The sequence below is a fragment of the Haliotis rubra genome, unplaced genomic scaffold, assembly GCF_003918875.1.
Source record: "Haliotis rubra isolate DU_JTF1 unplaced genomic scaffold, ASM391887v1 Scf234, whole genome shotgun sequence".
Taxonomy (NCBI): domain Eukaryota; kingdom Metazoa; phylum Mollusca; class Gastropoda; order Lepetellida; family Haliotidae; genus Haliotis; species Haliotis rubra.
In genome coordinates this window covers 1,114,841-1,186,929 of record NW_025766381.1, presented here as the reverse complement: position 1 = coordinate 1,186,929, position 72,089 = coordinate 1,114,841, and the positions used below count along the sequence as shown (strand labels likewise).

At 41.3% G+C, this 72,089-nt stretch overlaps 1 protein-coding gene and 1 long non-coding RNA gene across 2 annotated transcripts; one reads left to right on the top strand and one right to left on the bottom strand.

Annotated features, from left to right (window-relative positions):
• Nucleotides 1-17,958: 17,958 nt before the first annotated feature.
• On the top strand, nucleotides 17,959-18,386 carry LOC124278281. Its single transcript, XR_006899048.1, has 2 exons — nucleotides 17,959-18,036; nucleotides 18,140-18,386. It is a non-coding gene; the product is annotated as an uncharacterized LOC124278281 (long non-coding RNA).
• Nucleotides 18,387-18,446: 60 nt separating this feature from the next.
• LOC124278291 lies at nucleotides 18,447-67,430 on the bottom strand. The gene is made up of 5 exons (XM_046714018.1): nucleotides 67,361-67,430; nucleotides 48,733-48,881; nucleotides 35,444-36,569; nucleotides 19,299-19,372; nucleotides 18,447-18,458 (listed from the first exon to the last, which is right to left on the bottom strand). Exons 1-5 carry the CDS (start codon nucleotides 67,413-67,415, stop codon nucleotides 18,447-18,449), a joined length of 1,416 nt encoding a protein of 471 aa, XP_046569974.1. The 5' UTR covers nucleotides 67,416-67,430.
• Nucleotides 67,431-72,089: the final 4,659 nt, after the last annotated feature.

The window sequence follows — 72,089 nt, the reverse complement described above, 5'->3', positions numbered from 1 at the left end:
CGGGTTTAAAACATAATAGGCGTGCTTCTTTCCGCGTCTTCTTTTTTTGGTAGTGTACTGTTGTAACACAGCCAGTCTGGGTGACGACTGAACCGCTTTCTGTGTCGTCATGGTTTGTGTGATTCGAACTGGCATGGTTGATGTTTGGATAGATTGTTCTTGGTCCTTCATCAAGGCTGTCCCCCTATGCAGAGTTGCAGGTTGTCCTCCATCAGTTTTCAAAGGAGTTTGAGCCTGCTTAGCTGTGACCGGTGTTACCGATTCCTCACGGTCTTTGCTGGAGGTTTTCCTTGGAGACAGTGTTCGTTTATTCGTGACAGGTGTGAATGGTATGGTCATTGATTGTTCCTGGTCCTTGTTCGAGGTTCTGCTAGGAAACAATGTCGGTCCACTTGGGATGTCATTTTTAATCTTCTGTGGATCATCCTGCCCTGATTGTAAGTCATGTTGTGGTTGTGTCTCTTGTTCAACACGACTAGATAGTGATGATGATGATGATGATGTCGTCTCCATTTGTTCCAGACCTCTTCCATTGTTGATTGCCGTTTGGGAAATTGTACTGATGAATGACTCATCGTTTCTTTTAACGTCTTGAAAAAGTGATTCATCTCTGTCTCCTTGCCCCGCTCTCCTTGAGGACGGTATTTCATCTGTAGTTGATCCACCAGCAAGTGATGTCCGTGCCACATACAAAACGAACTGACTTGGAGTTGCATCTTGAGTGTGAACAAATCTGTCATTAAGTAGCGAACATGGTCTTCTTGTGCCCCTGGCACCAGACTTGATAACTATGGCATTACAATCATTCCTATCCAGACAGGCTTTTACACATTGAGGCACACTTGTCCAGGGCTGAAACGTTCCAGTTGTTGAAAGATAGTACTTTGATGACCTTGTCCAGTAGGATGAATGCAAACACACTGTCCTATGCCCAAGGGAGATTAGCAGCAATAGGCGAACCAACTCCATAGTTTCAGCCCTCTGTCTCTCAAACGGCCCGGAGACGTCTTTTACAGTAACAACAACGTGTGTGCATAAGATGTGCCATTGCAAATATTGATGACGCTAACATTTCAAAGTTAAGTGAATAATAGTCAATTTAGAGATAACATTATTGTCAGATGTCTTGTGAAAAGCATAGATTTATGCCTTCTTGAAATGAGTGGAGGACTATTTCTGTCATTCAGTGTGAAATTGTAGCTTGTTACAGATATGTTATCAGTCGCAATTTGACACTTTGAAGAATGGTAATTAAATATAAAACATCAAGATTACCCACATTCTGTTACCCACAGTGGTATCAGACCTCCACTTCCCATACATTACTCTATAAAGGGCCTTTGCCTTCATTCTTGGTAAATAAGTGTGTTTGGACACAAGTTTGTCTAAATAATAAATAATTTTCAAGTGAATGTTCAGATATCATGCTCACAATGACGACAGGTCAATATTCCAGGAGAATGTTTATGGGCATTTCATGGAAATTTTCTTTCAAATGAGTGAGTGAGTGAGTTAAAATTTAACGTCACATCGGCAATAATTCAGCCATATCGTGACGAGAACATTTGACATTGAAATGGAATATATATTATATTTAATAAAAACCTGCCGACGAAGGATAGTAAATTGTTAACAACTAGAATATCACAGATATACATGTAAAACTAGTAATTAAATCTAGAACATTTAAACTATAGGGGACAACAATATATAAAAATAGGCTATAGATCGTCAACAACTGAAGGTAGATGACCAGACTAAGGACCATGGGGACTTACAGTGCCTTTGCTACCTGCATGGACCCTAGCTGGATTTACACCATCCCTTCAGCCATTGGCGTTTATGCTGAGATTTAGCCATACATTAAAATGACCAAAATACTACGATTCAAAACCTGGTAGACTTAAATTTACATGAAATGTTTTGGGACTTACGTACCCTCTCAGCAGGACAATAATGTTACCATACTTTAACCCCCTTTGAGGGTACAGCCACTAACAATCTCAGTTACTTATCTAAACTACCTATCATTAAAATACATATATCTACAGAACATATTATTCACAATTCATCTAGTAAATCAATTTCTTTACAAAAGCCAATAATTAAATGAAAATTAACAAATAAAAAAAGATCCTTAACTGTTTTCACATTGAAATATTTATCCCTTATGATGGAGAATTCAACACAGTCAAGCAGGAGATACTTGACTGTGACTCTCTCATCACAAGGGATACAAAACGGAGGATCTTCACCTTTTAACAAATATTTGTGAGTGTACCTTGTATGGCCAATACGACATCGTCGCATGATGACCTCTTCAAATCTGGACTGACAACCCAAGTAGGTGTAACCAACATAGGGCTTTATTTCATACAATTTATTGATACCCACCTGGGTGTCCCACTTCTTCTGCATCAGATCACGGATGAAGGTTCTAATGCTAGCTTGTAATCAGAGTATGGAATAAGAAGTGGTGTCACAGATTTATTGAGTGCTGCCCTGGCAGCAAGATCGGCCATTATATTCCCAGAAATGCCAACGTGGCTGGGCAACCAACAGAAAACGATGTCGCATTGGCCAGTATCAAGATAATTATATAATTCAATTATTACAATTAAAAGTGGATGTTTGCAAGATAAATGTTTAATAGCGTGAAGACAAGAAAGAGAGTCAGAAAAGTTTATATATTGTTTATGTTTAGGATGTCTTTGAATATATTTAAGAGCTGTTAATATGGCGTTTGCTTCTGCTCTAAAAATAGAGCTGTTATCCGGTATTCTAGAAGATATTGCTCTGGATCCAATGACAGTGGAATATGCCACCGCGCCACCATCCTTGGACCCATCTGTAAATAAGGATTTGTATGTATTATATTTAGTTTTAATTGACTATATTCTTGCTTATATTGTTATTCATTAGTTTCTGATTTTTAAATGTTGTCAGTGTTAGGTTCTTTCAATCACTATATCAGTTCATGTCACGTTCTTATCTGGTGAGTGGTTTACGATCGTTTTGATGCATAAATCATTGATCCGCGCCCATGATATCTACAGACTGCAGTGGACAAGTAGAAGCTAAATACAAACTGTAAACTTACTTGTTTGAGGACATGAAGGTGTTATCCCTGAAATCTTTGAAACATTATCAACATCGTGCTGGTGGACATTGTAGTGAGTGAGTGAGTGAGTTGGGTTTTATGCCAAAATTGCAGCAATGTCAAGGCGGGGGACACAAGAAAATGGCTTCTCACATTGTACCCATGTGGGGGATCGAACCCGGGAATTCTTCCGGCGTATATTGCTAAATGCACGTAAAACCTAACTCACTCACTGTGTTCGAATCATTACCCTGGACCAGTACACCATACAATGTGTTGTTTCGGAAGTGACGTCTACAGTCTCTATCTCAGTAGGTCACTGTGTTTGAATGTGCAAACAGTCATAACAACACAATGTACAATGAATGTAATAAGGCTGATAATGTCCATGTAGAGTACACAAAACAGTTTTAACAATACATGTCCAAATGGTTAGCTCGGCACGAAATGACCATAGGTGGTGTTTTTGTCACCCTAGTAGCGTGTGTGATCTCCATTGGCTTGAATGCAGGCAAACACTCTCCTACGCATTGTGCCGCCGGGGCTACGTCACCATTCTTCATAGAGGGGCGCAATGAGTTCATCCCGGTGTTTGGAGATTCATGCCGTTGAATTATTCTGTCGATATCCTAACACATGAACGTTTTGAAATGTTAGGAAGTTTTGCACGACGTTAGCAGTGTGAGGCCTGGTATTGTCGTGTTGGAACAGGAAACCATGTGGCTGATGAAGCAATGGAAGCAGGACAGGATGTAGGATATCATATCTGTAGTGTACGGTATTCAAGTTCAGTGATGAGAATCAATGATGACCAATGCCTCCCTCGACTCCAACCCCAAAGGGTCCGACCCCTTGTTCGCAACAACGGGAAGTACGTTCTCCTCTTCGACGATAAACACGTTGTTTGGCATCAGAATGGAACGTGCAGAACCTTCTCTCGTCAGCGAAGAGTCTGCGTTGTAAATTACGACGTTGCCAAGGCCTCACTGTGCTGTCCCATCCCAGTCTTCGACAACGATATGTATTGGTCAACAGCGGGCTTCTGTAGGGTCAATAGGCTCTGATACCGGCTTCCCTTAGTCGTCTTGCTACTGTCTGTCTGCTGACCACACGACCGAAGGCATAATGTCACAGGCAAGAATCTGTTACAGAGATGCAAGATGCGTAGGTAGCGATATACAGGAAGTGTGGTCACCCTTGGTCAGTCTGTTCTTGACCTGTCTGTTGAACGACCTCTTATTCTGAATCGATTTGCCAAGTTGCCTGCAGTATTAAGGGAGCAGTCCAATGTTCTTTCAACATGGATCTGTTCTGCCCACAGGATTCCTATGGCCCTCTCACGCTGTTCTTGTGTTAATCTTTGGCATTTTTTGGATTTTGTTTCTAAATACTACATCTCTAACACGTGAACAGAGCATGAACAGTTTATCATGTGCACTTTTTTTAGCTGCCAAGTATTTTAGCATTTGTTGTTTCTCAAAGAGCTGGTCTTTTTCATCAAAGCGTAGTGAGTGAGTGAGTGAGTTAAGATTTAAAGTCACATCGGCAATATTTCAGCCATATCGTGACTAAAACTAGTTCTAACTTTGTAATACAGACATATAATATATAAAACCCTGTCAACGAAGGACAGTAAAACAACTAGAATATCACAATTAGATTTAAAACTAGTGTAGAAGGTTAAAACTATTAGAACTATTAGGACAATACAAGATAAAAACAGGCTATAGATCGCCAACAACTGAAGGTAGATCACCATACTAGAAACCATGGGGACTTACATTACTTTTGCTACCTGCATGGACCCTAGTTGGATTTACACCATCCCTTCAGCCATTGGCGACAGAAGAGAAATCTAGCCATAAATTAAAAGCACACATATTCTACGATTAAAAACCTGGTACACTTAAATTGACTTTGAAAATTTTGGGACTTACGTACCCCCTCAGGAGGACAATAATTTTACGCTACGTCAACCCCCTTTGAGGATACAGCCACTAACAATCTCAGTTACTAATATAAACTACCAACAATAAAATATTTAACTATTTACAAATCAGTCAACAAATCTAATTTCTTTAAAAATGCAATAATTAAATGAGAACTGACATTATTAAAAAGATCCTTCAGAGTTTTGGATTTGAAATAGATATCCCTTGTGATGGAATATTCAATGCAGTCAAGCAAGACATGCTTGACTGTGATCCTTTCATCACAAGGGATACAAAACGGAGGATCTTCGCCTTTCAATAAATATTCATGAGTATATCTGGTATGGCCAATGCGACATCGTCATATAATGACCTCCTCAAATCTGGACTGACAACCCAAGTAGGTGTAACCAATGTAGGGTTTTATTGCATGTAATTTATTAATACCTACTTGGGTGTCCCACTTCTTTTGCATTAGATCGCGGATGTATGTTCTAATGCTGGCTTTATAATCAGAGTATGGGATAAGAAGTGGTGTCACAGATTTGTTGAGGGCTGCCTTAGCAGCAATATCAGCCATCGTGTTCCCAGAAATGCCAACGTGGCTGGGTAACCAACAAAAGACGATGTCGCATTGGCCAGTAGCAAGTTCATTGTACAATTCAATAATTTCTAATAAAAGTGGATGTTTGCAAGAAAGATTTTTAATAGCCTGAAGACACGAAAGAGAATCTGAAAAGATGATATATTGTTTATATTTACGATGTTTATTAATATATTTAAGAGCTGTTAATATGGCGTTTGCTTCTGCTGTAAATATAGAGCTGTTATCCGGTATTCTAGAAGATATTGTTCGGGATCCAATGACAGTGGCACATGCCACTGCGCCACCATCCTTGGACCCATCGGTAAATAAGGATTTGTATGTAGTATATTTATTTCTTAATTGACTAAATTCTTGTTTATACTGTAATTCATTTGTTTCTGATTTTTTAAATGTAGTTAATGTTAGGTCAACTTGTGGCCTAACCAATTGCCAAGGAGGAGAAGAAAAAAGACGAGAAGGAGCTATATTTCCCAGCTCAATGCCGGCAGCAGTAATGAATGGCTTCATTCTGAGCCCCAGTGGAGGAACAAGAGAAGATTTCAGGTTGTACAAATCCTCATAAAGAGGATTAAAGATACACTGAAATGCAGGATTGGATTCGTTAGAATATAGTTTTGTAAGATATTGTAAAGATAATTTTATACGTCGTTGGGCTAGAGAAGGCTCGTCTGCTTCGACATAGAGACTTTCCACAGGAGAAGTTCTAAAAGATCCAAGACAAAGCCTTAGACCTTGGTGGTGGACAGAATCAAGTAGTTTTAGATTGCTTTTGCAGGCTCCACCATATACGATGGAGCCATAATCAAGTTTCGAGCGGACCAATGATCGATATAGGTGGAGGAGTGTAGCTTGATCCCCTCCCCACTTTGTGTTAGAAACTACTTTCAACAAGTCAAGTGCCTTCAGGCATTTAGTTTTAAGGGATTTAATATGTGGCAGAAACGTTAAGTGCGAGTCAAAAATTAAACCCAAGAACTTGGCCTCCTTAACAACTTTGATGGGTGTGCCATTTAGAGATAGTTCAGGGTCTTTATGCGGTTTGTATTTACGGCAGAAATGTATACAATTTGTTTTGGATTTAGAAAATTTAAAGCCGTTTTCCAGACAACATTTATTTATTTTGTTTAAACACAACTGCAGTTGTCGTTCAATAGTATGCATATTTTTACCACGACAAGAAATATTAAAATCATCCACAAAAAAGTGATCCATCGATCGAATCATTTAAAACCTTGGATAAACTGTTGATCTTGATACTAAACAATGTGACAGACAAAATACTGCCTTGTGGGACACCCTGATCCTGATTGTAATGATCAGACAGGGTAGATGCCACTCGGACTTGAAATTGTCTGTCTTTTAAAAGTTAGCTATAAATTGAGGCAAACGGCCTCGCAATCCGAAGCCATGTAAATCTTTTAAAATGCCATATTTCCACGTGGTGTCATATGCTTTTCAAGATCAAAAAGATAGACACAGCGTGTTGTTTGTTAATAAGAGCATTTTTAACAAATGATTCCAAACGCACTAGGTGATCGACAGTACTTCTGTTTTACGGAAACCACATTGTATATCTGTTAGAAGGTTATTTGTTTCCAAGTACCAAACAAGTCGATTATTTATCATCCGTTCCATGGTTTTGCAAACGCAGCTAGTTAGGGAAATTGGCCTATAATTGGAAGGATCAGTATGATCACGTCCAGGTTTAGGGATGGGCACAATTATAGCATCGCGCCAGGATGAAGGAAATTTTCCAGATGTCCAAATATCATGAAAAATAGATAAGAGCGTCTCTAAACATGAGTCTGGTAAGTGCTTCAGGAGTTGATAATGTACGTTATCAGCTCCGGAAGCTGTATCATGAGCCTGGTCAAGAGCAGTATGAAGCTCGTGAATGGAAAAGGTTTCATTGTAGTCTTCCCCATTATCTGAATTGAAATTAATAGCTTTCTTTTCTTGCTGTTTTTGATATTTTTGGAATTCAGGTACATAATTAGACGAGGAAGAATGTTTGGCCAATGTCTCACCAAGTTTATTTACAATATCTGATTTATTAGTCAATAATTGGTTCCCATCTGTCAAATGGTGAATGTTAGATTTAGAGCCCTTACCTTTGATTTTCTGGATCATATTCCACACCTTTGATATTGGCGTGCGCGAATTTATTTTCGATACATAGGTTCGCCAAGATTGACGTTTACTTTGCTTAAATGTACGCCGTGCTTTAGCATTTAAAATCTTAAACGTGTTCAAATTATGAACCATGGGATGGCGACGGAAGTAATGTTCAGCCTTTTTCCTTGCCTTCCTAGCTTGTTTGCAGTCATCGTTGAACCATGGTTTTCTAATGTGTGGAATTGCAGAGGACTTAGGGATGCACACATCCGCTATGTTATTCAGTTTATCAGAGAAACTCTTTATAGCATCAGTAACATCAATGAAAAGTTCAGGTTTAAGTTCGTCAGCACACAGAGTTGCATATAAAGGCCAGTTAGCCTTTTTTGAAATTCCATCTGGATGATGGAGGAACATCAGATGGGGCTACTGGTTTTAGAACTGTAGGAAAGTGGTCGCTTCCACAAAGGTCGTCATGGACGGACCAATCAAATTCATTCAGGAGATTTGAGTCAGTGATGGACAAGTCAAGATTAGAATAAGTACCAGTACCAGGATGGAGATAAGTGTGTGAGCCATCGTTATAAATGCATAAATCATTGTTTGAAATGAAATCTTCAAGTAACTTTCCTTTATTGCTTGTATGCAGACTGCCCCAGAGTGGGTTATGACCATTGAGATCGCCCATAATGATGCAGGGCTTGGGAAGCTGGTCGTAAAGTGCTTGAAGATCAGTTAGTTGAAGCAACGATGTTGGAGGAATGTAAAGAGAGCACAAAGTAAAAACAATGTGCATAGTTATTCGAACTGCAACAGCCTGAAGATTTGTATGAATTAAAACCGGGCTGTGGAGAACACCCTGCCTTACGAAAACAGAAGATCCACCCGTAGCTTTAGTCCCTGGAGGGGGAGAATGAATGGTAGGTACTGTACTGACGTAAATCAAAGTTATCAGTTTCTTTAAGGTATGTCTCCTGGAGACATATTGCTGACGGCTTATAATCCTGTATTAATAAGTGTAAATCATTTAAATTGGACCTGAGACCTCTGCAATTCCACTGAAGGAGTGAACTAGGACCATTCATGTAATGGGTGGATGTACAGGGGATCTATTTTTTCCCTTTTCTAGGCGACTTACTTCTGTTGCGCCCGTGGTAGAGAGGAGAGACATCCATGTCCTCCAAGGTGTGATAACGATTTTGAAGACGTACAGGGTCACGCTGACCCTTTGGTATACGATCTGAAGTAATAGAATGATCAATTTGTTTTTTAGTCGATTTCGGAACAGGGGATGGTTTTGGTACCGATTTTAGTTCCAATGCTGGAACCACTGGCGACGGTGAGACAACTGTAGATAGATCTTCCGTTTGTGACGAAGAACTAGATGATTGTTGACGAGGTTTAGCCAAGATTGGATTAGATGATTCAATCCATGTGTATTCGGTTTGGCAACCTACTGACTGACATGAAACCGGTCGAGAAATTGGAGTTGAGGCAGAAGCAGCAGCTGCATAAGTTGGGCCTGGTTTTTCAAGAGCCAGAACAAGTTTCCTCGCTTCAAAAAAAGTAACATTACGGTCATGTTTCATTTTCGAAATTTTTGACTGGAGCTCCCATGTAGGGCATGCTCTGGACGACGAGGGATGACTCCCAGAGCAGTTTACACACGCAGGAGGTTTATCACAGAGTCTGCTATCTTCACAGTTGCCACCACATCGATGACAAGCAGCTGGGCCGCGGCATGAATTAGAACCATGGCCATATTTCTGACATCGGTAGCACCGCAGGGGATTTGGGATGTAAGCATCAACCCTTAAGTGACAATATCCAGCTTTCAATGAATCGGGGCGTGACGGAAGACCGAATGTAAATAGATACGTATTGGTCTTTATGGTTTCATTATCTCTTTTGGAAGTAAACCGTTTAACAGCAGTCACTCCCTGTGGACGTAACTCTGAAATGATGTCAGCCTCATCCATATCTGAAAGGCAACGTCCGACATCACGGACAATGCCTTTACTACTGTTGAGTGTCCTGTGAGGTGAAACCTCCACAGGAACATTAGCTAATGATTTGGTCGAAAGGAGGATTTGTGATTGAATTTTCTTTTTGCACTCAATCAGTAGAGATCCCGAACGTAGCTTCTTGACTTCTTTTACGTCGCCAGCTAATCCTTCTATGCCCTTTGCAATGGCAAAAAAGGTTTCAATTTAAGTGGACCATCATCTGGTGCCGACATGACCAAAAAAACGAGACCAATGATCAGGATTTGTGTGAACAGTAGAATGTTCGTCCTCAGAAGATACTGAATCATCAGATTCATACGAGCGTTTTTTCAGTGGGGGTGCCATGGTTGTATTGTATATGATTCACCCTCCTAGCTCCTCACCCACCATGGAGTGTCAACAAGGACGATGCCTCATGTCTGTGGGTCTCCTGCAGACGGCACCAAGGATACTAGGAGGGTATACTCAAGCAGAAAGTATCTTTAAAAGATAAATCCTACCAGATTGGCCCATGAGCCACCGCCTTCTGGGCATAAGACTCTAGGCAAAGTAGTTAAGACATATGTCGAAATAAAGTAATGTATTATAGACAAAAAGGGCCAAGACCTAAAGTCAATAATTACAGTTCAAAATGGAATTTGTGCAAATACAAAGAATGCACAGGGCTCGACATGACCAGCCGATTGGTTGAACCGGGCCAATTCAACCACCCGTCTAGGTGAAGTAAGGGTCGAAGTGGTGTATTGGGCAAAGGAACGCTGTTCCTGGAGCCCTTGCCCTCAACCACCAGAATCCCGTCCTCCACCGACACAGGGGCGCAACCCACGGCAAACGGGTTGGTGGACCTAATATCCCCCCGGGTCCACAACGGGGGGTTGAAGGGCGCTTAGCGTGACCCAGCACCCACCACGAGGAGGTGGCCCTTCATGGGTGCCCAAAGCGTAGACACAGGGTAAAACGATCAAGCTTTAAAATAACATAGCCCTCAGCTTCCTAGTGGTTTAACATTATATAACTACTGTTTTCTTCAATAACAATTGCAGAACATTTTAATCACACTGTCTATAACTGGACAAGACATTGTTATATCGGTCATGTTATATATTTACTTTATCTTTGCCTAAATGTAAGTTTAAATTATTTATTAAATATGGTATAGATAAAGTAAAGTATTGTAAATATTAATAGTATATATCAAATAACCAATATACCTCCTAATTTATCAGTATGGCATGTCGAAATGTATGTATGTGCCAGAGCATGGTTGGTAGTTTTGAATTGGTCACCATCATTCATAAGATATCGCATTTACTATTTTTTTTTACGAATGCTGTAATCCCGAACTTGTACTGTTCGTTTTTCACCAGCCCCTGACCCGTGAAGATCCGGTTGAGAATTGGTGTTCAGTAACCCATGTTTGACGTAAGAGGCGACTGACGGGATCGGGTGGTCAGGCTCGCTGACTTGATTGACACATGTCATCTATTCCAATTGCGTAGATCGATGCTCATGATGTTGATCACTGGATTGTCTGGTCATGACTCGATTATTTACAGACCGCTGCCATATAGCTAGAATATTGCTGAGTGCGGCGTAAAACAACAAACCGACCAACTAGACACATTCCGGTGTCACATGTCACCCCTTTCCTTATAACAATGCATTAAGATGAACTGCATATACATAACTCAGTTAGTTAGTCACGCTTAAGACCCGGGTCCGATTCCCCACATGCGTAAAAGGTGTGACGCCCATTTCTGGTGTCCCCCCGCCAATATTTTTGAATGATCTTGAATAAAATCTACAAAATGACAACTGTATAGGAAACGGATTACATCCAGATTCCGATTAGAAACTATGATGAACTGTTTGTTGTGTTACTTGCCGACGACAACGTACACGTTTTAGACCCAAATGATTTACAACACGTTAGACTGCTTTGATAAATAGTGTAAAACATGGAGACTTAATGTACATTGGCCGATCGATGGATAATGTGGGGATGGGTGGTGGTGTTCGAACATGTGTGTGTGTGCATGTGTGTGCGCGTGTGTGCGTGTGTGCGTGCGTGCGTGCGTGCGTGCGTGCGTGCGTGTGTGTGTGTGTGTGTGTGTGTGTGTGCGTGCGTGCGTGCGTGCGTGCGTGCGTGCGTGCGCGCGCGCGTGTGTGTGTGCGCATGTGTGTGTGTTATGTGGTTGTGGTTTCAAGGGGTTCGAAGCCAAGGGGTGGGAGGTCAGGGGGCCTTTGAAATTTAGGGTAGGTTTATTTTTGACATTTTTTAGTAGAAGTAAAGTACAAACTAATAATTTATCAATGTGTAATTGTTTATTCAATCAAGCTTGCGCCCATCATGTCGACTTTCTTTATCAGCATGACCAATGTCCGTCGGTGACGGGAAAAAAACAATGGTATCTCAAAGCTTATTTTATTCATACCGCATAAAAAATATAGGATCAGCACAGGAATTCTCGGGGCGGTCGGCTAATCGGAACCACATTTGCTTTAGGTCTGAAACAGCTTTTTCACTCTAATAAAGTACGAACAATTAGGAAGTTTGCAATATTTTGCCAAATAATTATGTCTCAATTTAAACAACGTCCAAAAAAAACAATAACGCATGAGGTGAGGTGAAATTGGGTTTTACGTCGTACGTTTTCGCTCATATGACGACGTGCATGCGTGTGTATGTGTATGTGCGGCTGCTTGTACTAGCCCAGACTTAAGCTGGTTTTATAGTGCTAGCCCACTGAGATACTATGCCGCAGTGAAGTATGAACACCCCACTCAGACACATTATACTGACTCCGAGCCGACCAGTCCTTGTTGTACCCATTAATGCCCAGAGCGCCAGGCAGGGACCAACAAGTACCATATTTTAACGTATTTTGGTATGACGCAGTCGGGGATCGAACCCGCGACCTTCCGCTCTCCAGGCGGACGCTTTAACCACTACACCAAGGAGGCGGTCAATAATAAGTTTATTTGTGTAGCAGGTGAGATACCAGAGTCCACAATACCGACCCAAAGAGAGTCGCTCGATCTCTTTGCCCTTTAAAGTAGTAGCTGAAAAACTACCCAATCTATCGGTCCAGTAAATATGCAGCTGTTTAACTGGGAACATATAGATTTCGGTTTTTTCGGTTTTAGCTTCAGATACTGATTATTTCCTTTGTGTCTCAAATCTACAATGTACATTTCTGTATAGGTTTCGTGGTGGTTGCTGCAAAAAATCAGTCGGGCTTTGTCGACTCGGAAGTAAGATATTGTTAACCTGCTCGATAATCTACAGATTGCATTCGCTCTCTGAAGACTGGAATTCATATACCTTTCAAATTCAATACATTGCTTAAACACAATCCGACTCTTCCTTTTATTGTGAACAAAGTACAGTGTTGTGTTTGGTATCGATGTCAATTGGCGTAGTACATATGTCTCTAACCCTCGTTGGGCGGTGGGGTAGCCTAGTGGTTAAAGCGTTCGCTCGTCACGCCGAAGACCCGGGTTCGAATCCCCACATGGGTACATTGTGTGAAGCTCATTTCTGGTGTCCCCCGCTGTGATATTGCTGGAATATTGCTAAAAGCGGCGTAAAACCAAACTCACTCACTCACTCTAACCCTCATTGTTTTTTAGCCTCGCAGTGATGCGGACTTAAGGATAAAGCATCGATATTTCTTAAGGTCTTTCAACCAGTATATCTTATCTTGGTTGAAATCCACAAAGGCTTGTAAAATGTCCCCAGAAATGGCAACAGTACGTTTTATAAAAGTCCATGTTTCCGGGTTTAAAACATAATAGGCATGCTTCTTTCCGCGTCTTCTTTTTCTGGTAGTGTACTGTTGTAACACCGCCAGTCTTGGTGATGGATTTGACATGAGTTCTGGGTGACGACTTAACTGCTTTCTCTGTCGTCTTGGTTTGTGTGATTCGAACTGGCGAGGGTGTATTTGTAACGGATTGTTCTAGGTCCTTCATCGAGGGTGTCCCGGGATTCAGAGTTGGCCTAACTGAGACTGATGTGTGTGGTATTCTCACCGGTTATCCTCCATCAGCTTTCGAAGGGAACTGGGCCTGTTTGGTTTGGTTTGGTGAGGTGAGGTGAGGTGAGGTGAAATTGGGTTTAACGTCGTGCTTGAGAATATTCGGTCATATGACGACGTGCATGCGTGTGTATGTGTATGTGCGGCTGCTTGTACAAGCCCAGACTGAAGCTGGTTTTATAGTGCTAGCCCAATGAGATACCATGCCGCAGTGAAGCATGAATACCCCACTCAGACACATTATACTGACTCCGAGCCGACCAGTCCTTGTTGTACCCATTAATGCCGAGCGCCAGGCAGGGACCAACAGGTACCATATTTTAACGTCTTTTGGTATGACGCGGTCGGGGATGAACCCGCGACCTTCCGCTCTCCGGGCGGACGCTCTAACCACTACACCACGGATGCGGTCGGGCCTGTTTGGGTGTGACTGGTGTTACAGATTGCTCATGGCCTTTGCTCGAGGTTTTCATGGGAGACAGTGTTCGCATACCTGTGGCAGATGTGAATTGTATGGTGTTAGATTGTTCCTGGTCCTTGTTGGAGGTTTTCCTCAGGGACAATGATCGCTTACACGTGGCAGGTGTGAATAGTATGGGGATTGATTGCTTTCGGTCGTTGTTTGAGGTTTTGCTAGGAGACAATGTCGGTCAACTAGTGATCGGGGTGGACTGTATACTCGGGTTATCTGGACCCCTATCATAGTTCCCGGCTGAACCAGAAAACATCGTTGTTTGTATGTCTTGTGCCGATGATTCAGATCGTTCACATTTTTCTCGAAAGTATGTTGTGGATTCCGATAATTCAGTTTTATCAAATTGGTATTTCTTCTTGCTTTCCGATGATAATTTTTCAATCTCATCTTGTGGATCTTCCAGCCCTGATTTTAAGTCATGCTGTAGTTGTGTCTCTTGTTCAACACGACTAGATGATGATGATGATGATGATGATGATGATGATGATGATGATAATGATGATAATGTCTTCATTTGTTCCAGACCTCTTTTATCACTGCTTGCCGTTTGGAAAATTGTGCTGGTGAATGCCTCATCTGTTTTATTGACATCTTGAAAAAGTGATTCATCTCTGTCTCCTTGCTCCGCTCTCCTTGAGGACAGTATTTCATCTGTAGTGAATCCACCAGCATCCGATGTCCCGGCCTCATACACCAGGGACTCATCCTGAGTGTGTGCAAATCTGTCATCGAGTAGCGAAGATGGCCTCCTTCTGCCTCTGGCACCAGACTTGATAAGTGTTACATTACAATCATTCCTATCCAGACAGGTTTTTACACATTGTGGCATACTTGTCCAGTACTGGAACTTTCCAGTTGTTGCCAGATAGTATGCATGTAGATGGCCTTGTCCAGTAGGATGAATTCAGACACACTGTCCTATGTCCAAGGGATATTATTATCAATAGGCGAACCGGCTCAATAGCTTCAGTCCCCTGTATCTTAAACGTTCTGGAGCCTTCTCTTGCAGTAACAGCAACGTGCGTGCATGAAACCAGGGCTCGGCTCTGTGGGATTTCACGTCGTGCCATTACAAATATTGATAACGCCAACATTCCAAAGTTTAGTGAACAATAATCAATTTAGAGATAACAAAACTGTGAAATTATTGTCAGTGGTCTAATGTAAGAGCACATATCTATATTTTCTTGAAATGGTGGACAGAAGCAATATGACACGTAAAAGAAATGGAAATTAAATATTAAACATCACGATTACCCAAATTCTGTTACCCGCAGTGGTATCATACCTCCACTGCCCATACATTACTATATAAAGGGCCTTTGCCTTCATTCTTGGTTAATAAGCGTGTTTGCGCACCGTTTTGCCTAAAAAATGAACAAGTTTCAAGTGAAATTTCAGATATTATGCTCACAATGACAACATGTCAATATTCCAGGAGAATGTTTATGGGCAATACATGGAGATATACATTCAAATTAATATCATTTTAACACTATATATATGAAACTAGCGACATCCCGACAATACAGGGTTGCATCCCCTTGTATGACACAAAATGGCGAATGGTTTCTTTACCGAAATCGAAGCAGCTTGTATGTGGAACAAATCGTACGTCAACAATGTGGATCAAACAACAACATCAGCATTGGTATGACAGATTAAAATGGTCGGTGTGACAATTGATTAGTAGTTAACCACTGCGACGACATAGCGTATAATGCGACCTCGGTGGTCAGGTGGTCAGGCTCGCTGGCTTGGTTGAAACATGTCATCGTTTCCGAATTGCGCAGATCGATGTTGATTCTGTTGATCACTGGGTTGTGTGGTCCAGACTCGATTACATACAGACCGCCGCCATATAGCTATAATACTGCTGAGTGCGGCGTAAAACTAAATTCACTCACTCATTATCGTACCAATTCGTACATCGTACATTACATAACCTTGAACATGTATCATCAAACAGGGCACCGTTCCACGAAGCCTCCAGGAGATTACTCTTAGAAGAGTCTCAACTCTACGCTCGTCTTGAGGAACGGAGCCCAGGCCTTAAATGTCCCTTTAGCGTTGCAGAAAATCATGCTATAGAATTGAAGCAAAAAAAATAATAATAAAAAATGAAAAATAAAAAAAATAATGACGATATGTTTGTTGTGACATCACTTCACTTTATTCTCAATAGACCACCAATGGTGGTAAACGAGTACATATTACACACATCAATTATAACACAGTCAAAATGGCGGCGGAGTATAACACATTATAATCCAAAAAAAACAGTTGTTGGTATAACATGTCTATTATCTAACTTTTGTTATAGTAGAAAAGATAACATTTACGAACTTTGCTAGGGTTTTTAAAACAGTATGATCTAAAGTAGTAAACGGGATTTTATAAGATACAATGTTTGAGTGTTTGAGCAATTTGGTTGGTATGAATTTTCTTCTAGATTCCTGAAAAGCAGGACAGCGAAATATATAATGGAACTCGTCTGCAATTGCTGGCGAGTAACATAATTTACAAGTTCTATTTTCTCTTGGAGTATTATTCCAACGCCCGGTCTCAATGATTAGATGTTCTGAATTTTAATAGTGGATAATAAATGTATTTGGGCAATAAGAGAAAGGCATTAAGTGATGGTAGGGTCTTAATGTATTATAGTATTGTTTCTTAGGACTTATTTCTATGGTATTCCTGACAACTGGAAAATTGTCCATATCACTCATTACAATAAGCAGACATAAATTGTAAATATTATATACAGCAAAGATATAAATAGTTGCGGCATCTAAAACTACATTTCAAGAAGACAATTATATGTTCGGGCAACTTGGCCCATTTACATCTTGTCTATCATAAAGGTTTCTTAAGATTCTAAAATTTTATAAAGTAGCAAAGCTGCCATACGCTTTAATATAAGCAAAAATGACATTCTGAACTTCATGGCGAACGATATTCCTTGATGTCCAACATTTATACAGAATGCAAAAGTAAATTGTTATAAAATAACACATGATAACTCAAACATTGTTGAAACACTCAACACTCAATTTATATATACACGAGTGGCCAGCAACTTTATACAGAAACACTGAGCTGATAGCAATACATGAGGAAAATGCTTGTTTATCAACGATATTTCTTCTAGAATTCATTATGAATTAAATATCAGTTGGCTTTCTTTCGCAACATTTCATTGAATGTATGATCTTTTCAGATGTGATGAGTTTTGAAAAATCAATCAATAAGAAGGTATGTTTCAATACTGCATCTCGGATGCCTTTACAGTTGGGGTCTGTCTGCCAATATGTCATAGCAAGTCACATGCAGAAATGACAAATACTACTACTTGTCTTTAGTTGCAGTCAGTAGCTAATATCAAAACGGTGAACCTAGTATTATTATTTTATTTTATGACACACTGATCGCAGGAGCACAGATCCAGACAAGGTAATATAACGGTGCAAGATACAATACCCATACCACCCTTAGAATAATACAGTCACCACAAAACTCTATAATCCTTGCTAAACGTTTGATGTATATTTTCAGCAGCTGAGTCTTATCTGATTTAGACAGATAGCTGCATGTATACTAACATGTGACTCAAAAACAGACATGTCGAAGGTAACGATTACACATCAAGCTTAAAAATATCTGTTGTGACAGCATGTAAAGAAACATACACCTTCACAATAACATTGTTTGAGACTATGTCCCGATGGGAGGATTATATGACAGATTTGGCCATGGTCCAAGGTCATCGAGATTTCCTACCGGAGATTATACACCTTCACAATAACATTGTTTGAGACTATGTCCCTATGGGAGGATTATATGACAGATTTGGCCATGGTCCAAGGTCATCGAGATTTCCTACCGGAGATCATACACCATCACAATAAAATCAGAATCGGAGATCAGAATATTTTACTCCCAATTCTGGATGTCGTCTTGTGAACTGCAAATCATTGTCAAAAATACGTTTGTGGAATATCAACATGTTTACATCATAAGACACTTTAGTGTCTCCTGTCATAAACAAATCATGTTTTATACAAATTGAAGAATTCTGAATGTGATTGAGAATGCCGAGTGTGGACAGACATTAAAAAAAAAGCCGTATGGTAACGCTGTCATATCGTCTACAGCTGTAAACGCTAAACAATTTATGCATTTCTCTGCAAGCAAAAGAGAAGAGCGCTTCGAAATAAACATATGGTATTATATTCCCTTCATTCACCATGCAAATATTAAGATTCACTTGTTTGTATTTTGCAGAGTGAGTGAGTGAGTGGGTGAGTGAGTGAGTGAGTGAGTTTAGTTTAACGCCACACTCAGCAAGATTCCAGCTATATGACGGCGGTCTGTAATTAATCGAGTCTGGACAATCCAGACAATCCAGTGTGGATCAACATCGATCTGCGCAACTGGGAACCGATGACACGTGTCAACCAAGCCAGCGAGCCTTACCACCTGATCCCGTTAGCCGCCTCTTAAGCATGGGTTACTGAAAGCTCGTTCTAACCCGGACCTTCACGGGTGTATTTCGCAGACAATCATGTGCACCGATCCACTGCTCGGTTACGATGACATGTATAAATAAAGTTTGCGGGCCTGGCCACTTGTCCCCATACTCGCCTGTTACGACAAATTTGCTTTCAAATCAAAACACTCTCAAAACACCCGATTTCCACAAAGAAGTAGTTGTTGGGATTGGGGAGGAGGCTACAAATAAAGAACATGCGTCTCTATTATATAATATGTTAAATGTTACAGATGACTGAAACCTTTTCCATAAATTAAGTATAACGGTCACTTAAATATGCTCCAAAGGTCACCTAACTCTCAAATTCAGTAAGCTGTGGATATTGTGGGTATTCTTAGAATAATACTGGAGAAGCCCCATGTAAATGGAAACTGTTGAAATATTGATTTATTTCGGTACGGTCCTCTTTCAGTTTATTTTTCTTTCTCTTTCTGCATATACACACAACCACCCATACACAGATTCCTGTTACCAAAAGTGTCCCGCATGTGATTATGATCACTAAAAGGTTGCTGTCTCGGTCATCCAATTTCGTAGTCGTTGATTCTGAAGATGAAGGACGAAATCAAAACGAGAACACAAAATTCGAAGTAACTACTTCTGAAAGAAGAAGAACGCTTAAGATGGGGGCATATGTTTAGCATCGCACTCGGCAATATTCCAGCAACATGACGGTGACCGTAAAGACTCTAGTCTGGATCCCACAAGTAATAAGTTTAGTAGTATAGGGAATGGGGGTTTTGGACCAAGTCCAACAAAAGCCTCTGCAAAGGCTTATTTCCCAAATAAGGCTTTTGTTCAGGCCGTTAGATCTCACCCCATTACCCCTACTATAAAAAAGTTTGAGACGCCAGCGGGATACGAACTCCACAAGTATACCTCACAGCCGCGCCACTGAGCTACCGGGGACATGGCTGAAGTATGCCGGTTAAAACGGTCTATCCTGGGATAGCGAACTGATCATGTGCCATGTCGTGTTTACAGGATACTATATTGGGATTACTTGGTATTTTGCTTTGGGGGTAACATTGTGCCGTACGGTATGACTAATAATTCCTGTCTAACAAACCCTCTCCCTGGCCCATCTCTCAAGTAGTACAAGTTCGGCTCGTCGGCTTTCAGGTCCACTTTATCTATGTTGTAAGATTTGACTGACCATATAGGATCGGTGGCTCGCTTACGGCTATCACCCTCGTGTTCCCCCGGCTGGTATAGATACCTCACTAGGGCCCTATCTGGTATCTGTTTCTCCTTTCCACGCAATGGAGCAGCCGACTCTGCCACTATTGATTTTAGTTTGATAGCGTCTGCCGGTTTCTTGCCGGTGAGACGGGTGGCTTCATGGTTGATTGCCGACACCACCTTATGTAACCTCGCGGCCCATTCAGTCGATCGCTTCCCCGGGTTGGCCATCTCCCTCGCATACTGATGCCCGAATAAGCGCTCAGCCAAAGTCCTATTGAATCTCTCAACTATGTCTTGGCTGCGATGGGCTCCTGCCGTGCCACGCCTGACCTTTGTATCGTGTTTGTCTAACAGGTGTGACACGACACCCATGAACTCCCGCCCGGGGTCAACTTGCAGCTCTGTTGGCCACGTCAGCGGACTGCGTTTGTATATGCGTTCGAATCCTCTGGCTACCTGGGCTGAATCTTTTGCGGTCAAGAGTTCGCCTTCCTTGTAGCGACTGGCTACGTCCACTATGGTTAAGGCATACTTGTACCTCTTGTCGTGGGGTAGGAATAGGAGGTCAGCCTGGTGAACGCTATTGGGTATGTTAATACCGAATTTCCTTCTAGGCACGTAGCGTGGTGCTGGTAAATAGATCTGCCACAGGGCTTGTTTTTTCAAGCCACGCTTTGGCCTCCTCCGGGGGTACTCGCGCCATTTTAGCCAGCTTATGTACGGCGCTAGCTCCTTTCCAGTACCCACGCGGGCTGTAGTAAATAGCCTCAAACTTTCTCTGGTTCCGTGACATGTCATATATATATCTATGTTCTTGGTTCAATTTTCTCATGCCCGTACGCGTACGTGTTTATCCCCATCAATAGCTATCCAACGTTTAGTGTCCATCGGCGACAGGGACGTCTTGTTTATCGTCAGTCCGTATATCCTATGCCCATCACTTCTAAGCGTGTTCATTTTATGCCTGAAGGTACGGGTCTTGAACAGGGCTTCCTTGAATCTGGCGTGTTTGATGTGTTGTTTCACCACGTACTTCTTAACACCCTTCGCCTTACGGATCTCACCATTGTCGGCCTTCAGGATGGAGTACATCTTAGGCCTCAAACCTATGTACTCGGCTATGGGCGTGCAGCACACTCATCCTTCATCTTACCTAGGACCTTTTTATTTACCGTGCTGTGTATGGCATGGTCCTTGGGGTAGTCGCTGGTGTCATACAAATCGAGGGGTTTCTTCCTGTCCTCGTACACGTCCTCGGTTCGAATCTCCATCAACAGGGAATCCGTGTCAGTGTACAGCACTTCACACCTGTCGTCGTACTGTTTCTTCAGCTCGTTGTAGTAAAAGTCGTACATCAGGTGTTTGGATAAATCAAGGATGCTCATCCCCACGTAAACATGCCGGTTGAATTTTATGTGGCTTTTCTTCATGTGTAGGGCAACTAGGTCATCAGTGAATATTTTGCTACGGTTGAATGCCGGGCTGGCTATCAGTCTCCTGAGCTTGTCTTCCTCATTTGGCCGAACCAGCTTCACGGTCACGCATTTCCTAAGGTTCTCCATAGTCTTACCAAACACCGAGTTGTTCATGAGCTTGTAGAGATTTTTCTCAAAGTCACTGGTGGCCAGCTTTCGGGGGTCTGTGTTCATTCTGATGTAAGGCTCCATCCAGGGGCTCTGGTTGAACACGAGCACCCTGTGTATTTTGGTCAGCCTCATACCCATTGACATGTACAGCTGTAGGTTGCGATAGTGAACGATGTACTTGGTCTTATTCATTAAGTTGGGCACGAGTTTTTCAACGTCTGCCACCCGCCCACCTAACAAGTTATGTTGGTACTCAGACATCCAGTCTGGGTTAACCCTCATACGTTCGGGGGCCAGGGGGTAGCTGTTGTGTGATGTGTGTAATGCCTTGGGGTATTCTAAGTCAACCTCGAGGATATAACCTTTGTTCGAATCTGGTGCGATGCTCATAACATCGGCCTCGTGCGATTCCCATTCGAATCCCCCTGTGGGTAGATACTGGATCATGGCCCAACCGTACAGGTTGTTGGCATTGAGGTAGAGAATGTGATTGGTTGGCTTGCTCGGGTCGTAGCCCTTCACGTATTGATTATTTGCTTTCGCGTATCGTTTGGTTGCCATGGAAATCCCACCTCGCAAGCCTTTCACAATGAATAGGTGCATGTCGTAGTCTGTGAGCAATTCCAACTTAACTTCGATCTTTTTCAGCAAGGCATCCCACGACAGACCTGGGCTGGTGTAATACCATGCGGGGTCGAGTTTATACTGCTTGAAACACGTCCGCCTAAACGTCTCAAACACGTCGGCTAACAGCAGTACATCTGACCGCAAGTACAGGTCGTGATAGTCACCTAGATTCTTACAACCCAGTTTATTCCATACGTTAATAGCGTGTGAGTAATCGTCTTGGGATATTGCCGAGTCTGTAAGATTGCTGTAAAATTCTCTGATGGGGGGTAGTCTGGTCTCGAACTTGGCCCAATTATCCATGTACTCATAGGGGTACACACCCTTCCTCATCAGCAGGGGTCTAGTCTCGGCGTCGGTGTATCGATCGGTGATAGGGAAGGTATCGGTGGCCTTGACCAGACTGTCGAGTGACGACAGTAGGAACTGAACCGAGTCGATGAACCTAAGGCCGTTTAAGCTGAAGGAGATGTATCTCTCCATGTTGTTGGGGATGCACGTTATATTGCCATCGATTTTCGCGATGGCCTGCATGATTAAATGAGAGTCGTACCCTCTCAAGTTGTGAAAGACCACGGGGATGTTTATTATCTTGGGGTTGATTCTAAGCTTGAGGTTGTACGCGCTGTGAGCGGCGCCTCTATACTTACCGATTACGTGGCAGTGATCTCTCACCGAATCGCCGTTCAGTGGTGAGTCACACACGTGGAAATTAGTGCTACAGGCGTGAGCTAGCCGGTCGGCTTTGGTCATACGCATGGGAGCGACTGTATACAGTGCATTCCTAATAATTTTTTCTTCCTCCTGCAAACACTTTAGAAACCTTTCAGCCGTGTCGGGGCCCCTATACACCACCGGAGCTTTCGTTTTCCCATCACATTAGACGACCACGTATCCAAACCCACAGGCTTCATGCTCTTGCTTTTTCTGTGTGAAGCTCTCACCTGTGGGGATACCCCCAGCAGCCTCAACAGGTTTGACCAAGGCTTCAAAGTCGGCGTATATGATATAAGGCACAGACATTTGGTTCTCGTGGTTGCCGAATTTTAAGATATTGTCACCTTCCTTAGGCATGTCAACTCGTATGGCTGTCTGAATAGAGGAGGCAATCGTCTCCTCTATTCTTGACGTTGACCATGGCATGTTTTTTCCTATAGTAGGGGGGCAAGTCTAGGTATGACCCGCCTCTGAACGGCACGTAGTTAGCTATGTCTAGATAGACATTATCGATTTTATCTACGGCCCACCCGGACCCCAAGTGTGTGTAGCGTTCTAGGTATTCTCATATCTGCTGAAAACTAGTATCGATTGATGCGTTTATGGTCTCTGTATGTATGACGATTTCTTGTTTACCTCGGAAGTAAGGCTGAACGTACTCAGTGACCCCATTCTCCGCCTGCTTATCGAGTGACATTTTCACTGTGATCTGAAATTTGATACTTCCCAGATCGTTTAGTTCCTGGTTGACTTTATCAGCTATCAGAGGCTTGATATCTGTGATGTCTATATTCCTATCAACATGCATGCGCCAGCCTCTCAAATAATTGCCTACAGCGCGCTCAGTGTGCATTAACTGTAGGTCAATAGCTCTATTCTGCCGTAATAGTTCTACAAGCTGTGGTTTCCTCATACGGGAATATCCGCCTAAACCCAAATTGCGTGCCTGAACTTTTAGTTGTTTTACAGTGGGAGGTTTTGCTACGGGGTCATGTGATAACAATGCGACTAAGCCGGCTCTCCCCAGGTTTGAATAACCGTGAGCCCAAGCTGTTTTGCTTGGACTTTTAATTGTTTTACCCTAGGAGGGACTTGCAGGCCTAGTAGCCACAACAAGGCTGGCTTGGTCATTCGAGAATAACTGATCACCCCTCTCTGTCTCGCGATCTGCTTGAGCTCACGGATAGTAGTCATAGTTGCATACACACCTAAGAATATCAATCTCTAATTGGACCACCGTAAAGGTAAAAAATAGTGAGGCACCTCTATACTTAGTTGGGCCGTTTCAATCCAGTACTTACACTGTTGGATATAGTATTCTTTGAAGTTGTACAGGTATTCCTGTATACTTGTAAAACAATTTATTTGGTATTGAGTCGGGATGTCCCGCCCACATGTGAAGGGGTGAGTATACTTAACACCCTCCTTAATCCATGCCACTTCCAATATGACCTGAAATCTGAAGCGTCCCCATAAGTTCAGTTCATCTTTGAGTATGTTTTTGACCAGAGATTCGATCTCAATTTCCTCAAACATAGTTATACCTAGGTGTTTACAGTCTCTAATTGGGGACTTATCCTGAGAAGTCGCCTACGTTCTTTTATGTAGGCCTTTTTATTCTCGTAGATGAGGTGATGTCTGACTACGTTCACCCCGTGAGCTTTACATAGGCAGTAGTTCCTTTAACCCTATACCACACACAGAACACGTGTAGTTAGGGCTTCCCCATGGAAACAACAGTACCCCTCAGTCCTGCATTTCCTACCACAGGCTTCTTTCTTCTCCATAAGTATGTATTTGCATATGTACGGAGCAGGTCTCATCTTTAGCATACTTATACGAGTATTTAGTCTAATTGTTTTGCAACCAACGCAGTCGCTGCTATACCCAGCGCGATGAAGACCAGTTCACGTTCCATTTGCCCCTTGGATGGTGTGTAGTACTGAGCGAGTGTGGGCTTATGTAGGGGTTCCAGCTGTTTACCTGTTAGTAGGTAGTATTCTCTCGCTGCGTCGTCGACATCGTGGAATGTTTTAACGGCATGGCTCTCACGCCTGAGTTGTTCGTTAATGTAATCGATCCTCTGGAGACGTTTTTTAGCGTACTCGGTCTGTGCCGTCTGTAATTTCTCAACAGCAAGGTCGTGTCGTTTCCTCTCGGCTTGTATCTCAGCCGTGTGTGACTCTCGTAGTTTCGAGAAGAGGAAATTACTCCCGGAAAATGCCAGGGCATTTACTAACGCCCCACCGACCATCATGGCGATCGTAGCCATCGTATATTTACTTCATAATATTTTCAGGTAGTATCCCTTGTTTTACTAGGATGTCCTTTGTGGCCATCGCCATACCAAGGTTCATTATGAGCATACCCATATCCTGCAGGTTGAAATCTGGCTTAATAGTTGGTTGTTTAAGCACCATTTTGGTCAACCGAGCGTATCCTACGGCTAGATTGGCGACCACGGTGGCGTGGTATGCGTCGTTGACGAACGTTTTCCCCTCAGACATTATGTATATGATATAAAATATTAAATTATAACATGATATGTGGGTTGACCTCTAATTGCGGGGGCTCCCTAGAATCCCTGGGATCCCTGTGCCGTGTATATAACCATGAGATAGCCACGGCAGCAGTTACGCCTACAACTAACAAGAGTCGAGATGGGTGAGTCACCGTGATAATTTTATGTTTGTTACACCACCGTTTTTTACCGTCAGCTACTCTCTTAGGATTCTTCTGCCTGGTTACTGTAGGGGTCACCACCAGCGGGTTCACCTCCCTGGGGGTTTCCCCCAGTTGTGGGGTCTCCTCCCTGGGGGTTGGGGTCTCCTCCTGTGCAGCATCCATCTATACTATTATTATTTTTTTTCCTCTCAAATTGACAATGCTTTGCCGTGATAATCGCCGCCTTCACCGGGGCTAACAACATACCATATTTGTGGTACAGCTCGCAGCTGATAGAGCTCAAGGCGTGTTCGATAAAAGGGTCTTTCTCAAGGTCCTCCCACAGGTAAAGTTGGCGCTCCGGGGGGATGGGAAGGAAGTATGACGCAATACCAGTGTATATCCGGGTCATAGCAGATCCTATTGTCTTTGTCATTTCTGCCCCGAGTCTAACCTCATATCTAACGTACAGCTTATCGGTTTCTTCGGCTGACATTTTGTGAATTTTATCGGGAGTGTATTCCCCAAAGTAATGTTTGGCTTTGCAACCAACAGCCAACGCCACCAGTTTCTCTCGCTTATCATCACTCTTATCATCACCCACTGGCATCAACAGTTGTTCGAGCAGTTCATCACACTCCATCTTATAATGTGATAAGTAAGTTTTAGTTTTAACTATATATTATACGGTGTAGGCGAAACACAGAGAAATGAAGGTTAAGCTGCACACGACGAACACTTCAAAAACAACCATAACTATAACTATAACTGATAAGTGCTAAACGCTAAGAGCTAATCTTTGCTAAGCTTTGCTAAGCATTTGCTAAGCTTTGCTAAGCTTTGCTAAGCTTTGCTAAGCATTTGCTTAGCTAAAACACCCTATAGGCTACTGGTTGATCGGTCTTGAGCACGAGCTTAGCATGTTTAGTTTCAGCGAGCTGTTTCTTCACCCGTTCCCCGTTCTAATTTGCTCATCACATCGTTCTCTCTCAAACACTCCTCGAACGAATCCCTGTCCTTGCAGTGAAATAAGGCCACCCATAGCGTCTGCTCCCTGAGGTCTTTCAACACCGAGTTGAACTTCTGCGTTAGTACCCAGACGCTGTGGTTTGCGTGCCGGCCAGAGAAGGCCAGGTACGATAACATGTCTCTCTTTTTTGTTATCTCGCGATTAGCGCTGCAGTCGTCCAGTATGAACAGCGTCGACTCCCCTTTAAATTTCCCGTGAAGAGCTTTCAACCAGTCCTGCAGACATGTCCCCCGGGTCGACTCTGTGTACGTCCGGGTCCGTCATCACCCAAGGTCTTTCCGTGTACGTTTTATTCATGCTCAGAGTAGGGCACATGATAACGATGTTGTCGAACACATCCTTGTAGTAACCCTCCAACATATCCAACACGAAAACGGTCTTCCCACAACCAGTCTGCCCGCACACTATGGCGCAGTGTGGGTCGTGGGGCAAATCAGCAGGCAGTGGCCTACCGCCATCAGTGGATGGCTTGCACAAATCTCCCATTGTCTATATTAAGTTGCGCGTCCATAATCACGTACAGATATAATTTCAACTTGCCAGCGGATTGAGCCTTCTTGGTAATCTCGATTGTTATCCCCTCGCTGCCGTTGTCGATGCGGCGACCGCTACCGTGCAGTTTATCGTCATCCGTGGATCGCATGTCCAACCACAGCGCGTACTTGGTGGTCAGGTACTCGCCGATCTTCACGCAGGATAGGTCCAGGTCTTTGGTTATGTATGGGTGTTGTTTGATGGCCGGTAGCTTATTTATCTCATCCCACTGCTGGTATGCCCTCATACCAAGACTGAACAGCTGGTTGGGCACGCCCTCGATGGTCACTTCCACCTTTTCAATCTCGGGGTTGAAAAACTTCTCGCTGTCCCTCCGGAACGGCTCGTAATACTCCACGGGGACGACCAGGATACCTTTCATCGATCGCGCCGGCACGTTCAGGTTGATATTCCACACAGTGTCGCTCTTATCCCACACGACTGATCTATGCCTCAGTATGCGATCGTACAGGATGGCCACCTTCCCCGAGTACTGGCTTCGAACCTGCCTGGCCAGCTCCTGGCTAGTGACCATGTCGAACTCCAGAGAGATGTTGTCTATGACGTAACTGGCCTCATCACCGTTCGGCGTACGCACTACTTTGCTGTAGTCGTTAAACGTTAGCTCGTATTCAAGCCTATCCCCAAGCGCGGCCTGGTAAAACAGCGTGTTCCGTGAGCAACTCGAAGTCGAGCGGCACGCAGAACCTGTTCCCGTACGCTTGGGCGATGGCCTTTTCGCCGTCCGTGATCTTGTCTAACTGGTCTTGTGTGAAGCCATACCCTATGCGCAACCGAGTCGATTTGCTGATACCTTGGTACACGTCATTGACGCGTTCTCCCTCGCTTTTCCAGAGGTCCCCGTAGCAGTGAAACACGTCGCTATCATCGATGCTCAGCACCTCATTACCGCTGATCTTGATGGTTGTTTTCTTGATAATGGCTCGACCTACGTTCCGCACTAGCTCGCGTTTGTCGTTGGTGGAGGCCAACGTGAGGTTGAACGCCAGTCGAACCATACCTGGTACAATGAGGTCATTCTCACCAAGGTTTGGGAATCTAACCAGCAGCGTTTGGTTTTGGTCTATCTTGCTGGGATTGTTGGTGATGGTCACTGACTGGCACACGGCTCTGACGCCTAGAGGCTCTCTTGATCTTCTGAAAGGATCTAGTTTTCTACCATACATTGTTATATAAATGAAATATATAAGTTTTAATACTAAATAATGGCTGAATACATACCTATGGATGATATGTGGGATGATAGTGCCCAGGCGTTCGAGGATGACACCACATTCACGAACAACCCCTTAAGTGCTGAACTTGTACAGCCGGCTGTCAACGATTATTACGACGCAGTTGAAAATAGAGACAACATAAAGCCGTTGGGAAGGGACTATACCAAGTTTACCGTCGATAAGAAGGGCACGCTGCCATTGAAGGCTCACCCGGGGGGTCGATATCATAAAAAGAGACGGGAAGCCATATGCTTTGTCAACACTCACCAGTCGCCCTGGTGGGGGTCAACTGATCCGTGATGAACTAGGCTTCATAGATTACAGTGGCGCGCGGCCTAAGCTTCCCCCCGAAGGTCGTCCAAGATCTGCAAGCAGCCAGGCCCAAAGGTGATGAAGGTGATATACCCCAACGTGCTAAGGAAACGTCGGACAGTATCGGGAAAATATTGGCTACGTACCATGAGTGAGTGAGTTAAGATTTTAAGTCACATCGGCAATATTTCAGCCATATCGTGACTAAAGCAAGTTATAAATATATCAACAATTTAAGTGAAATTAGAAAATTCTGCCGACGAAGGACAGTAAAATAACTAGATTATCACAGATATAGATATAAAACTAGTAACTAAATCTAAAACATTTGAACTATACAAGACGATACAATATAAAAACAGACTATTGATCGCCAACAACTGAAGGTAGATCACCATACTAGGGACCATGGGGACTTACAGTACATTTGCTTCCTGCATGGACCCTAGCTGGATTTACACCATCCCTTCAGCCATTGGCGACAGAAGAGAAACCTAGCCATAAATTAAAAGTACACATATTCTACGATTGAAAACCTGGTACACTTAAATTCACTAAATGTTTTGGGACTTACGTACCCTCTCAGGAGGACAATAATTTTACGCTACTTCAACCTCCTTTGAGGGTACAGCCACTAACAATATCAGTTACTAATTTAAACTACCAATAATAATATATATATCTATTTACAAATCAGTTAGCAAGTCTAATTTTTTTAAAAAGGCAATAATTAAATGAGAACTTATATGACTAAAAAGATCCTTCATAGTTTTTACTTTGAAATAAATATCCCTTGTGATTGAATATTCAACACAGTCAAGCAAGACATGCTTGACCGTGATTCGTTCATCACAAGGGATACAAAACGGAGGATCCTCACCTTTCAATAGGTACTCATGCGTAAATCTTGTGTGGCCAATACGACATCGTCGTATGATGACCTCTTCAAATCTGGACTGACAACCCAAGTAAGTGTAACCGATATAGGGTTTTATTGCATGTAATTTATTGATACCTACTTGGGTGTCCCACTTCTTTTGCATCAGATCACGGATGTAAGATCTAATGCAAGCTTTGTAATCAGAGTATGGGAGCAGAAGTGGTGTCACAGATTTGATGAGTGCAGCCTTAGCAGCAATATCAGCCATCGTGTTCTCAGAAATGCCAACGTGGCTGGGTAACCAACAAAAGACGATGTCGCATTGGCCAGTAATTCAATAATTTCTAATAAAAGTGGATGTTTGCAAGAAAGATTTTTAATAGCCTGAAGACACGAAAGAGAATCAGAAAAGATGATATATTGTTTATATTTACGGTGTTTATTAATATATTTAAGAGCTGTTACTATTGCGTTTGCTTCTGCTGTGAAAATTGAACTGTCATTGGGTAGTCTGGAAGATATTGTTTTGGACCCAATGACAGTGGCTACGTACCATGACAACCCCTTGCCGGGCTCGAATTTCCCCTGAGGGAACTGTACGGTCTAGACGAAGCCTTGAAACATGTACGCGGAGAACTAGTGAACAACATGGGGAAACTGAATGAAATCGACGAGCACATCGCTCGTGAGAAAATAAAACTCGCCGAATCGGACGGTGATATGAAACAGCGTATTGAGGAGAGAATAAAAAACTTGGAAGACGAGAGACGGACTCGGTTGGAATCCGCTTCCTCTAACCGGGAAGCCCTCCGATCACAGATCAGTAGAGTACGGGAAACCATCGATCGAGTCCTAAATGAAGACACCACGCTAGCTGACAGGATTTGGATCCTCTTCCGAGAGCAAGGCATCACCATCGCAAGCATTCTGACTGCATTGGGCTTCATCATATCAACCCTGGTGGTGTCATTGACAGGGGGTACCCCCACGCCTGCCGGCACACCACCAAGTGGTCGTAGCTGGATAAAAAAACGCCTGAAATCCCTAGGGGAAGCCCTGGCTAAACTGGCTGGTAAGCTCTGGCTAAAACTGCCACGTGGCTCAGTCAAAACCTGTGGGCAGCCATTGTCACCCTGGCGGGTCTGGTGTACGTAGCGGTTAAGGAATTTTTAACCAAATAAGTCCCAAAGCTACCCCACCAACCACCAGGGCTGTTTTACTATCGATGTGCTGCTGATTGGATTGTGGGGTCACCCCCACAAGGGGTGTTGGTTGAACCCTAGGCTCCGGGGGTGGCGCCACTATACCCGTTTCACCGGTCTTAGGTGGTGGGACGTGGGGGACGTTGATATCAAAATTGACGCCCAACTTTTGGTCTGCCGTGGCTATGACTATTTCGTTGTTGTATCCCACCACTTTTTTTACTCTCAGTTGCATATCACTCGGAGCCATGTACAGTCCCACGTCGAACACATAGTCGACTTTCGACCTTGCGTATTCCAACACGTCTTGGTAGCGTTTGATGGCACTCGGGAGATCAACTGGAGAATTGATAGCATCCTCAACGTTAACAATGAACTGTTTCTGAGCGTCGTAAGCAGTCCCCTTACCGAGGATGTTGGAACGCATTTGCATCTGCGCACCCAACAGCACCCACACGTACGTTCGAATCGAGTCGTTCAACCTGATTACCCCGGCACGAGTTAACCCTTTCGACGTGTCCAACATAAACTTTTTCCAACCATCTGCGGTTGACTGCTCCACTTTCTGGACGGTGAAAGCAACACCACCTTTAAAGTTCATACGGTCATCCCTCCATTCATTACTCGACAAAGCAAAGTCCTGGCGTAGTACATCTCGTTTCAGTAAATCATAACTGACTTCTGTCACGGGTCGCCCCCCATCATATGGAATACCCAATCCATGGTTCGGCCCAGGCAAACGCCAATCCGTCTTCGGGTTTAGTTCGAATTCGTTGCAAATACGTTCGTAGGCCCGTCTATCGTACTGGTTGTTTACTGCGTTCCACGCCTTGTCCTGTGGGAGCGGGGCGCTGATCTCTTTAAGGATACGCCTGACCTGGTAGTACACGTGGAACATGAACACAGACTGACTCAGCGGTCCACGCCGAGTGTCGGTCAATGTCACACCACACCCCGTTGTAGCGCACCACACAGCGAAGTTGAGTTGATTCTGCCAGAACTGCATCGGGTTGTTGAACCAAGCGTGGACTGCCTTGACGTTAGTCACCGAAAGCTTATACAGGCTGAACACATCTAAAATCTGGGAGTCGAAATGCATTTCATCAGCGACCACGATCTTCATGGGTGAGAAATCTACGTCCAGTTTAGGGTACAACACTCCATGGGAGTAAGACACTCCTTGGGAGTACATTTTAAAACTATTATATAATGAGCATATATACTCTAACATGTACATAACACTTCCAGGAATAACGAGCAGTGAGGCCGTTCAGCTGACGCACGCGATCGATAATACGTCGGGTCAACTCAAAGTCGCACTCTGCGATATCACCTACCTGCCGCAATGGACTAACATCAACGCCAGCAATAATAAGCTGTTCGTCAGTGGAGCTCGCAGTCAGATAACTGACGGCTACTACAGCGTGTGCTCACTAAGCGACGAGGTCTTCAAGCCCCTGGGAGCTGAACTCAAGATGAATGACTCAAACGGCACAGTGGTGTTAATCAACAACGGAAGAAACTCCTTGAGGCTCGGCCGGCCATTGGCGAGGACACTCGGTATGTCGCCTGACGAGATAAAACCAACAACAACCGTCACAGGCATGAAGTTACCCGACCTAGTACCGTACCGAGAGCTGTACATTCATCTCGGCCAGGTGAGCACAACGTACAACATTCAAGGGGGTCACCTTTCCACTATACTGAGAGCAGTGCCGGTGAAAACGGAGAAATACAACGACGGTAGAACCGAGTCGTTTTCACCGCGGCAGTATAAGAGGTTGACTCGGTGTTAGATATAAATCATAATCCCGTGAATATAGGATACCTCAGTATAACGCTTTACATAAAATGACCAGCGCACAAGGCCCCGGGTTGAAAAAATGCATCAATGTGGGGATCTCAGACCTCGGGGACACACGCAGATTCGACGCTCCCGGAGTAGATGGTAAATTGTACGCCTTGCAACTGAAAAACAACATTTACAAACGCGTTGAAGTCCCCTCCGGTGGATCCCTAGGTGATATAGTAGATACCACAAGAGCGACAGTCAACACTTGGTACACCCTAGTCAACACCGGGGAAGATAAATGGATAATATACCCATCGTTCAGGGGCAAACTGTTCGACTTAGACGATGTTGAGAGCACTACCGTCGCCCGAAACAAGCCATATACGCTCGTCTTCACTGAAGATGACAAGTGGGTGTTGTTACCCGATAAAGATGACTGGTTTCTCAATATTAGGCTCGGCTCCCCCTACGTCTTCACGGATAACAAAGACAACCACCTAAACAAAGTCGTGAACAATGGAACCCTGCTAGTGGTTTACGTCCCGACTCAGAGACGTAGCATAATCATCAGCCCAGTCGCCAGTATGGCAGCCCACATGCTATCGAGTAAACCGGGAATGCAAAACGTGACATTGCAGCTGGTGTCTGAATTCGAAGGCATGGTCACCATCCTGGAGAGTCTACCGGTGAACTCAACACTGATCATCAAAGTGTACCTAGAGGAACCATCGCGGGGTGATGTCGAGATCATGAAGGGGATCAAACTCGGGTGGGCGAAACGACACCAGTATCACGTTTGCACAGTTTACGTGCGGGTGGGTGTCGACTCCAAAACCAGTCTGCAGGGTGTCACCGTGATCGTGGAAAACACGATATCACTAACCAAGATCTTCCTACCTGACAACATACACTTCATGGGAGTGAAGTTCACCCCTGAACTATTATTAGAAAACCAGTTGGAAACTATATCGTAGTAGTATTATAGCAATGACCAGTCATCGTCCCAACACTACGCTTAACGATCTAGGGGACACGGAGGGATTCGATCAGCCTGGTGAGGAAGGTGGCTCATACGTCCTACACTTGAAAGGCAACGTGTATAGGCGGGTGCCCCTAGCAGACTATAAAGAACCCGAATGGTTGATCAACATAACCCTAACCGCACCTTATATCTCATTAGACAAAGATGGCTATGTCTCCGAAATTAATAACAATGGCTTCATCCTCACGTCTTTCCTTCCAACTCATGAAATAATAGTTTCTAAAATACCATTTTACTCGGGCAACATGTTAGTTTCACCCGGGCGGTCAGGGTTAATAGTCAACAGATCCGATGCCGTAACAGGGTTTAGGACTATGGCCCCAGGCTCCACACTCATCATAGAAGTCGCTTATAACGGCGAGCTTGATGATGGTTCATACCTGGAACTTTTACCTGGGGTGAAAATAAATTGGGGTATACCCGAAGACACCTACACACGTTGCCGTATCGCTATACGATTGGACCATCCACTGAGATTACTACCCCCCTTAATAGACTGCGATAGTGTTAATATATTTCAGAGTTTACCTATTGACCCTTCCCATATCTCCACATACAAGAATCTAAGTCTTATAAGCCTCAAGTACGTTGATCGACTATTAACTGAAACCCAATTAAAAAATATCTAATAAGATATATTATAGGCACACAGAATGGGTCTGTACCCAGTCGTAGAGGAAGTAGCGAAGACCCTGGAAACCATAGACGGGTTCCGCTTGAGACAGTTATGTGATGTAAAACGCCAACTAGAACAAGACCGCGACACGCGGAAAGCACTATGTAAAAAGTACCACAGAGCTTTCAATATCATAGACGGGGCTGATACTGCCCTTATGACAACCAGCATGGGGCTAGTGGCGGCAGGTGTTGGGTTGTTAGCTACCATCGTAGCTCCCCCCGTAGTGCTAGGCATTGAAATAACAGCTGGGGTGGCAGGGGTGTTAGAGTTGGTGCTTAAGTTTGCATCCCGCAGGCTGCATCGTAAGGCATTGAAACACAACGAGATCAGGGTTCTGGCTGAAGCAAAGCTGAACACGGTAAGTGAGCGTATATCCACGGCACTCACTGACAGTAAGATCTCCGAGGAGGAGTTTCGTTCAATCCTCTCTGAACTCACAAAATATAACAAAATGAAACAAGAGATTCGATCCAAGTCTCGTAAGTCTGCTATCAGTGAGGACAAGAAAATAAAGTACATAGAACAAGGGGTGAAAAAGCCCAGCAAGCCTTTATTACAAACACCAAAGAGATCATAGGCGATTCACATTAAACTGTTTCATCGAGGTAAACGTGACATAGTGCCACGTGGAGATCCTAGGATAGACCCGTTAAACCAACACACTTCAGCCATGTCCCCGGTGCGGCTGTGAGGTATACATGTGGAGTTCGTATCCCGCTGGCGTTTCAAAGTAGGGGTAATGGGGTGAGATCTAAGGGCCTGAACAAAAGCCTTATTTGGGAAATAAGGCTTTGCAGAGGCTTTGGTTGGACTTGGTCCAAAACCCCCATTCCCTATACTACTAGTTTAGAGAGATATGGTGAGGAACGGCACATGCCATCAACGTGAGATGGCACAGCGATAAACGAAGTTACCGATCATGACAATCCCATTATTCGTTACACATACTTTACTGGGGATCTGTTGAAACCGGAATCTCCACTGCGAGTGTCAATAATATATAATTGGTTCTATAAACATTCTAAGAATCAGGAAATACATATGACTTTCATAATGTATAATGCATGATTCTACAACAGAGCAGCACTTACTAACAATACTACTATTAACAAACATGAACTGAACTCACCTGCACATGACATGTCATGATCTTGAACAATCATCCAGGAATTAGATTTATGTGTGCTCAGGAAGAGAACCAAAATAAGCCGGCGATCTATCTTATAATGAATACTTGTTTTCCTCACTTGTACATTCAAGAACTTGCCAGTATCTACTTCTTTTAAGTCATAGGTGGTGTTGGCCTCTGCAGCGGATGGGAGCAAGATAAATCTGGCGAGATCAGATGACTTGAGAGGTAAACAAATTAGAAATTCCTTTCTGTCGATGCTGTCAGATTGTGTCCAAAACAAAGGGAGAGTCTTTTCAAAGTTCAAAAATGCACGATCAAACCCTAAGTAACAGCCGCTCTTCTGTTTCAGGTAGTATCCACTTCTACCGTGTATGGCAGCATTTTGGAGGGACCAAATTTCACTGTGGTTTCCATCTGGGCACTTCAGTCCTGCGTCTTGTGACTCATCAACCTTGTCCCAGTCCATCACACCGTCCACAATAATTGATGATCGCTGGATGCTGAAGAGAACTTGTTTAGATTCAGGATGGATGATGTAAGTGTTGTTGAGATTTTGATTTCGGCCGAGATGAGTAAGTTGCAGAGGAGTGCATTCTTCGAAACTCTTATTTTGATCTGTCAGACGATTATCTAGTTGTTCCAACTGTACACGGCATAGGACTTCTGTGTCAATACAAGTGCCATTGTAGAGCTGGAAAGCATATACCTGCAGTCTCATCAGAGACTCTCTGTAGCTGTTTATTTGATTCAGGGTGTTTCTAAGGTTGTAAATAGTTGATGAGATTGTTGTTACTTTTGTGAGAGTAAACTGAATAAAGCTACATCCCAAACCCACAGAGCGTTTCCCAGAAACTATACTGTTCCCTACAATCAGCAAATGAAGCTGAACCAGCATATCAGGAACATTCTTCAGGTTATTCTTCATGTTAGCTAGTTCAGTCTGAAGTTGCAAATGTTGCCCAGTAGAGTTGGAAGCCAAGCTACCTAGATTATTTATTGCCGTAGTCACTGTAACAGCTTGGTGAAACAAAACCAAGAACTTTCTTTCAAGTTTTTCAGCCTCCTGAAGTGTGGATATATCCTTCAACTCTTCAATCGATATTATGACTTCTTGCATACTTTTCTGGAACGAACATAAATGAATGTTAAAGGCATAATAATAGTATATAAACAATGATAATAAACTTTAAGAACAAAGCAGTTAGCTCTTGATATCAAAGATAATGGTCTCGGGATCACATAGACTTTCACTCAGGTCAACAAACAAATTTTAGATCAATGGTTAAGATATTAAAACATTTATTTCATGGAACGTAGCAAAATGATTTCAACCAGAAGGTGTTTGAGTCATATGCTGAAAAAGGAGCAGACTCTTTCCCATTGTTTTCTAAGTGCCCTATATATAGAAGCAAACCAACGTAATCTACATCTATAATCATGGTCATTTTCATGTTTTACCCCTGATATTGTAATGCAGTAACACTTGTCTCTGGATACACAAATAACCAAGTTCCGAATCATGATGTCACTATCTGGGAATGAGGCAGTTCGTATTCCCCATTTATAAAATAAACGAAAAGTCAAAATAATTATGTCTCAACATTTAAAACACCAAAACCGAAACAAAACAGTAAACCCAATGAAAAATCCCCGCACTGTACATTCACCGAAAGTGTGAATGTTAACTAAGTTTCTATGCTTCTGTGTAAATGTTTTCCCGATAATGGAAGCAATCTAATAAGTAATTTGTAACTCCTGGCTGGAGCTCGATATGGACGACCCTGTCCCTCAGCAATATGTCTAACTAACTGCCGATGTTAAACTGATTAACGCTGTCGTCAGCTATGACCACGAAATGCACGAGATTTTAAAACCCACGTGCATATACGCATAGCGACGGGTGTATTCGGGCGCGCTGACCCAAGCTAAAAAACGAAAACATCTATTTCCTTCTGTCCATACCCCCTCTCTTTGACAGACTCCTGTCAACACAATACAAACAATTCAATCAATACTAATACAATGCTAAAACTCCAGCATCTGCAATAAACTGAAATTAAATACTTTCCATATTTACAAGCTGAAAGTCCATTAATCCTCGAATATCCCACAATGTTCATAACAAGTTATATAATGTCACAAACAGTTCATATAACAGTTCACAGTCAAAGTTCAAGACTCACAGTTCACAGTTCAGTGTCAATCTTGATGTCACATAATCCAAAGTCACAGAATCCAGGGAATCTAATGTCTCCACAGAATCCAATGTCACACAATGCACAGATTCCAATGTCTTCACAGAATCCCGTATCACATAATCCGATGTTACAGAATCCGAGTCACAGAATCCAAGTTGCTGTATCCGAAGTCGCTGTATCTGATCTATCCAAAGTTGCTGTATCCGATATATCCAAAGTCGCTGTATCCGATGTATCCAAAGTCACAAATCTGTATCACAATTCTCAGTTGACCACTCCAGTGGACAGATCTTGTCTGCTGGCCTGGTAATCACTGATTGCCCAATTCGTACATCCACCATGCGAACATGTCCATCTCATCCTGTATATGTCTTCACAATCCTGCCAAGGGGCCACTGTCCTCATGGAGTGTCCGGAGAAATCACAAGAACAACATCGTTGGCACACAGGTCTCTGCTTGGAGTTCTCCATTTCCGTCTTTGGTTCAGACTTCGGAGCCATTCCTTCATCCAGCGCTTCCAAAAGTGTCTCATCAATTCTTGAATACGTCTTCAGCGCTTTCGTGGAGGGTAATCTGTAGTGTCTACAGATTATGGAGCAAATATCCCTCCGATCTGGCCATGCAGGAAGTCATTCAGTGTCAGAGGAATCATATCTTGGGGATGAGTCGACTGATAGGTGAGAGGACGCGAGTTGATCAGGGCTCCAGCTCCAGTAAATGCAGTTTCCAGTTCCTCGTCTGTGACATCACCATTCCCCAGGATAGCGAAGATGGCACGTTTACCCGATTTTATCATTGTCTTGAATACACCTCCAAAGTGTGGCGAGTATGGAGGGTTTAAGTGCCATTTCACTCCTCGATTAGCCAGGGAACGTTGAACAGCGTGTTGATCCAGATTGCAAAAAAGTTCCTTGAGTTCTTTAACGGCACAAGACTGGTTTGTTGGTGTATGCACCATCCAGGTTCTAATTCTCATTCTGTTATCGTTCAGTTACGCAAAAAACATCATACCCCGGAAAAAAGATAGGGGGTGCAACACTTTTCTACTGTGTATATAACGAGTTTGAATGGTCAGTCCACGATGACCTATGTGTGACTATTTTCCCACAATACTTACAGCTATAAACCCTAATGTTGATCCTCTGCAGGGACTGCAACAAGCCGGAATTTTAATAAGACCCATGAATTTAGTGTGCATTCCTAAGAGATGTTATTAATTCAATGTCAATGTTTTCTATAAGTCACAACTGTTATTTAGTGCAAGAAAATCTCTTTTTGTCAGTCATCAAATGTCCAACCCAAGCTAAGGAAACATGTCCTTCTCTCGCTTGTCTCTCTACTCTTACAAATTTCACTAAGTTCTTCTGCGATTGAAACTTTTATCACTTTTCAGGTCAAATGATCAGTTTTGATTTATTGAACTTCGTGCTTATTGGACAGTGGTTACAGTTTATTTTTCCTCAAGCTTAAGAAACATTGGACAGTTTTCCTTTGTCCAGCTAGCGATATTGTTGACGAATGCTTGTTTGTACTGATTGTTTATTGTTTTCTAACTTTCAGAAGCTGGAAAGCAGGAAGAAGGTCCTGACAACGATTGACTGGCCGGAGAAGAAGAAGCAGAAAGTTCTTCCTCTCTTGGGGAAAGAGTTAACATTTCTCAAATTGGAAAACCAAATAATATGGATTCATCTACATTGATGAATTTAGGAAAACATTCCATACTCACTGCTATTTATTCCCTTATTTCTTTTAATTATTCTCATGCCAATAATGGTTGTTATAACTTGGAAACTAGGTTGAAACCTACAACAAACTAAAACATGTAAACCAGGTTGAAACCTACAACAAACTAAAACATGGAAACCAGGTTGAAACCTACAACAAACTAAAACATGGAAACCAGGTTGAAACCTACAACAAACTAAAACATGGAAACCAGGTTGAAACCTACAATAAACGGAAACATGGAAACCAGGTTGAAACCTACAATAAACGGAAACATGGAAACCAGGTTGAAACCTACAATAAACGAAAAAACAGAAACCAGGTTGAAACCTTTAATAAACGAAAACACGGAAACCAGTTGGATTCTGCTTGGGGGAGTGGGTAATGAATCGCACTGGAAACCAGCCGGAAATGGTGCAGAATTCAGTTTCAGTTTTCATGGAAACCACAATGAAACTATAGGGAACTACATGGAAACCAACTGGAAATGGTGGTTTCCATGTTGTTTCTTCTCAGTTTCAGTGTTCCGGAAACCAACTTATTTCTGTAGTGACGGGCCTTTACTTCAGTCATTTTGTGTGACCTTTTCGCCAATATATGGATCCTATTCAGCTGTTCTCGGACATACTGAATAAAATAGCTGATGAAAGTATTCGCAAGTCCTCTGCGACACCGCACATTCGTTTACCGACGACTGCAAACAGGCCAGGGGTGAGTGAGTGAGTTAAGATTTAGAGTCACATCGGCAATATTGCAGCCATATCGTGACTATAACAATTTATAATTTAATAATAAATAAAGGTATTTAGTAAAACCTGTCAACAAAGGAGGTAAAACAACTAGGCTATCACAGATAGAAAGCTAAAACTAGCTGTAGCATGTAAGCATTAACACATTTATTACAGTAGTGGACAATACAATATAAAACCCGGGTTATAGGTCACCAACAGCTGAAGGTAGATCACCATACTAGGAACCATGGGGACTTACAGTGCTTTTGCTACCTGGCTGGGCCCTAGTTGCATTTACACCATTCCTTCAGCCGCTGGCTATTGTGGGAAACGTCTAGCCGAAGTTTAAAATAACAAAGAAATACTGCGTTGAAAAAGTCTAAAGTAAGTCTAAATTTTACTTTCAAAGTTTTGGGACTTACGTATCCTCTCAGGAGGACAATAATGTTACGATACTTTAACCCCCTTTGAGGATACAGCCGCTAACAATCGCAGTTACTAATTTATACTATCATGTTAAAATGTCATTTATCTATTTACAAAACAAATTATTCAAAATTTACCTAATGATTCCATTTCTTTTAAAAATTCAATTATTAAATGCTAATTTAATCCCAACTTTGTGGCGTAATGCCGTTGTAGTCCCAATACCAAAGCCTGTCCAGGATCATACCGATCCGTCTAATTACAGATCAATATCTTTAACTCTTTCCATACGACGCAAAATTTTCACAGCTGCACATATATCCTAGGGACGCGATATCACTCCAGACATCTACAACCCTTGCGTACTACCAAGATGTTTCCAGCTGTAGCCTCTGAATTCGATGGACGAGGTATGGCGTCAGAGTTTTTACAGTGTTTCCATGCGAGGGACGTGGTAACTCGTCTACTCATGCTAAACATATTTCACAGTTTTCTAGCCGTGTATCCCCCGTCCTGCAATTCGTCTACTTTGTGACAGTGTAATTTTTAGGATTTACTTGATTATCTCCCATGGCCAAAACCACGTGCCATATGACCTTGACATTCGGTGACCACATGGCGTTAAAATGGCTGTTCGTCGAAAATCGTATCTGACCACACAAATCAGGAATATTCCAAGTAACAGATGTCCAGAAATTGGGATTTGGGCATGACGTTTGATTGTTAGCCATGTTCTTTCACTGTTGACTGTTCTTAATATAGTTATTACCACAGGTAACACTCGTTTCATCGTTCTTTGGAATTGGATGTCATGACTCTATTATTAGTTATGACATAAATCTACTAAATTGTGACCGCCTCCGTGGTGTAGTGGTTAGAGCGTCCGCCCGGAGTGCGGAAGGTCGCGGGTTCGATCCCCGACCGCGTCATACCAAAAGACGTTAAAATATGGTACTTGTTGGTCCCTGCCTGGCGCTCGGCATTAGTGGGTACAACAAGGACTGGTCGGCTCGGAGTCAGTATAATGTGTCTGAGTGGGTTATTCATGCTTCACTGCGGCATGGTATCTCAGTGGGCTAGCACTATAAAACCAGCTTCAGTCTGGGCTAGTACAAGCAGCCACACATACACATACACACGCATGCACGTCGTCATATGAGCGAAATATTCTCAAGCACGACGTTAAACCCAATTCCACCACCATCACTAAATTGTAGTTGTGCTTCCACCGCATTGTAGTCACTGGATTGAAACGGCAACAGTAATTATAAGTGATACACAGCCCAGTGAAACGAAACTAAGAATACGAAATTAAAAATAATCGCTCGTGCGCAGTGAACAAGGCGTGTACAGACACCGGTCATTTTACGCAAATCAAGGCGAAAATACCACCGTATTGAAAAAGATTTTTATGTCATGTGATACAGAAGAACACGTAGATCACGACATACACAGCAGAGTCTTATATTAGCAAAATTGAGAAGAAAATCAGATCGTCTTTCTATACTTGAAACCGAGACGGCTGCTGGACCACGTGCGGATGTGGACGGTGGGCATACACCGGATGTGAATTCAACAGCAACTGTTGTCACCAATGACAATGTGACTGATGTGAATCCCACAATTTGTCATAGACAATTATAAATGTTTTTCTAAAAAAGAAAGTGACTTTTTGAACTTGGAGATAATGGTGCTACTACATAAAGGTTTTATTTCAAAGACATGTGAAAAACCATGGTGTGTGAATCCTATTCGTGTTGTACCTAAAGAGGGAAAGAATAAGTTCAGATTAGTACTCAAAAGCTAAACAGGTTTTTAATGCTCCACATGTGAAATATGACGATAGTTAAAAAGGATGATGTTTTTATTTCCCATGACCCAAAATATGGGTTTTGTCATATACCTAGGAATGTTAACTTCAGGCAATACGTTAGACTCAAGTGGCAGGGTCAATATTATGTTTTCAATGTACTGTTGTTTGGTGTAGTATTTCAGCCTACTGTAGTGTATCACCTTCACATATCACCATACAACATCTTCTTGTTTCACACACTTTAATCGCCCCAAGAGAAACATTAGAGATACATCACTAGGTTGGAAGAGGGCCGCCGAGTGACGTCACATAGCACTCGCTTATATTTATACTCTACCCTAAAGTAATCTCTAACCCAGCCATGTGGCAAGCCCATGCACGTGAATAACATGAATATCCTCACTCCAAAGCTCAACCAATCAATACATTACACCTACTATTTTCACAAGCTGCTACTTTACGTCACTTGATCTGCGTTTAACCAGTTGTATTGATGATTTTTATAGTCTGTAGCATTCCTGCACAGAGTAGTGCGAATAAGGAGTTGGTATTTACACGTTTAGGGTTTCGTATCAATTATGAGAAGTCTTGTCTTACATGTCAAACAAAATGTGTATTTAGGTTTTGTGGTAGATTCTAGAAATGACCCTTCTCAAAACCTTGGCAAAACCACAGACAAGTAGGGCTCTGACAGGTACTCGAGTACCCGGCAATGGGTCGGGTACGGCAGGACTCGAGTCCAAATTCCAGGGCCCAGATTTTCGAAGCTCTCTTAGCGCTACGATAGTCGTAAGTTAATGTTAATGTATGGCACTTACGACTACGACTACGACTAGAGAGCTTCGAAAATCTAGGCCCAGGACATGATTACCCGACAAAGGGAGATAGCTCTAAACTAAACGTGACCACGTGTCACGAATGAGAAATTTTGATCTTGACACTTCAAAACACAAAACCATGTGTCGCCTTTGCATCATCATACTGAGTTATGCAGGGAGCTGAACAAGCTCAATTAGAAAACATTCTAACATGAATGTCAGTGTGGACGATTCTTCCCAAAATCCAGTCAAAAAGCAAGCCACGCTGACGGGGGATTACAACCGAAGAACGATTGACTCAAAAACATACGAGACACTCAAACGCAAGGCCATTGTGATGTGCGTTAGTGATCTCAGACCTTATGTCACTCACTGAATCCGTTATATCGTACCATGTCCAAAGACCATCCATAGTACCTTATGAATTGAAGGAATATGCCAACACCAAAACTCAGCTTAAGAATATTCTAAAGCAGTCCCCTGGCGTATCTTTGACAACAGATATGTGGACCAACTGTGCCTTCCACGGTTACATCGCCGTCACAGGGCATTACATCACAGACGAGTGGGATCTAAGATCTAAAATTTTGCCACTAGACGCGTGGTGGATCGTCCATGATGCACTTTGTTACAATGCGCAATCTTTTCAAAGAAATTCACATTTGATATTGGTTAAACGAAATGTGTTTTGATAAATGTTCTGATTTTGACAATTGCTTGTTTTTCTGAGTCTTTGTTCTCTGCATTGTGGGTTGAACCTCATTGATACCCTAGTCTCAAAGCTTTTCAAACACTTGATTTTGTATATTCATAACCATTGTGACATGTTGCGCTATACTTCACATGAACTGGTTTCTGCTATGGGCTGTTTTCGCCTATGCTCAGTTGAGTAATGTGGCCCTGCATAGACCAATGCTAGTCAAACAAGTCAATGATATTAGGTTTGTGTTTCGTCAAATTGATAACCACGTGTTTTAAGGAAAGATTTCGTGTCAGTTTTCAATTCAATACAGACGTTATAACTTATAAGTGCGGCATTCTTGTGTGAAATTTCATTGAAAACTACCTAAAACAGACGCACGTAGCTCTCACTAAAATTTATGTTAGAATTTTCGGATACTCGAGTCCGATTTTGGTTACCCGTCAGTGCCCTACAGACAAGTGCTCGGTTTTCAGCCAGGATAGATGGTAGGGTAGTGTTTCCAGGTACGCTACGGCTTAGGGGGAGATTATAGTCTTTTATCTCGTTTATCTTGGTACAGTAGATTAGAGTGGACTAGTGATGCAACTGAAAATCTTCAGTGGTGGTTAGAATGCACAGTGGGATGGAACGGTATCAGTTTGATTCCTAAATGCTACAGTTGACGGCGAACTATAAACGGACGCTTCCCAGAGTGGGTACGGTGCCACACTACTTGGAATACGAACCAAAGACTATTGGTCAGTGGAAGTCAGCCAAAAATAATTCAAATTACAGAGAACTCCCTGCAGTTGTCATAGGTTTACAGAATTTCAAAGGTGTTATACGAGGGAAAGTAATACTAGTTTTGTCAGACAATATCACTACACGCGCGTGCATTCAAAGACCACCTGAAGTTCTAAATGTGTTGGTAGAACAGAAAGCTTGGGCTACCATGATCACGCCAGACTGGCCAGGGGCAACAGTGAGTCCACCACTTACACTTCCAAAGACCTGATTTTCAGTACTGGGATCAAGAGAGGCAGAACCATTAAGGAACAGAAAAAGGAAACTCCTTTGTTGGAGGATATGTGGAGGAAGAAGTTTTAAGTGATTGGTCTAATGTTGTAGATTGTTTGGAAGTATCGCTGTATCTACAAGGCATATGCATAATATACTACCCATCAAAAGTTTAGACTCACTATATGTTATGTATATATGTATGGTTACATCGAAGATTGATTTCTCCACTAACCTGGGGGGAACCAACTGCAAACCGTATGCAAATGAATTGCACGAGGATCATGCATCAAATTGATAAAGCATGTGCAAATATTGTGCATGTAAACAGCGGCGATTTGGTGTAATGTTTTGTTAAGAATTCGCCAATTTTCTCTGAGTTTCATCATTTATTGAACTCATGACAATACTCTTTTCAACGTTACGAATTTGTTTTACAATACATCCGTTCATGTGTAAACAGTACCTTCAACCAGTATGGAATGTTTTGCAAAATCTAGTTTAGAACAGTTGACTGAAGTAAGTGCTTACATTTACACAAGTGAGTCTAAACTTTTGTAGTATAGTATGTTTAGAGACTGTCAGTTTCTGGTGTCCCCCGCCGTGATGTTGCTGGAATATTGCTAAAAGCGGCGTAAAACCAAACTCAGTCAGTCAGTCAGCACTTTTGTGGTCTGTAGTTTTACAGCAGACTTTTTATGCTTCAAAGCAGAGGGTTCATCTAGAGTTAACTGATTTGTAAATAGATAAATATTGTCCTCTTGAGAGGGTACGTAAGTCCCAAAACTCTCAAAGTCAATTTCAAACTTACCAGGATTTAAAGCGTAGAATTTGTTATTTTAATAAGGCTAAATTTGACTACAATCGCCGGCTGCTGAAGGGATAATGTAAATCCAACTAGGGTCCATGTAGGTAGCAAAGGTACTGTAAGTCCCCATGGTCCTTAGTATGGTGATCAACCTTCAGTTGTTGGTGATCTATAGCCCGTTCTTATATTGCACCGTTGTCTCTCGTGATATATTTTTATGATAGCGTACCAGTTTTAAATTAAGAACTGTGATATTCTAGAAGTTTTACTGTCCTTTTACGCTATACATTTATTGATTTGAATATTGATATCCACTGTTCTCGTCACGATATGGCTGCAATATTGTCGATGTGACGTTAAATTTTAACTCACTCACTCACTCTTCTAGACCTCAGCCTGTGTTAAAGACAGCACTTGCAGCTTTATCTGCAGTCTATAAGGTTGGCGACATTGAGTCTCAGATTACTCCAAGCATTAGGAGACTAGTAGATGGGCTACTGAAAACTGGAACTCTAATTCCAATGAGGAAGTCCAAGGTTATGCCAAAAGAGGCATTTAGATATTTATTTATGATATGGGCAGGTAATGACATGCTATCACTGAAAGACTTGCCTTTGAAGTGTATCACTCTGCTGGCCCTTGTATGCGTTTGAGGCCCGTAGTTATATCCATAACCGGAGAAGCAAGGCAAGGAAGCCTTCGTTTTTCATGTGATGAACTGATATTTGAGGACAACCAGTCAGTGAAAATCTCATTTTTGGTATTAAGAATGATACAACTCGATCAGGGTTTACGGTGACAGTGCAATCTGCTTCGATTGAGAAGATCTGTCTAGTCAGAACTCTAAAGGCTTATATTACCAGGACAGCAATGATGATAAGCCAGACAGATGGATGGGAGACACTCAATGGGAGTGGAGTTGCGAAAAAGAGGCTATTTATACAGCCGGCTTACCAGATTCTTTCAGATCCGAAGGTTTCCGACCGACAGGCGATACTAAAGCGGCCAGTTGTGGTTTTCCGTCAGAGGTGAACTGTTCGATTGGTCGGTGGAATCACTGTGTCCACTGTAAAACGCCTCCTAATTATTCTGACAGTATTCTCAAAATTGGTGACTAGAGGCAAAATGTATTCTAGGAAGATGCCTGGTGGTCAGGTTTTTCTGGAGTTGGTTTCAACAGAGATGTTTGTATATTGAACTGTTGAAAATATAGATAACTATGTTAGAACTAGTCTATACAGTTTGGTCCTGCTTATAAGTTTTGTACTGTTCCACTAATGAGGAACATGCTCCTCACGAGTGGGAACGGGGTCTCTAGGCACAGAAGAGAAATGAAGATCATATTAACTTAAAAGTCCTGTACCAAAACATGTGTAGACACAATACCTGTTCCTTGACACCAACGGCGAGAGGCGGAGAGGTACTACGCCATCACCAATGGTCGAAAGAGCAGAGGTAAAACGCGTCCTAAACTGACACATTCCTGAGACTTAAAGATTGCGTTGCTGGTACTGAAACATCCTTCAATAATGGATTTCATGGGACCTATAGAAGAGCCATTGTAGAGACTCATCTCCCGCGGGGTGTTTCTAGATATACTAACGGTAAAGGTGCGCCAGGCTCTTACTGAAAAGACATGTTCGTGTACATCCTTGAATATGTTGTAAGTAACAATGGTGCAACGGTTGGTGCTACGCGACGGCCAACCAAGAACTTAAATACCGGCATTTCGTAGAACATTCTCTGTAAGAACTGCTGTATGTGGTCTAGCATTGTCTTGTTGGAACGTTAGTCCAGGGCCATGTCTCTGCACAAATATAAGCAGGTACAGATTTGATCAATGTACTGGGCATCAATTACGTTCCCTCGAACGACATCAAGGGGAAAATGTCGGTGTGCGCAAAACGAACCACATACCTAACCATTACGCTACTGCCACTGAATGTGTCCACTTCACGGACGTAGACTTGAGCATGACGTTCACCTCGCCTGCGGTACACTCGTCGCTGAAGACAACCGAATTCTTTTGTCTTTGATTGAACCTTATGTGTCTTGTGGCCAACACCAGTCGGTGTTAAAATTGGTCCAGCGGCGCGCAATCTATTTCTGACAGTTTGGGCAGTTATTCTTCCACCAAACATCTCCCTACTTGTGGAAGTTGCAGTAGCAGTCTGTTCCGAAGATGACGCAGTCGTATTGCTTGATCTTCCCGCAGTGGACAGACGTGACGCTCCCGGTCTCCGGCCGTCGGCAAAGGTTCCGGTTTTTATGCACTCTCATTCTAAGATTCTAAAAATTGTTTATCGTGAGCAATTAAAGGCCCTTGCACAGACCACAGACTGACCACCATGAAGCCTCCCCATAGCACGTTGACTTTTTCATTAACTGAAAGGCGTCGCATTTCCAAATAAAGATTGAAATGAAAAGCTTAATTTATTTTTTCTAGCTCACATTCAATGTGCGGGTTCAGTTTAAGCAAACATGTACCAATTGACTTCGTGAATTTGCTTTCCATTTGCATTTCGTGGTTTTCATCTTTATAGGCTACAACTTCAAGGTTAGCTCGTGAAATTACCATTTCATGAAATTAAAGCATTCACCCTGTTTACTACTGTTTAATATACTGATTAAACAGAAAAAGAAAAATGTCGAAATTTATCAGTGTAAAGTTTTCAGTTTTGCTGAGTATAGTTTACTAGTGGATAACAGAATAACGAAAGTTAAATTTGCAAGAGTAAAGCTATTTGAACATGATGATATTGCTGGACCTAGAATGCAAAACCTGGAGGCGTGAGACCCACGAGAACTAGAGCCACATTTCTGTAAACTATGCTAAAAGAAGAGAACAAAGGAAGATATGCAGACCAGAGAGGTACAATTAAACTCTAAGAAGAGGTTAATCCTTCGGACAGTTGGAAATTGGAGTGAATTGATCGTCCGGGTCAAATAATGAACCTTCCACGGGGGATGGTCGAAAATGGAAGCTAACACAAGTTGTAACCACAATGTTTACTAAGGTAAGCTCAACATATAGTTTCTAATGCAGCATAAAATTACTAATTCTTACCTCAATTCTGGATAGTGAGTCTAAAATTCTGCCCAGATCATCATTGTCAGAGGAATCACCAGGTGTTAACTCGTTTAGAAGTTGGTCGAAGGCAAAGGACAGCAGTTGTTCAGCAACAAATTTGACGACGAATGTAAGTGCTGGTTTACCTGATTTACAAACACCATGTTTAGCAGTCATGACATATATTCTTAATTACAGTAGTTGATCATGAAACATAAAAGTAAATATCAAATATCATAACAAGGAACAATGTTGACAAGGAATGTGTAATATGTGTGGAATGTGTGTATTATGTGGGTGGCATACATTCTTTGTAATGTCCCACTGATTCTGCTTATCATACAGTTTGAGTTCATCCATTGTTTGTGTGTGAACTCGCAATATGTCATCTGAAAATCGCAAAGCGTCCAATGGTCATCATCATGGTAAAAACTAGCACCAGTGAACATACAGTGGCTTCATATTCAATGTTTCACAATCAGTAGATCAGTAAACTATACAACAGATACCGGAAATACAAACCAGAAATTCTGATGATCCAACTGAAAAGGTAAATAATCTTGTCTAGTGATATTCAATTGCAAATTTGACGTCTTCACTGATAAAGTCGTTTTCTCTTGTTCAAGACATGGGACGATATTCAAACCTGGTATCATTGGTATGTAATGCTTGATGATAGCTGTTTTTGTAAAATATTGTGAGAAGTATCCGAAGTTTGGGAGAAAAAAGGTATATACTTTATTAGGTCAACTGTTAAATGGAAGTAAAAGGGCTGCATTACAGCTGGTTACAAATGAGTAAAAGTGTCATGAAGTAATACATTGTTCAATGTACATTTAAGAAAGTTAGGAGAAAATTGCAAAATGTATATCATCATACTCCCTTTAACAACATCCTGGATGCACACGCGATGCCATTTGTTTCAAGATTACAACGCAAGAGCACACAGGGCTCGTAGTGTTACTAAGAACCTCCAACTTTTGAGCAAAACCAAATAGAAAGGCTTACGATAAACAACGGAATCAGTCAAACATTTTCCGCCTGCTAAACCATTCCAAATAAGCAAGTCCACACGTTCAACAGATAGACTTTCTACATCCCTCTGTCTTCAAATTTACAAATGTGTGTAGTATGTATGTAGCGCACACTCCCGGTAATGTGTGTAATATATATATGAAGATGACAGTTCAATGATAGTGTGGCAGCACAATAATAGTGTGGCTGTAAAGATAGTTTGGCAGTACAATGGTAGTGTAGTAGTACAATGATAGTGTGGCAGCACAGTGATAGTGTGGCAGTAGAATGATAGCGAGGCAGCACAATGATAGTGTGGCAGCACAAAGGTAGTGTGACAGCACAATAATAGTGTGGGTGGAGAATGGTAGTGTTGCTGTACAATGATAGTGTGGCTGGAGAATGGTAGTGTGGCTGTACAATGATAGTGTGGTAGTAAAATGGTAGTGTGCCAGCACAATGATATAGTCGTAGTACAATGATAGTGAGGCAGTACACTGATAGTGTGACAGTACAATTATAGTGTGGCTGGAGAATGGTAGTGTGGCATTACAATGATAGTGTGGCAGTGCAATGATAATGTGGCAGCACAATGATAGTGAGGCAGTACAATGACAGTGCGACAGCACAATGATAGTGAGGCTGGAGAATGGTAGTGTGGCAGCACAATGGTAGGGTGTCAGCACAATGGTAGTGTTGCAGTACAATGGTAGTGTGGCAGCACTATGATAGTGTGGCAGTACAGTGGTAGTGTGGCAGTGCAATGGTAGTTGGCACTACAATGATAGTGAGGCAGTACAATGATAGTGTGGCAGTACAATGATAGTGTGGCAGCACAATGATAGTGTGGCAGTACAATGATAGTGTGGCAGTACAATGATAGTGTGGCAGTGCAATGATAGTGTGGCAGTACAATGGTAGTGTGGCAGTACAATGGTAGGGTGGCAGTACAATGGTAGTGTGGCAGTACAATGATAGTGTGACAGTACAGTGGTAGTGTGGCAGTGCAATGATAGTGTGGCAGTACAGTGATAGTGTTGCAGAACAATGATAGTGTGGCAGTACAATGGTAGTGTGGCGGTACAGTGATAATGTGGCAGTTCAATGATAGTGTGATAGTACAATGAGAGTGTGGTAGTACAATGAGGGTGTGGTAGTACAATGATAGTGTGGCAGTACAATGATAGTGTGTCAGCTTAATGATAGTGTGTCAGCACAATGATAGTGCGACAGCACAATGATAGTGTGGGTGGAAAATGGTAGTGTGGCAGTACAATAATAGTGAAGCTGGAGAATGGTAGTGTTGCACTACAATGGAAGTGTGGCAGCACAATGATAGTGTGGCATTACAATGATAGTGAGACTGAAGAATGGTAGTGTGGCAGTACAATGATAGTGTGGCAGTACAATGATAGTGAGGTAGTACAATGATAGTGTGGTAGTACAATGATAGTGTGGCAGTACAATAATAGTGTGGCTGGAGAATGGTAGTGTGGCTGTACAATGACAGTGTGGCTGGAGAATGGTAGTGTGGCAGTACAATGTTAATGTGGCAGTACAATGGTAGTGTGGCAGCACAATGATAGTGTGATAGTACAATGCTAGTGAGGCAGCACAATGATAGTGTGACAGTACAATTAAAGCGTTGCTGGAGAATGGTAGTGTGGCAGTACAATGATACTGTGGCAGCACAAGGATAGTGTAGCAGTACAATGACAGTGCGACAGCACAATGATAGTGAGGCTGGAGAATGGTAGTGTGGCAGCACAATGGTAGTGTGGCAGCACAATGGTAGTGTTGCAGCACAATGATAGTGTGACAGTACAATGGTAATGTGGCAGTACAATGATAGTGTGGCAGTACAATGGTAGTGTGGCAGCACAACGATAGTGCGACAGCACAATGATAGTGTGGGTGTAGAATGGTAATGTGGCAGTAGAATGATAGTGTAGCTGGAGATTGGTAGTGTGGCAGTACAATTGAAGTGTGGCAGTACAATGATAGTGTGGCAGTACAATGATAATGTGGCAGTACAATGATAGTGTGGCTGCAGAATTAGAGAGTTGCAGTACAATGATAGTGTGGGAGTTTAATTATAGTATGTCAGTACAATGATAGTGTGGCAGCACAATGATAGTGTGGCTGTACAATGATAGCGTGGCAGCACAATGACAGCTTGGCAGTACAATGATAGTTTGGCCTCATATTGATAGTGTGGCAGTACAATGTCAGTGTGGCACCACAATAATAGTGTGGGTGTACAATGATAGTGTGGCAGTACAATGACAGTGCGACAGCACAATGATAGTAAGGCTTGAGAATTGTAGTGTGGCATTACAATGATAGTGTGGCAGCACAATGGTAGTGTGGCAGCACAATGGTAGTGTCGCTTCACAATGATAGTGTGGCAGTACAATGGTAGTGTGACAGCACAATGATAGTGTGGCAGTACAGTGATAGTGTGGTCGGAGAATGGCAGTGTGGCAGTACAATGATAGTGTGGCAGTACAATGATAGTGCGATAGCACAATGAAAGTGAGTCTAGAGAATGGCAGTGTGGCAGTACAATGATAGTGTGGCAGTACAATGGTAGTGTGGCAGTGCAATGATAGTGTGGCAGTACAGTGATAGTGTTGCAGTAAAATGATAGTGTGGCAGTACAATGATAGTGTGGCAGTACATTGATAGTGTGGCAGTACAAGTATAGTGTCAGTAAAATGATAGTGTGGCAGCACAATGATAATGTGGCAGCACAATGATAGTGTGGCAGTACAATGATAGTGTGACAGTGCAATGCTAGTGTGGCAATGCAATTATAGTGTAGCTGCAGAATTAGAGAGTGGCAGTACAATGATAGTGTGGGAGATTAATGATAGTGTGTTAGTACAATGATAGTGTGGCAGCACAATGGTAGTGTGGCTGTACAATGATAGTGTGGCAGTACAATGAGTGTGAGTGAGTTAATGTTTAACGTCACACCGGCAATATTGCAGCCATATCGTGACGAAAACAAGCCATACAATAAAAGTAGAAACATTTTGAAGATAAAAACCTGTCGACGATGGACAGTAAAAAGACTAGAGAATCACAGTTATAAATATAAAACTAGCGAAAAGTTAAAATATTCCAATTAAAGAAGACAATTCAATATAAGATCGCCAACAACTGAAGGTAGATCACCATACTAGGAACCATTGGGACTTACATTTCTTTTGCTACCTGCATGGACCCTAGCTGGATTTAAACCATCCCTTCAGCCATTGGCGTTGATGCTGAGATTTAGCCATACATTAAAAACACAAAAATACTACGATTAAAAACCTGGTACACTTAAACTGACTTGAAATGTTTTGGGATTTACGTACCCTCTCAGGAGGACAATAATTTTACGCTACTTCACCCCCCCTAGAGGGTACAGCCACTAACAATCTCAGCTAATAATTTAAACTACCAATAATAAAATATATATCTATTTACAAATCACTTAACAAATCTAATTCTTTTAAAAATGCAATAATTAAATGAGAACTGACATTATTAAAAAGATCCTTCATAGTGTTTACTTTGAAATAGTTATCCCTTGTGATGGAATGTTCAATGCAGTCAAGCAAGACATGCTTGACTGTGATTCTTTCATCACAAGGGATGCAAAACGGAAGATCTTCGCCTTTCAATAAATATTCATGAGTATATCTAGTATGGCCAATGCGGCATCGCCGCATAATGACCTCTTCAAATCTGGACTGACAACCCAAGTAGGTGTAACCAATGTAGGGTTTTATTGCATGTAATTTATTAATACCTACTTGGGTGTCCCACTTCTTCTGCATCAGATCACGGATGTAGGTTCTAATGCTAGCTTTGTAATCAGAATATGGGATAAGAAGTGGTGTCACAGACTTGTTGAGTGCTGCCTTAGCAGCAAGATCAGCCATGGTGTTCCCAGAAATGCCAACGTGGCTGGGTAACCAGCAAAAGATGATGTCGCATTGGCCAGTAGCAAGTGTCATTGTGCAATTCAATAATTTCTAATAAAAGTGGATGTTAACAAGAAAGATTTTTAATAGCCTGAAGGCAAGAAAGTGAGTCAGAAAAGATGATATATTGTTGATATTTAGGGTGTTTTTTAATATATTTTAAGGCTGTTAATATTGCATTTGCTTCGGCTGTAAAAATAGAGCTGTTATCTGGTAAACGAGAAGAGATTGTTCTGGATCCAATGACAGTGGCACAAGCCACCGCGCCACCATCCTCGGACCCATCTGTAAATAAGGATTTATATGTATTATATTTACTTTTTAATTGATGATATTCTTGTTTATATTGTAATTCATTAGTTTCTGCTTTTTTAAATACTTTTAATGTTGGGTCAACTTGTGGCGTAACCAACTGCCAAGGAGGAGAAGAAAGAAGACGGGAAGGGGCTATATTTTCCAGCTCAATACCAGCAGCAGAAATGAATGGTTTTATTCTTAAACCAAGAGGTGGAACAAGAGAAGGCTTTTTGTTGTACAGATCCTCATAAAGAGAATTAAAGACACAGCTGAATGTAGGGTTAGACTCGTTAGAATAAAGTTTTGTTATATACTGCAAGGATAATTTTATACGGCGTTGTGTAAGAGATGGTTCATCTGCCTCGACGTAGAGACTGTCAACACGAGAAGTTCTAAAGGATCCAAGACAAAGTCTTAGGCCTTGGTGATGGACAGAATCTAATAGGTTTAAGTTGCTTTTGCAGGCTCCACCATATACGATGGAGCCATAATCAAGTTTCAAGCGAACCAATGATCGATATAGATGTAGGAGAGTGGCTTGATCCCCTCCCCACTTAGAATTTGAAACAACTTTCAACAAGTCAAGTGCCTTCAGGCATTTAGTTTTAAGGGATTTAATATGCGGCAGAAACGTTAAACGAGAATCAAACATTAAACCCAAGAACTTGGCCTCCTTGACAACTTTGATGGGAGTGCCATTGAGAAACTGTTCCGGGTCTTTATCCGGTTTATATTTTCTACAAAAATGTATACAATTAGTTTTTGATTTAGAAAATTTAAAGCAGTTTTCAAGACACCATTTATTTATTTTATTTAAACACAACTGCATTTGCCGTTCAATAGTATGCATATTCTTACCGCGACAAGAAATATTAAAATCATCCACAAAAAGTGATCCATCAATTGAATCATTTAAAACCTTTGATAAACTGTTAATCGTGATACTAAATAAAGTGACAGACAAAATACTGCCTTGTGGGACACCCTGATCCTGATTGTAATGATCAGACAGGGTAGAACCCACGCGGACTTGAAATTGTCTGTTACTTAAAAAGTTTGAGGCAAACGGCCTCGCAATCCGAAGCCATGTAAATCTTTTAAAATGACATATTTCCATGTAGTGTCATATGTCAAGATCAAAAAAGATAGACACGGCGTGTTGTTTATTAATTAGAGCGTTTTTAAGAAATGATTCCAAACGCACTAGGTGATCGACAGTACTTCTGTTCTTACGGAAACCACACTGTATATCTGTTATAAGGTTATTTGTTTCAAAGTACCAAACAAGTCGATTATTTATCATTCGTTCCATGGTTCGTTCCAGCTAGTTAGTGAAATCGGTCGATAATTGGACGGATCCGTATGATCACGTCCAGGTTTAGGTATTGGTACTACTATAGCGTCACGCCACGAGGAAGGAAATGTCCCTGACGTCCAAACATCATCAAAAATGTGTAAGAGCGTCTCTAAACATGAATCTGGTAAGTGCTTCAGGAGTTGATAATGTATGTTATCAGCCCCTGTAGCAGTATCGTGAGCTTGCTCAAGAGCAGTATGGAGTTCATAAATAAAAAATGTTTCATTATAATCTTCCCCATTATCTGAATTGAAGTTAATAGTTTTCTTTTCTTGTTGTTTTTGATATTGGTGGAATTTAGGCACATAATTAGAAGAGGAAGAGTGTTTAGCGAGAGTTTCACCAAGTTTATTCGCAATATCTGATTTATTGGTAAGTAATTGATCTCCATTTTTAAGATGATGGACACTAGATTTAGTACCTTTACCTTTAAATTTCTGGACCATGTTCCATACTTTGGACATGGGAGTTCGAGAATTATTTTTTGATACATAATTTTTGCCAAGATTGGCGTTTATTCTGTTTAAAGACACGCCGCGCTTTAGCATTTAAAATTTTCAAATTTATTCAAATTATGCACCATAGGGTGGCGACGGAAATAATGTTCTGCTTTTTTCCGTGCCTTCCGAGCTTGTTTGCACTCATCATTGAACCATGGTTTTCGAATGTGTGGCATTGCAGAGGACTTTGGAATACACTCCTCAGCTATGGTAGTCAGTTCATCAGAAAAACATGTGATAGCATCAGGAACATCAATAAAACATTCAGGTTTAAGTTTGTCAGCACACAACGTTTCATATAAAGGCCAGTTAGCTTTTTTAAAATTCCATCTTGAGGATGGAGGAGCATCAGATGGGGTTACACGTTTGAGTATAGTAGGAAAATGGTCACTTCCACAAAGGTCATCGTGGACTGACCATTCAAATTCATTTAGTAAGTTGGAGTCAGTTATTGACAAATCAAGGGCTGAATATGTTCCTGTACCATGATGTAAATATGTATCTGTACCATCATTATATATACATAAATTATTATTTGAAATAAGTTCCTCCAAAATTGTACCTTTAGTGTTTGTGGTCGCACTCCCCAAGAGTGGGTTGTGGCCATTCAAATCACCCATGAGTACACATGGTTTGGGAAGATCATCATAAAGTGTTTGAAGATCAGCCTGCATAAGAGTTGATGATAGCGGAATGTACAATGAACACAGAGTAAGTGTAAAGTTCAAGGTAATTCGCACTGCAACTGCTTGGAGATTTGTTTTGAGTGTCACGGGGCTGTGGATAACACTATGTCTTACAAGAATGGATGATCCTCCAGTGGCCTTATCACCTGTAGGAGAATAATAATGATATGTGTTGAACTGACGAAAGTTTAAAGAATCTGTCTGCTTCAAATACGTTTCTTGTAAGCAGATCGCTGACGGTTGAAACTCCTGGTCCAATAGATGTAGTTCATGTAGATTAGTTTTAAGGCCTCTACAGTTCCACTGAATAATTTTCGAAGGAACTTTCTTCGGGGGGTTTATTGGGGATCTACCCCTTGCCTTTCTAGAGGGCACACGCTATGTGTCCTATTGGGGATGTTTTCGGACACATCCATGTCCTCCAACGATCCAAATTTATTGAAAAGCTGGATTTTGTTTGTAGATCCTTTTGGGGCTCTGCCACTTTGACCTTTTTGTGATGATTCACTTCTTGATTTCACTTTGGCATGTGCGATTTGTTTGACATTTGTTTGAGAATCAGATATGGATTGAGATTGAGTTGACTTACATAAAGATGCATCCTGAACACGGGTTGACTCTGGAAGAACTTCTGCAGTTTGAGTGGATATTTCAGGTGAGAGAGGCTGAGGGGAATCAGTTTTAAGCCATGTCAAATTGGTTTGACGGCTTGCAGATGTTGTAGTTACATTGACTGTATCAGTAGGAGGTCTGGATTTGGAAGCATAATTTGTGGCTTCTGCAAAAGTAATGTCTTGCGTAAATTTTATTTTATTGATTGCCATTTGCTGTTTCCAAATGGGACAGTCTTTTGAGAAAGAGGAGTGATTTCCTTGGCAGTTGGTGCATTTTTTTAAATTGCTATTACAGTCATCTGTCGTGTGAGTTTTCTCACCACAGTGAGCACACGTAACAGATAATTTGCATGTATTCACACCATGGCCGTATCTTGGCATTTAAAGCATCTTAAAGGATTTGGGATGTAAGTATCCACACTGATGTTACAGTAGCCAGTTTTATTGATTTTGGAGCGGTAGGACGTGAAAAGGAAAACAGGTACGTGTTTGTTTGAAGGGTTTCATTGTTTCTACGAGTCGTGAATCGCTTAACATAAGTGACACCTTGATCCTTCATCTCTGACACAATATCGAATTCTGTCATGTCAGCAAACAAGTGATCACGGTCTCGCACTATTCCTTTACTGGTGTTAAGGGTTCTGTGTGCTGAGACCGACACAGGAATGTTAACAAACGATTCAGTCGCCATGAGGTTCGCGGCTTGCTGTTTTTTACTACATTCAACAAGTAGAGCACCCGAACGCAAGCGTTTGATGTTTTTAACTTCGCCCGCAATTCCTTGTATTCCCTTAGATACCGCAAAAGGGTTTGATTTCAATGGCGCCTTATCCAGCGTCTCAATGACGATAAAGCGTGGCCAGTAATCAATCGATTTGGTAGATCTGTGGTCAGTTTCATCAGGATCAATGTCAAGTGGACGTTTTGTTGTTTTTGTTTTGTTTTGTTTGTTTTGAGGTTGGTTGGTAATCCATGGTTAATGTTTATATGGTTCATCATCCGAGCTCCCCACCCACCACGGAGTATCACAAGGACAATGCTAAAACAAGCGGGTCTCCACCAGAATCTGGGCATACGACTCTAGCAAAAACATACGCGAAATTGTACAGTTGAAATTCAAAAATTCAAAGGTCAAAAATTGCCAAGACTTAATAATACCACCTAATAATTCTCAAATTTTGTGCAACATTTTACAGATGTAGCACATGGCTTGACGTGACCAGCCGATTGATAGAACCGGGCCAGTTCTACCACCCGTCTAGGTGAAGTAAGGGCCGAAGTGGTGTGTTGGGCAAAGGAACACTGTTCCTGGAACCAGTGTCCTCAACCACCAGAATCCCGTCTTCCACCGACACAGGGGCGCAACCCACGGCAAACAGGTTGGTGGACCAAATATACCCCCAGGTCCACAACGGGGGGTCGAAGAGCGCTTAGCGTGACCCAGCACCCACCACGAGGAGGTGGCTCTTCACGGGTGCCGGTAGTACAATGATAGTGTGGCAGCACAATAATAGTTTGGCAGTACAATGATAGTGTTGCAGTACAATGGTAGTGTGGCAGTACAATGGTAGTGTGGCAGTACAATGGTAGTGTAGTAGTACAATGGTAGTGTAGTAGTACAATGATAGTTTGGCTGTACAATGATAATGTGGCAGTACAATGATAGTGTGGCTGTACAATGATAGTGTGGCAGTACAATGATAGTGTGGCAGTACAATGATAGTGTGGCAGCACAATGATAGTGTGGCAGTACAATGATAGTGTGGTAGTACAATGATAGTGTGGCTGGAGAATGGTAGTGTTGCAGTACAATGATAGTGTGGCTGTACAATGATAGTGTAGCAGTACAATGATAGTGAGGCAGCACAATGATTGTGTGGCAGTACAATGATAGTGTGGCTGGAGAATGGTAGTGTGGCAGTAGAATGATACTGTGGCAGTACAATGATAGTGTTGCAGTACAATGATAGTGAGGCAGCACAATGATAGTGTGGCAGTACAATGATAGTGTGGCTGGAGAATGGTAGTGTGGCAGTAGAATGATACTGTGGCTGTGCAATGATTGTGTGGAAGTGCAATGATAGTGTGGCATTACAATGAGAGTGTGGCAGTACAATAATAGTGTGGCAGTACAATGACAGTGTGGCAAAACAATGATAGTGTGGCTGTACAATGATAGTGTGGCAGTACAATGATAATGTGGCAGTAAAATGATAGTGTTGCAGCACAATGATAGCCTGGCAGTACAATGTTAGTGTGGAAGTACAATGGAAGTGTGGGAGTACAATGATAGTGTGGCAGTACAATGATAGTGAGGCAGCACAATGATAGTGTGGCAGTATAATGATAGTGTGGCTGGAGAATGGTAGTGTGGCAGTACAATGATAGTGGTGCAGTACAATGATAGTGTGGAAGTACAATGATAGTGTGGCAGTACATTGATAGTGTGGCAGCACAATGATAATCTGACTGGAGAATGGCAGTGTGGCTGTACAATGATACTGTGGCTGTACAATGATAGTGTGGCAGTAAAATGATAGTGTGACAGTACAATGATATTGTGACAGTACAATGATAGTGTGGTTGTACAATGATAGTGTGGCTGTACAATGATAGTGTGACAGTACAATGATAGTGTGACAGTACAATGATATTGTGGCAGTACAATGATAGTGTGGCAGTACAAATTCAAAGGTAGTACAATACATGAGCAGTGATTATGACAATAAAGACAACAGTGGTAATATTCAACCCCTAGGAACAGTAATATTAATTTTAGAGAAAGTGCGAGCAAGAGGGTGAGTGTATCAGGGTACATATTGGCCACACAAAACACTAGATCTTGACGCATGAGATGACATGCGAGATTAGAAACAAAAGCCCCACCCCACCACCCCACCCCTCTCTCTCTCTCTCACACACACACACACACACACACACACAACGGGGACATAAATGGTGAGTTTACATACTGTAGTGAGAAAGGTTGTAGTGTAAATGACTACTTTATTTGTTCCCCGGAATTATTCCAATATTTTCAACACTTTAATATCGGTGAACACTCTGATTCAGATCATTTTCCACTCGAGTTATCCTGTAGCTTCCCCAAAATGACCCCTACATCAAATGTGTCTAATAACAACCTAACCATTACTGATAAGATATTTTGGAATGACTCATTCTGTACTACATTTCTGAATACTCTACGTGAGGAATTTGGCCATTCTGGTGAAAAACTGCTGATTAAACTTGAGGTTGATATTGATGGTGCTGTCAATGATCTCGTTAATACGATATTGAAATCAGCCGAATGTATGAAAAAGGCGTGCAAAGACAGTTCTAAATATAGACCGTTCAGCAGAGAATGTAAAATGGCCAAGAGAAATGCACGTAGAGCTTTAAGAAAGTTTCGATGTCAACGCACTGATAGTAACAGACGGACATACTGTAAAGAGCGAAATAGGTACAAGACATGTTACAGAAACTTTAAACATGAACTCAAATGTAATAAACTAAACAGGCTCAGTAATTCTATGCATTGTCAGTCTAAATTCTGGAAAGAAATTCGACATATCAGAACTAAATGCTTTGTCCCAATTCACAAGAAAGGTGACTTTAATAATCCCGATAATTACAGGGGAATATCTCTTATGAGTATTCTCGGCAAAGTCTTCACTTCTATACTAAATACCCGACTCTCTAAATGGGCAAACGTGAGAGATAAGATTCCTGAGAATCAAGCTGGTTTTCGTAAGCAATACTCCACAACTGATCATATTTTTACTTTGTATGCACTGATTCAGAAATGTTTATCCCGTCGAAAACACAAACTATATGTAGCTTTTGTCGATTTTAAGAAAGCATTCGATTCTGTAGATAGACAAAAACTATGGTATTGCTTACGTAATGCCGGATTAGGTGGGAAAATGTATACTATGTTAAAAGCAATGTATTCAAATGTAAAATCTTGTGTACGATGTGGCTCTGGTGTAACAGATTACTTTGACTGCCCAATGGGACTACGACAAGGATGCATTGTAAGTCCGATTTTGTTCTCATTCTTCATAAACGAATTTTATTATGAGGTTATGCAAAAGGGTAAACATGGTGTACAGATGTTCCCAGATATGATAGAACTGTTTATGCTCCTATTTGCAGACGATGTCATTTTGATATCTGAAACTATTATTGGTTTGCAAAATCAGCTAAATATTCTTGAAAGTTATTCTGAAAACTGGAAACTATCCGTAAATTTAGACAAAACTAAAATAGTCATATTCAGAAGGGGTGGCGCTGTTGCATCTAAGGAGAAATGGTTTCTTCACGGAAAATCTGTTGCTATTGTTAATCAATATAAATATCTGGGAATATTTTTTCACATACGATGAATTTAAAAAGTTGTGTCTATGACTTGTTCCTACGTGCAAAGAAAGCAATGATTTCAATTTTATCTATCTCACATGAATGTGGAATTTTAACTCCAAATATATTTTTCAAACTGTTTGATGCCCAGATACAACCCATTTTATTATATGGATCGGAAGTGTGGGGATTTCAACGCTACGATTACTTGAGAGATTACATCTTATGGCTTGCAAGAAGTTTTTATGTGTTGGATCAGCTACTCCAAATTGTATGGTTTACGGTGAATGCGGGAGATACCCTATGTATATTAATTCGCAAATACGATGCCTTAAATATTGGTTTAAGATTCTGTTAATGCATGAAAGTCGTCTACCAAAAATATCTTATAATATGATGGTTCATCTAGATAATATGGGTAAAATATCTTGGGCATCACATATTAGAAATCTTTTGTTTTCTCATGGATATGGATTTATATGGATAAGCCAGGGTGTTGGCGATGTCTTTATGTTTTTAAAAGAATTTCGTGATCGAGCGGTAAATATGTTTCATCAGGAATGGCATTTCACTCTAGAAAGTAGCTCTCGTTACGAATTATATAGAACATTTAAAAACCTAATACAACCTGAACTGTATTTATCTAAACTTACTTTTCAGTGTAACAGAAACATATTTGTCAAATATAGGACAGGTTTGTTGGACTTAATGGTAAATAGAGGCAGAAAACTGTCCATCCCAAAATCTGAAAGATCTTGTCCTTTATGTAATTCTTCAGTAGAAGATGAACTACATTTTACCCTTGACTGTCCATTTTATGAAGATTTACGTTACATGTATATCCCAGAACGTTATCTGTCGGAACCACCACTGATAGCTTTTACCAGTTTATTAACAACTAATAATGAATCCACCCTACGCAATCTAGCTCTCTATGTTAAATATGCATATGTTTTTTCACTCTCTTTCGGCTCGACAGAGAAAAAACCCTTGTCGGGCTATTCCGAACAGTCTTGTCGTACTATTCCGACCAAACGGTTTCCATTAAAAACTTACTTCGATTGATGGTAAAGCGTTGTTTTATTATTTGTTTGTTTGGGTTAAAAGCACAGGGGCTTGTAACGCTAAAAACTGTCATCAAGGTATGTACTGTCATTGACGGGGTCTTAGCACTATATAAAAGGAAAGGGATGTAACGAGGTCAACACACCAAGTTCGTTTCAAGGCGAATTCAACAATGCTCACTGTATTTATCCTATCTAAAGTATGCACACATTTCAGGCCAATAGATTTACCTACAAAATAAGACATACAGCACAAAAGTCGAAGCAGCACTTTAGGAACTAGGGTCTTCGGATGCTCGAAAAATCGTGATTTCTCGATTCCGAGCCAAAACCCCTGCTCAGAATTTGTAGCGGTTACTCACCCAGTTTTTTGTTTATTTCACAGTATACACACACGACATTCACCAAAACATGTTGAATTGATGGCGCCTGTCAGCGCGCTAGTCGCCATTCTTTCGGAGACCCTTACACCTCACTGTCATAATGAGTTTACGTACATTTATTCATCGCAAACAGAATTGTGTCGTGCCCGTTCGCCATTGGCGACCTTGGCCTTAACCTGCCCCGCACTAAAAAGAGCAAGGGAGCTCATTGATTATTAATAAGATAAGTCCCATCAGATCGCTGACTCATTTTGTCTCATGACATGGTTACTATTAGCTTATATTTCTGCAATATGACATCCTTGAATATTGACAAAAACGCTATTTTCAGCGACTGCTTACTCATTGCGTCATCCATGTGTAACACTCGGAAGCGATCGTGCGGAAATACCATTCGGAATCGTTCGAGTTTTTTAGGTAAAGGTTCAAACGATATGTGCGAATGTTAACTTTTGCGATTTGGTAAGCTGTGTGCTGACTGGTGTGTCGAAATGGTTAGCTGAAGCTTCTACTGGGGTTTGTTAGACTCAGTATAGCAGTGTAACGAATAATACTGAGCCTAAGTTTACTTAGACTGATCACTGCCTTTGACATCTGCATGTCCAGCTCGGCATGTCCCTGATGGAAAAGGAAGCAGCCTTGTTGGATTTGTTGTATCTTTCTTTAACTAACTAGTTAAGGCGTATGACTTAGGTGGGACAATGTGACATGTTTAGCATTCACACAAGTGTTAGAAGATGAAAAGTTGGCATAACTGCAACATGTACTTTAGTTCTTACTGTGTGCAATTCAATATTAATTGAATAGGTTAATGAACAGTGATTAACTTAACCTTATAAGTAAAACTGACTATCTTAATGAGAATGATTGACATACATTTTATGAACTGAACATGGACACATTGTAAAAGAAATTGTCTTGTTCATTGAACTTATTAATGCCGTTTTATGGACAAAGCAATGATGCATAATGATTGGCCAGGTCCGCGTTTGTCTCAACGTTAAACGATTCACTCATTGTTGTTGAAAATAAAATCAATTTATGTTCGAAAAAATTATTGTGATGACATGATATCTAACTGTAACTATATTTCTACAAGAATTCTACAAAATAAATTTCAACCATGCCATATCTTCCTTTGGACAAAGTTTACATCCCTTTAGACCAAAGGTAGCTTGTGCAACGGACGTAACTTTTTGTTAGGTTACCTTAAGGTTAACCTTAGTTACTAAGTTCAACCTTAGTAAAGGTTGTTTTGTACAACGGCCCCCAGGACTTCACTTGTGCTCTGATGCTAGGCTGTAATATGATTTGACTGTAAAGACATTTTAACGTGTCATCTCTAATAATAACAGTTTACAATATCCCAATTATGTACCTTATATATACAACCGATGTTTTGTTGGTTTACGACGCCCTCAGCAATATTCCCTGGATATATTGGCAGTCTGTACATAATCGGAGTCTGGACCAGATAATCCTGTGACTGAAATGAGCATCGATCTGAGAAGCTTGCCTGTGATGCATCAAACAAGTTAACTCGGGTGATCACCTGATCCCTCTAATCATCTCACGCGACAAGCATGGGTTGCTGAAGACGCATTTTTACCTGAATATTCGCGGGTGTATACGACCATATGTAACTAAACTGGATATTGTACAAAAGAGTCATGGATGAGGCTTGAGTTTACCGGGATGTGTATAAGAGAAAATAAGGCGTTCGTTTGACGAAACCATCACATATTCAATTTGACATGAAGAATTATACATATTGGTGTGTCGAAAAGGTTAGCTGAAGCTTCTACTGGGATTTGTTAGACTCAGTATAGCAGTGTAACGAATAATACTGAGCCTAGGTTTACTTAGACTGATCACTGCCTTTGACATCTGCATGTCCAGCTCGGCATGTCCCTGATGGAAAAGGAAGCAGCCTTGTTGGATTTGTTGTATCTTTCTTTAACTAACTAGTTAAGGCGTATGACTTAGGTGGGACAATGTGACATGTTTAGCATTCACACAAGTGTTAGAAGATGAAAAGTTGGCATAACTGCAACATGTACTTTAGTTCTTACTGTGTGCAATTCAATATTAATTGAATAGGTTAATGAACAGTGATTAACTTAACCTTATAAGTAAAACTGACTATCTTAATGAGAATGATTGACATACATTTTATGAACTGAACATGGACACATTGTAAAAGAAATTGTCTTGTTCATTGAACTTATTAATGCCGTTTTATGGACAAAGCAATGATGCATAATGATTGGCCAGGTCCGCGTTTGTCTCAACGTTAAACGATTCACTCATTGTTGTTGAAAATAAAATCAATTTATGTTCGAAAAAATTATTGTGATGACATGATATCTAACTGTAACTATATTTCTACAAGAATTCTACAAAATAAATTTCAACCATGCCATATCTTCCTTTGGACAAAGTTTACATCCCTTTAGACCAAAGGTAGCTTTGTGCAACGGACGTAACTTTTGTTAGGTTACCTTAAGGTTAACCTTAGTTACTAAATTCAACCTTAGTAAAGGTTGTTTTGTACAACGGCCCCAGGACTTCACTTGTGCTCTGATGCTAGGCTGTAATATGATTTGACTGTAAAGACATTTTAACGTGTCATCTCGAAGTGTACAATTGTATCAACAATCTTAAAAATTGTCGAATTAGGCGTGAAATATACAACATTACCTGGTACAGGAAATCCTGTCAAATGGACCAGGAAGAACAACGTCGCAAGCTTCATGTCTTTGCTGGTTCAACTCACACCGTACACTGATACAAACTATAACTGCGCAGTTAAAATAACCGTTTTCAAGCTGCACAGATAATACACGCCTATAGGTAGAATTGAAATCTTATAGCTTTACATAGCCTGGAAATCATCTACCACGACGAAAACATTGAAGGACGACAATGTTGTACCGTAAATATCGTGTGTATGTACCAGAGTTTCGTCCGATAAGGGCAAATTCACCAATCTAGATTCATCAGTCGATCCCTAATAATAACAGTTTACATTATCCCAATTATGTACCTTATATATACAACCGATGTTTTGTTGGTTTACGACGCCCTCAGCAATATTCCCTGGATATATTGGCAGTCTGTACATAATCGGAGTCTGGACCAGATAATCCTGTGACTGAAATGAGCATCGATCTGAGAAGCTTGCCTATGATGCATCAAACAAGTTAACTCGGGTGATCACCTGATCCCTCTAATCATCTCACGCGACAAGCATGGGTTGCTGAAGACGCATTTTTACCTGAATATTCGCGGGTGTATACGACCATATGTAACTAAACTGGATATTGTACAAAGAGTCATGGATGAGGCTTGAGTTTACCGGGATGTGTATAAGAGAAAATAAGGCGTTCGTTTGACGAAACCATCACATATTCAATTTGACATGAAGAATTATACATATTGGTGTGTCGAAAAGGTTAGCTGAAGCTTCTACTGGGGTTTGTTAGACTCAGTATAGCAGTGTAACGAATAATACTGAGCCTAGGTTTACTTAGACTGATCACTGCCTTTGACATCTGCATGTCCAGCTCGGCATGTCCCTGATGGAAAAGGAAGCAGCCTTATTGTTGGATTTGTTGTATCTTTCTTTAACTAACTAGTTAAGGCGTATGACTTAGGTGGGACAATGTGACATGTTTAGCATTCACACAAGTGTTAGAAGATGAAAAGTTGGCATAACTGCAACATGTACTTTAGTTCTTACTGTGTGCAATTCAATATTAATTGAATAGGTTAATGAACAGTGATTAACTTAACCTTATAAGTAAAACTGACTATCTTAATGAGAATGATTGACATACATTTTATGAACTGAACATGGACACATTGTAAAGAAATTGTCTTGTTCATTGAACTTATTAATGCCGTTTTTTATGGACAAAGCAATGATGCATAATGATTGGCCAGGTCCGCGTTTGTCTCAACGTTAAACGATTCACTCATTGTTGTTGAAAATAAAATCAATTTATGTTCGAAAAATTATTGTGATGACATGATATCTAACTGTAACTATATTTCTACAAGAATTCTACAAAATAAATTTCAACCATGCCATATCTTCCTTTGGACAAAGTTTACATCCCTTTAGACCAAAGGTAGCTTGTGCAACGGACGTAACTTTTTGTTAGGTTACCTTAAGGTTAACCTTAGTTACTAAATTCAACCTTAGTAAAGGTTGTTTTGTACAACGGCCCCCAGGACTTCACTTGTGCTCTGATGCTAGGCTGTAATATGATTTGACTGTAAAGACATTTTAACGTGTCATCTCGAAGTGTACAATTGTATCAACAATCTTAAAAATTGTCGAATTAGGCGTGAAATATACAACATTACCTGGTACAGGAAATCCTGTCAAATGGACCAGGAAGAACAACGTCGCAAGCTTCATGTCTTTGCTGGTTCAACTCACACCGTACACTGATACAAACTATAACTGCGCAGTTAAAATAACCGTTTTCAAGCTGCACAGATAATACACGCCTATAGGTAGAATTGAAATCTTATAGCTTTACATAGCCTGGAAATCATCTACCACGACGAAAACATTGAAGGACGACAATGTTGTACCGTAAATATCGTGTGTATGTACCAGAGTTTCGTCCGATAAGGGCAAATTCACCAATCTAGATTCATCAGTCGATCCCTAATAATAACAGTTTACATTATCCCAATTATGTACCTTATATATACAACCGATGTTTTGTTGGTTTACGACGCCCTCAGCAATATTCCCTGGATATATTGGCAGTCTGTACATAATCGGAGTCTGGACCAGATAATCCTGTGACTGAAATGAGCATCGATCTGAGAAGCTTGCCTATGATGCATCAAACAAGTTAACTCGGGTGATCACCTGATCCCTCTAATCATCTCACGCGACAAGCATGGGTTGCTGAAGACGCATTTTTACCTGAATATTCGCGGGTGTATACGACCATATGTAACTAAACTGGATATTGTACAAAAGAGTCATGGATGAGGCTTGAGTTTACCGGGATGTGTATAAGAGAAAATAAGGCGTTCGTTTGACGAAACCATCACATATTCAATTTGACAAGAAAAATTATACATACTGGTGTGTCGAAAAGGTTAGCTGAAGCTTCTACTGGGGTTTGTTAGACTCAGTATAGCATGAAAAATTATACATATTATTTAACCAATATGTTTAATTTTCCACATTAATCATCTTGCCATTGTCTCCCGACAGCGTGGAGCCTTGCTCATAAATGACTGCTTTGCCATGTTCAAATCGATTTTGTATGGGTAGCCATTATATATAGGTGGAATATGTCTGATTGCTCATTTAAAGAAAAAAATAGCTTCACAGAGGTGTATCTGCCGGAGAAGCAACATAAAACCAAAACGTAGGGACATTATGCGAATGAATAACTAGTAGTAATAGGCCATGTTGTTTTGTTTTCATGAGGTCGTCAGTTGGTTACAATCCGGTATAAACCAAGAATAGTTTTTTATGTAGCGTAATTGTCATTTCTATTTATGCCCACAGCTTTCCAGGAAAGCAATCTTCCAGAGAGAGAACCCCAACCTCTTTTGTCCGACAAGTGTATATGAGCACAAAAGATTTCATTTAAGTACATAATAGGGCACAACGTATCGCGCTGTAACTCCACGCCCAGTATTCATGCTCCAAAAGCACTGTCAATAAGTGTCAATATTGCTTTGATAGATGGGTCAATAACTGGGATTTAAAAAGGGGCTTACCTTTTGTTCGAGACAGTTCACATACTCACCATACTCACTCACTCTGATTCGTTTAAAGATATATCATTCCATGGTCTCATGTCGTTCCTCGTGATCGGAGAATTACTGTAAATTACTCATCGGTGATTTACTGTTAACTAATACTGATTCTCAGTGAAGTAAATGTTCATTACACATGAATATTGTAGATTGTTCATTGTGACCAACTGATCCTCAGTTTTGTATACGCTCATTACACACGCATGTTGTAGATTGTTCATTGTGACCAACTGATCCTCAGTTAAGTAAATGTTCATTACACATGCATATTGTAGATTGTTCATTGTGACCAACTGATACTTAGTTTAGTATATGCTCATTACACACGCATGTTGTAGATTGTTCATTGTGACCAACTGATCCTCAGTTTAGTATATGCTCATTACACACGCATGTTGTAGATTGTTCATTGTGACCATCTGATCATCAGTTACGTAAATGTTCATTACACAAGCATATTGTAGATTGTCCATTGTGACCAACAGATCCTCAGTTTAGTATATGCTCATTACACACGCATGTTGTAGATTGTTCATTGTGACCAACTGATCCTCAGTTAAGTAAATGTTCATTACACAAGCATATTGTAGATTGTCCATTGTGACCAACTGATCCTCAGTTTAGTATATGTTCATTACACATGAATATTGTAGATTGTTCATTGTGACCAACTGATGCTCAGCTTAGTGTATGCTCATTACACACGCAGGTTGTAGATTGTTAATTGTGACCAACTGATCCTCAGTTTAGTATACGCTCATTACACACGCATGTTGTAGATTGTTCATTGTGACCAACTGATCCTCAGGTAAGTAAATGTTCATTACAAAAGCATATTGTAGATTGTCCATTGTGACCAACTGATCCTCAGTTTAGTATATGCTCATTACACATGCATGATGTAGATGGTTCATTGTGACCAACTGATCCTCAGTTAAGTAAATGTTCATTACACATGCATATTGTAGATTGTTCATTGTGACCAACTGATACTTAGTTTAGTATATGCTCATTACACACGCATGTTGTAGATTGTTCATTGTGACCAACTGATCCTCAGTTTAGTATATGCTCATTACACACGCATGTTGTAGATTGTTCATTGTGACCATCTGATCATCAGTTACGTAAATGTTCATTACACAAGCATATTGTAGATTGTCCATTGTGACCAACAGATCCTCAGTTTAGTATATGCTCATTACACACGCATGTTGTAGATTGTTCATTGTGACCAACTGATCCTCAGTTAAGTAAATGTTCATTACACAAGCATATTGTAGATTGTCCATTGTGACCAACTGATCCTCAGTTTAGTATATGTTCATTACACATGAATATTGTAGATTGTTCATTGTGACCAACTGATGCTCAGCTTAGTGTATGCTCATTACACACGCAGGTTGTAGATTGTTAATTGTGACCAACTGATCCTCAGTTTAGTATACGCTCATTACACACGCATGTTGTAGATTGTTCATTGTGACCAACTGATCCTCAGGTAAGTAAATGTTCATTACAAAAGCATATTGTAGATTGTCCATTGTGACCAACTGATCCTCAGTTTAGTATATGCTCATTACACATGCATGATGTAGATGGTTCATTGTGACCAACTGATCCTTAGTTTAGTATATGCTCATTACACACGCATGTTGTAGATTGTCCATTGTGACCAACTGATCCTCAGTTTAGTATATGCTCATTACACATGCATGATGTAGATGGTTCATTGTGACCAACTGATCCTTAGTTTAGTATATGCTCATTACACACGCATGTTGTAGATTGTTCATTGTGACCAACTGATCCTCAGTTTAGTATATGCTCATTACACACGCATGTTGTAGATTGTTCATTGTGACCAACTGATCCTCAGTTTAGTATATGTTCATTACACATGCATGTTGTAGATGGTTCATTGTGACCAACTGATCCTCAGTTTAGTATATGCTCATTACACACGCATGTTGTAGATTGTTCATTGTGACCAACTGATCCTCAGTTTAGAATATGCTCATTACACACGCAGGTTGTAGATTGTTCATTGTGACCAACTGATCCTCAGTTTAGTATATGCTCATTACACACGCAGGTTGTGGATTGTTCATTGTTACCAACAGATCCTCAGTTTAGTATATGCTCATTACACACGCAGGTTGTAGGTTGTTCATTGTGACCAACTGATCCTCAGTTTAGTATATGCTCAGTACATACGCATGTTGTAGATTGTTCATTGTGACCAACCGATCCTCAGTTTAGTATATGCTCATTACACACGCATATTTGGAGTATTCGTACATACGTTTCTAAGCGGCATTTTATAAGTTGGTAAGTACAATTTCACAATGGCACAAGAGTGAGTGTGTGAGTGAGTTAAAATATTAAAGTCACATCGGCAGTATTTCAGCCATATCGTGACTAAGAAAGTTGTAAATGTATAAATGAATAAAAACAAGCTTGTATAATATACTTACCTGTCTGCAAAGGACAGTAAAACGACTAGATTATTACAGGAATAAATGTAAGACTAGTACTAGTAGTAATTAAATCTAAAATATTTTAACTATAAATGACAATACAATGTAAAAAGAGGCAAAAGATTGCCAACAACTGTGGAACGATCACCATACTAGGGCCCATGGGGACTTACAGTACATTTGCTTCCTGCACTGGCCACAACGACACAAGAATCTGTACCGCAACCTCGCACTCACTTTACCCATAAAGTTTGTTTAATATTGTACATATGTTGGATTTTCTTTAGCAACTCTGTTTTCCAAGATCAAAATAATGTTGCGCGTCTCATGAGCATCGCTATGATCGACCATTCACTAAACCAGACGTGCTGACATTTTGACTGTCCACAAAATGTCCCTCACGACAATCTCAAAAGCCTACTATAACCCACACACTGTGTAAAATTTATAAGTCATCCCATCAATATCCCATGACAAGAGCATCATACAAACCTGTTTGTAAACTGACGTACTAAAGAAAGTACACACATGGTGTTTGGGGATTATTTGAAAAGTGTTGTGATTTTGACTGACAACTTCGCAATTGGGAACGATATCTGTGGGGTTTTGGCAACATAATAGGCATGTCTGTGACTTATATATCACTGTAAAAACTCTTTCAAAACATTTCCGTTGCTTTTTGGAAAATAATTCAAAAGCACCAGGTGTGTACTTTCTTTTGTACGTCAGTTTATTACTAGATGTTACACTTTCAGCAATCCAATCTCATCACATGCAACATATTAAAAAATGCTCTCGTCTACAGTACATCTAGAAAGCAA

Excerpts from the sequence above, each read along its gene's own strand:
- LOC124278291 (XM_046714018.1), bottom strand. The coding sequence starts at position 67,415 with ATGAAGCTTGCGACGTTGTTCTTCCTGGTCCATTTGACAGGATTTCCT. Across the intron at positions 48,882-67,360 it reads GACAGGATTTCCTGTACCAG|GTAAACCAGCACTTACATTC; the intron begins GTAATGTTGTAT and ends TTTGTAAATCAG. Across the intron at positions 19,373-35,443 it reads TCATGACATGTCATGTGCAG|AATCAACGACTACGAAATTG; the intron begins GTGAGTTCAGTT and ends CTTCATCTTCAG.